The sequence below is a fragment of the Acipenser ruthenus genome, chromosome 7 (assembly GCF_902713425.1).
Source record: "Acipenser ruthenus chromosome 7, fAciRut3.2 maternal haplotype, whole genome shotgun sequence".
NCBI classification, from domain to species: Eukaryota; Metazoa; Chordata; class Actinopteri; order Acipenseriformes; family Acipenseridae; genus Acipenser; species Acipenser ruthenus.
Genome location: NC_081195.1, coordinates 41597217 through 41658164, shown reverse-complemented (window position 1 = coordinate 41658164; position 60948 = coordinate 41597217). Strand labels below are relative to the sequence as shown.

Here is a 60948-nt window from a genome sequence, read left to right as displayed (position 1 = left end):
TTTTAAAATCTAATTTACTAGAAAGTGGTGCACAGGGTAAACACAAAATCAATCTCTAATAGAGCTACTTTACTGCCTGACTAAATGCTCCACATTTTTTAAATAGCTGTTGCTGTATGGTGTAATGATTACATTTCCCATTTGTTAAAATGTGAGACATACCTGGTCTGCAAACATGAGATGTAATTACAATAGCACATTGGAGTAAGGGGTATATATTTTAATGAAAACCAAGCTCTAATACATTCTGGAAATACAATCTGAAAACAAGGTTATAGGTTGGTAAAACAACAACAAACAAAAATGTAAAATATAAATACTGAAAACAAATTGATTTATTAAACTACATTGTATCACGGTTCCCTAATAAGTGTACATTATCTAATTACCTTTGTATTAGATTTTCAACTCTATTTATTAGACATTAATTTCTTAAGCATTAAATAAAGAGGAGAGGTGATACCTTTTATTGGACTAACTAAACAATAAATCACAAGCTTTCAAGACTACAGAGACCTCCCTCCAAAAATGTAATGCTAGTCCTATATACACAGTAGCTCCATGTATCAACAATGACGCTTTTACTGTCATGAGTATTTCAACACTTTGTTTCCCCTGCTTATTTGATCCTTCTAGGAGCATGTGTGAATTTATCAAAACAGGGACCCCCCGAAAAGTAAATTGCTTGGTTTACAAAAAAGAGGTTGAGTGGTGTAAAACTGTGAAATTGTATAAGAACAGCTAAAATATTCAATATTACATACATTTTTTAAAAATGAAATCTAAATATACATTAAATATCCTTCACAAACAACCAAGTGTTTCCATACTGTGCGGGCAGTTTTTCAGTCACAGCCAACCTCTTGTGGTCGGTTCCAGGCTGAGACGTCATTGGAGCACTCCAGGGGGCCCTGCGGCACAGCAGTTCATTATCTTCAACAGGAGTCCCCTGCTGCTGTACAGATTGCCATGGCAAAACTCAAGCCACACAATCCCAGGTAGTCCCTTTTGAGCATGTACAGAAGGGGGTCAAGGCAGACACTAAATTGCAAAAACTAAATTGTAAAAAGGTGTGCTTTTTTTATTGAGTCAGACCTTTTATCTTAGGGATTTTATTGTGGTAGCCAGAGTTTGTCAGAAATGGCAATGAGTGTCAGCAGCAGGGTACTAACCTCAGCAGCCACCCTTAGCTATATCCCCTCCTGAGCGTTTTGTTACTGACAATGTGGTGAAAACCTAAAACAAGAAACAGAGACAAAATATGTATATATAATTAGAAGTGTGTTCATGAGAAACTTAAGTTCTTACCTTAAATGATTCACATTTTCTTACAGTTGATCAAAATGGTAAAAATGTCACTCTGTCTTACAAAAACAAAGCTCTTAATTATTTAGATGTATTATTTCACCTTCCTGCCTCCCATTCCTGGGCTCTAAACAATCAGCCACATTGTGTTCTAATCACTCTGGCTAATCATAGCAATTAAAAGGCCTTTCTACCCATCAATGGTAGTGTCCTAGCTTTGTCTCAAAACAATTCTTCAAAGGGATTTTTTCTACATAACATAAAATATGCCTGCTACTTAAATGTGGTGCTCAGTTTGCAGGGTGGAGAAGTACATTCAGACATAATTACCCAAGATTACCACCTCCAATTACTGCACCCCCCACCCCCCAAACTAAACAGAGCCCTGTGGATAGAGAGAATAAATTAGCATTGAAATGTGCAGGGCTATAATGCAACCAGTGTTCATGATATGCAAATCCTGTGTTAGAAGCTGCAGGTGTGAACACTTGGAATCCTCCCCTCACAGTCCAAAAGCAGTACAGCTTTAAAGCAACACTACTTAATATTTCCCATATACTTGGCTAAAAACAAATTCAATTTATCTTTCAAGTAACTGCACCAACCAAGGGCAGGTTCACCCTGTGAAAATGTACACCAGGCTTTCATATGCAATGGCAAGGTACAGGGGAAGTTAAAAGACCTGCTTTTCTTGTGGAAGAAATGTTTTTCCAAGAAATAACCATAGAAACAGACGTTAATGTTGCTCCTCTTGTGGCTCATTTTCACTTCACTGGTTAACCTGCAATCTATGACTTACCACACAGGAAGTGATTAGGTCAACTGTACAGTGTTGTACATTAAAAGAACTGTGTATTCTAAACCAAAGAATCTTCCACACAAGAAAAGCGGGACTGTTGTAAATAAGGTAAGAAAATGGATCTTAAAACCTCAGCACTCCTTTAAGCCGTTACTGTATCTAAAAAGTAACTTACAGTGCACCACAAATCTCACTTCTACTCCTCAGCTGTAACCACTAACAGCTAACTATGGAATATATGTGGGAATATACATGGCATTTAAAAAAAAAAAAACATCTGCTCGTTCAAGTGACTGACTACAAAGGTTTTTCCATTCAGAAACACAAATTATTAAACCATTTGAAGTTCTTTGTGCTATGATCTTACATTTTCATTTATGAAAATGGGTACGTATTATCAAACAAGCCATTTATCTCTGTGTCTGTCTGGAAGCAGGTGTGCTGTGTAGTGAAGTGCACACACCTCAGCGCAGACAGGGTGAATCCCTATTGTGTTGTCAAGCTGTTCCTTTGTCATTCCGCATTTCATCGCTGCTGCAAAGCCCTGGGTGATTTCTCCAGCGTTTGGTCCCAGGACATGGAAACCTACAACTCGTTCCTGCCGAACACAGAAAACGAACGGATATAATTAGATAATAAACTCACAACAGTACATTGTTAAATCTATACATTCCCTTATAAAACTCCAATCAAGCTAATCAAGTTTTTATATATGTATAAAAAGTGAGCCTAGTCTGATAAGTAATGAAATAGACAAGCAGCATTTTTTTTTTTTTTTTTACACAACCAAAACATTTAAGGATTACATTGTAATGTACTTCATAGGCTTCAGTTTTATGTAAAAAAAAAATTCTGAAAAGACGCAAGTAATGTCATGCTGTGAAACACTGCAGCTGGGGCTGCTACATATATATTATTTATAAAATATGATATTTAATGACATTTTAATGTCATTCTGGAAGTAGACATGGGGGGGGGGGGGGGGGGGCAGTATTAACAACTGTCATACAAACAAATGCAATGGATGACACCAAAAAGTTTGACCCATTTTTTAGTGAAAGGAAAACTAACTAACAAAATATTGAACGCATAACAGTACATTCATTTAAGAGCTACATTCAGTTGTTTCTGGTCAGTTCTCTTCAGCATTTGGACTGTAATTCTTAGTGAATCTCTAGTCCACTATTTTTCCGCCATCCAGCAACACTATCCTAAATTCCACAAATTGATTCTTTTTAGCTTTCAAATACAGCACTGATAATCCATATAAGTTAGGCTTCATTTCATTTCAACTTACACTGTCTTGCTTGTAGCAGATAATCTTTGCATAGCATGTGTTATTATCCCTGGCTGGCACGGTCCACTCCAGTGGCCAGAAGTTACTGTGATACACCTGCAAGCAAAAGACACAGCTGTATAAAAAAACAGAAAACCAAAGCGCAGAGACTTAGACAAACTGTGTCTAAACAATGACACAGTAAAGGGGATATTGCACAGTACCTGCTAGCACTTGACAAGATGACAACTTTAACATCTAAAAGTGGTGTCATTACAGCACCTTTCACGAGAACTAGAGGATTTTAATATGCTTACCTCAATGTTGTCCTCCCCATACTTCTGAATGGAGTCCTCTTCTGACAAGCCACAAGCCCCATACTCTAATGGAGTGAATACAGTGGTTGGAACGTTGGTGTAGTCACACTATAAAAGAATAGGTCACTGCATGAATCTATTCATGAATTACACATTAGACAACACAATTGCAGCTCTGAATTTGCCCAACTGGCTGAGCTCTACTGGGTAACGGTGGTGGCCTTTATTGCCATTAATGCAGACTGGTCCGTGACATCACATACTCAATGTGGTCCTGGATCTGACTGACACAATACCCCTGCCCAAGACAAAAGAGTGTTTCAGACCCTAAACATGCTAGCTCTTTCACAAAATGTGTTACTACACAAAATGTTACAAAGCAAATTACCTGTACTTCATACATTTGTTATTGTTATACTTCCCCCAGAAGTTGTGGCTTTCCTCTCCAGGACTGGCTTACATTTTCCCAGTCAGACTCAGATGATTTGTCTGCAGTTAACACCGTGCAATAAACCACATGTCTAGTTGATCCATCTCACAAGTGGAGACAAGGAGAATGCTAAAGCACCTTCGGGTAAGAAAAGCTATGTGCGTGTGAGTGTGTGTTTGTGTGTTTGTGCCTCTAATGATGTGATAAGACACAGTATGTAGTATTGGGCAACTGTAATGAATCATTGGCTTCCACAGTAGAATAGTCAGTGTGATCCCGTTACCTTGGTGCTGTGCTCTGCATACAGCCTCCTGGCCAGAAGTCGCCCTGCTTGGATTGCCACAGGAGTCAGCTCAAGCTTTCCCTCCAGTACATCACCGATTGCGTAGATATGGGGCACGTTCGTCTGCTCTTCCTCGTTTACTGGGATCTTACCAGTCCTGCAAAATAACATCATAACTTTAACAAGAGCTATGGGTAGAAACAGTTGGGACAATGCCAAGGGGTTTTGGAAGCAAGCTCATGGAGTGGAGCCACTAGCCATTAGGAGTTTAGATCAGGTAGAAAGCAAGACAAATTTGCCAGATATTAATGGACTTAAAGGAAATATTCGCCAGCATCTACAGATCACCCTAGAAGTTTTTATTTTTATTCAATTGTCTTTAAGACGGGAGTTTTTTATTTATTTATTTTTTTTAAGAACAATAGTATTTGGTATACACATGTATTTATAATATTGTGATCTATAGTTTTATTTTAAAAGGAAATTCATTGCTGTAGATTCATATTTTTTAATAACCCAATTACATTCAAATTAATTTCTGTTTGTGTATTTACAGCATGAGTTAACACAAAACTGGAGGCAGGGAGGCCTGCTTCAGAAGTACAAGTTTGTTTTATGTTAGATTTTTTTTGGAATACAAATTCATACAACTATTTTTGATACGTCTGACAAACATCTGACTCCAAATATGCTGCATATCCAGCTATGTTTGCACAGCATCGATGTCTGTGCTTTACTTTTTACTCTGCACTTCGCCTGTTTAAAAACAATCTGAGCTGTTTGCAAGAAAATGTGACAGGCTGAATTAGGACTCTTGCTTATCATGCAAACCCACTGCCAACTAAGCTACTTTGCCTGCTGTTCAACTCCAAATTACACTTGTCACTTTCAGCTGGGCTTGCATATTTGTAAATCTTTTTTATGCTAATTTTTCTGGACCAGCTTTTCTTAAGCTCTTTTTTTGACAATTCTGCATTTTAGATGAATGTGCTGAAATGCTTATATGAAATTGACTCCATATACAGGGCTTGCACTGAAAAATAAAAACCCAGGTGAAATGTAGCACACTGTGGAAAGGCTGGCTGGTGGTGATGTCAGACCCGGAACAGAAACACACACAGTGTTGAGTGAATTGTGAATTGCGCATTGCGCTGTTGCGTCGGTTTATTATTGAACAGAAAATAAAAGGCTGAACAAAACAGAACACACTTAACAAAACAAACAGCACATTGGCCAAATTAAAACAGACAAACAAAACACTAATACAAACAGGTATCGTGCTAGTTTAAACTAGCACACGTAGCAATTGTTTACTTTTAGCTTTTTAAAGTTTACTCCTTACTTTCTCTCTCCTGTTCTCCACTCTCGAACACACAACCCCGATTGAGTGAAAAGTGCACCTATATACAGTTGTGCCGTGATTCAATTACTAATTAATTATTCACTTGCATCCCAGCACGTGAACTAATCTGTGCACTCCCCGTGCTCACATATTAATACACATTTTATTTTTGCAATCCTCGTGCATAAATACAACTATATCATTTAAATCACTCGTGCGACACAGCCCCATTATATCCTGTGCACCAATACCTATACACCAACAATAACGCAACACAACACAAAATACACACAGGGGCGGGTCACCCCGCCTCACACACTTCTGTGTAAATGTGCTGATTCATTTGTTAAATTGTAGCACTCAGGCACAACACACGTCACTGCAGTTTCAATTTAAACACCTTGCAGACTCACGGCCCATGTTTCAGATTTTTTGTCCAACTCCTGGTTGTTTCTAATAGTACAACTGTATCCTAATCCTGACTTACTTTACATTGATCTTCACTCCCACAGTGTCCAGACCAATAGTACGGGTGCAGGCATCCCTACCAACTGCAAGTAACACCTGCAGGAACCAAACAAAAGATGAATACACAAGTAACTCCACACCTACAGTTTCCTCAGCTGAGGAGAACACATGTAAGGGAGCAGACGGGGACACAAGAGACAAGCAAACACAACACACTTCTGTAACTGCACATACACAAAACAACAACACAATACACAACAAACAATTCCAAAAATAAATTGTACAAGTCCTGCAAGGGCTGATGGGAATCTAGTCCCCTGATTCTACTTAAACCATTTACGTATGAACAACTAAAGGAAATTTGAATGTTCAACTAACTTCAGATTTTTTGGACTCATCAGTTTATGACAGAAAAGGGAGAGAGCTTTCATGATAATATTATACCTAAAAACACGTTAAAACTATATATCAAGCCATGCCTCCGCGCTTCAGCAGGTACATTTCAAACAGGTGCTCGATCACAGCAGGACAATGAATTAAAATAGGCTGCTTACCATCGATGACATCACTAAATGGACTCTCCAGGAAAAGCATACAAGGTGAGAGCACACATGGTAGTTTCGCAGTGTAACTTGAATTAATCCATGTATGAGAGACAATTATTCTAGTCCATACAGAAGTGCTAATGTTTCAACGGTACTAGCATCTTCCTCAGAGCAATCTGGAGAAACTAGCATACATGGGCCCCATATAAACTTTGATTTTTATCAGGCGCGACTGGTGTATAAGGGGCATTGGGGCACTGCCTCCCAGTTTGAATTCAATAATAACTTGTTATTTTGTCTCTAGCCGCTCGTAACATCATTACAGAGGTGGTAACAGTAATTATATTGCCTACTGCAAGGGTCTCCAACCTCGGTCCTGGAGAGCTACTGGGTCTTCTGGTTTTCATTTCAACCGAGCTCTCAGTTACTTAATTGCACCAATTATTAGCTTAGTCAAGATTAACAGGTGTTCCAGATCTTTAACCACTGATGATGTAAAGACACCTAGAAAACCTGCAGGACAGGGGCTCTCCAGGACCAGGGTTTTCTACTACCACCATAAATGAGCATGAGCATGTGCAGTAAAGACCTTGGGCGGTTTCCCTGCTGCCCCTGTAGCACATGCGCAGCAGTGATTCCTGAGCTCTGTGTTGAATGGCAATAATTTATTGTGAGCCAGCTCACAGGTCAACCCACAGAAGGCTCTCGTGGCAGGCTGAAGACAAGCTTGTCTACACAGCAGGGAACAGCTGGAATGATCCGTGGCTTGCTTGGAATCAGCCTGCCATGAGTTTGAGAAGTTAATCGTGGGATAGGCTACAGGTGCTGCTAGTATAAGGGACAGAGTTAGCTTATTAATTAGTAATTGCCTCATTTGGCCAGCACCTGTGGCCTATCTGGGCCGCAACTGACTCCTCACAGAAACCCTTTAAAAAAGGTTTATTGTCTGACCACTTGGACCATTTGAACCGAGTGGAGAGGTGCAATACAAACCTGAAAATATCCTGTTGTAACTGAAGTACTGGAAGTACGGTGGGTAAGCAGGAGCCTGTGGACATTGCTAATATCTGTTTGTGTTTTGTTTATTTTACTTTTGTAAAGAGACCTGCTTCCAGTTTATTTTGTTTGTTTGTTATTTGTTTTGCTCCTTTGTTGCGGAAGAGCCGCTTTTAAAAAATACTTTCTTTTGAACTTTGTTGTTCGTGTGTGACCAACCCCTCACTAATTATATATATATATATATATATATATATATATATATATATATATATATATATATAATTACACATCCCCCTGGGACCTGGAGAAATGTTCGTTATATCAGGGTGTATCAGAATAATGACAAAATGGCAAATTTGAATTGAACATCAATATATAGTACTTTTATGAAGATTCCTTCACACTGATCAACATTTAAACAGTATTGTGACAAGGTAGGTGCTCATGTCACATGTGTGGGTAACCGCATAACAAGACAGAGGAGTTGGAGTTGAAATGCCGGCACAGGTGCACAGGATTTATTAAACACAAAACACAACAGGTATATAACACACTTGACACTGGAGAAAGTTCAGTGTCAGTCAGTACTGAGATTGTTGTATCCGGGTCAATCCTGTAATTTGCATTGAAAAAAACGGTTCTTGCTGTTGGGATCGTTAAAAACAGGTGTTCGTTATGAGAAAACTTCACAATAACGAACCTAACACACACACACACACACATACATACATATACATATATATATATATATATATATATATACACACACATATATATACACATATATATATATATATATATATATAATTATGACATATGAACAATAACTTGCCATTCTGTACTCACTGTATTATACTCTCCTTCAAAAGTCTCTTTTCCATCTGTAGATTTGGCTGTCACTTTCAGTTTGCCTGGGCTGCCTTCTTCAAGCCGTTCAATCTGCAGGTAGGAACTTCACATTAAGAGAACACCTACGCACCCAAAACAGCTTGGAAGAATATGCAGAGCAGACTACCAGTGCAAACATGGATAAATAAAAACAGAACTCTTTGAAAGAAATATTACATTAATTAATACATTCACTGATTGTATACACAAGGTGCGTTTCTGTGTCTGTACGTAGTCTGTGACAATTTAAGGTTTACCATGGCATGGTCATCAGAAAGAATGCATGTTCTGTACTTGGTATAGAGTACACTTAATGTGGGGGCCGTGGATGTCTTTAATCATAGTGTGGAGTTCATACTTACCCATTAGAAAATGTACAAACTGATTGTAATATTTAAGTCTTATATTCTAACCCGGCTCTCTTACCTTGGTGGGTACAAACTGCCGGATGAACGTGACCCCGTGCTGCTCCATATGCTCTCCGATCTTGTTGGCCATGTGCTGGTCAAACCCCCTGAGCAGGATGGAGCGCACCATCACCGAGATGTCCAGGCCGAGCCCTGCCAGGAAGCCAGCACACTCCAGTGCCACATAAGAGGCACCAACCACCAGCGTCCTACCGGGACTCTGAGGCAGGGAGAACAAGTCATCGCTGGCCGCAGAACAAGGGGGTTATTTGAAAGGAAAAATAACAAATAATCATTGCCAGTGTGTAGTGGTTCTTACCATTGTGATACAACAAAATATGAAACCAATGACATACCATTGCAGCTGCCCTTGTGCTAAACTCGCGCTTGGAAATTGTTCTGCCAGTCCAGAAACTTTTGTGAACACTATTCATTCGAAATAATGTACATTTATTTAATACAAACATCCAAAGAAGAAAAGCAGTCTGCTCACCTGGTAATGCAATATTCCTTGTCTCCAGGGATGCCTAAATATCTCGGCCTCTCTCCCGTTGCTATGATAAAGGTTGCAGCTGTATAAAAAGTCTCCTTTCCTTTACTGTTTGTCGCCTGAGAACAAAACCAGGAAACTATTGAATGAAACCAGTCATTTTTAAAGAGGTACCTGAAACCTCTGCCAAATATATATTTTTGTCTACCTAAGGGTAAAGGTCTTCTGTTTTAACTTTTGTGACATAGTTTCTTTAAAAATTATTAAACAACCATAAATTTATATAACAAAAGTCCCAGCTCATCACATCACCCTCACCAAACCAGTGACCTAGACTGTGGGAGTCATCCATTTACTGCCAAGCTGTGCCTCCTTGCCAAATATAGTACAACAAAGCAACAATGAAAACTAGTCTGTTTCTTCTCACTTTTGGAATTGTAATTTCTGTATTTTCTTTTCACTTACAAGTTGGACAAGAAAGCTTAGAGAACGTTATTCTTTGTCAACATTCCTCAGTGCATAAGTATGTGTGCAATGTTCTCTGTGATCTTTCCAGAAAAGATCTGCTACAAAGGATATAGCGTCATACATTAGTTTTGTTTCATAAATATTCAAATAAAGCATGAAGTATTAGTTCCACTTACCAGTATCTAACAATTCATGTCATGTAGAACAATTTAGTCAGTCAGCTGCTTTGATTTATGTTCCATTTGCAAAGGCCAAAAAAGATAATTTAATTGATTTGGTAATAAGCCTAATATTGACGCTTGACTCTCTAGGCAGTACGTTGACAAAATAATCTGAATTTACAATGTTCTAGGGCTCAATCTGGCTTGAAATGCTTTTGAAAAATGTAAGGAGACACAAGCTACATTCACAGAGATGAGTTGCCTAACATGCATGTTATCAACTGCACATTTTTAATGTTGTATCACATTCTTCCTGTGTATGAATGGTCAATAGTCTGTGGGTATACTCAATTGATCTAAATGGTGATAGATGCTATTTTTTTTTTACTAAAGCACCCTCTTCTGAGACAAGCTGTATGGAAAAATGCATTTGTGAAATAATGTGAACATTTTGAAAAATATCTTGGGGTTATAGTGGAGTCATAATTAAAAGTATCTTGCCAATGTAGTGAAGCAATTAAAAATGCAAATAGAATGTTAGTCTATATTGCAAAAAGCGTAGAGAGGTTATGCTAAGGTTATAAAATGCCCTAGTTAGATCCCAACTAGAATACTGTGTTCAGTTTTGGTCACCCAACTACAAAATATGCATCATTGCACTCAAGAAGGTACAGAGAAGGGCAACTAGGCTGATCTCAGGACTTAATGACATGAGCTATGAGGACAGGTTAACATAATTAAATCTCTTCAGCCAAGAAAAAAGAAGGGAAAGAGGCGAGTTGATTATTTAAATCATAAACGGTATAGATAAAATTAACCCAAGACACTACTTCAAATTTAGCACAGAGATTAGAGGACATAAGTGGAAGCTGAGTAAAAGTAAGCTTAGAACAGAAGGTTGGAAGCACTTTTTTACACAGTTGTAAATGAATGGAATAGTTTATGTGCTTTTAAATTAGTTCCCCCTAGTTCCCCCTTGTAGGGGAAAATTGTGTGGTAACAAGGAATGACCCCTGATGGGCCGAACGGCCTTTTCTCGTTCTTAAACCTCTCATGTTCTTATATGAGCTAAGCCCTCACTTCACTGTTACCTTGATCTGGTGAGGCCCAACAAACTCCCCATAGGCGTTCATGTAGGTAACCTTGCTGTCTCTCAGAGCCTTGCTGTAGCCAAAGCGCAGTGAGCCAATGTGATCCTGAACCGCCTGCCTCATGTTCCTCCAGTTGTGAGACACTAATCAACAGAAGGGGGTTACCAATTACATTTGTGTCCTTGTATATTAAATGGTGGGAATTAGAATACCAAATAAATCAATTAAAATAGATTAATCACACAGATTAGCTTAATTAATGGTAATTTGTAAAACTAATAGTTTACCTAACCTTTCTTACCTTTTTCTTGAAGCTCCCAGCCATACCTCTGCGAGTCGTGAATGGCTTGTCCCAAAATGGCCGCCTGGTGCATCAGTTTCTTAGGAATACAGCCCACATTGACACAAGTCCCACCGAGTCCTGAAGTGTGCAATAAGTTAACATTACAGGAAAGCATCAGATCCAATCATTTTAGCAGATCTTCTTGTCATACTGATGCTGTGCCATCACACAAAAAAAAAACAATATATAAAGTATTCAGCGTATTATATTATTTTGCAAAATGGGACCTGGGATATTACAAAAAGCTCATATCACAATAAAACTAGAGTTCCTTCTATACAACATGCTTAGGTGTTCCAAAGCTACATTAATTTCCATGAATCTATGGCCAGCTTGTGTAAGAAAAACACATCACACACATTTCTGTTTTAATGGCCAAAAAGAAAAAACACCCATATTTTCAAAACATTACTACATTTTCTGACTTGATATTGTACAATATTTCTTGCTTTTTAGATTAGTAAATAAAAAGTATTAAACAAAGATTTTGAATGTATTTATTTTCCAGATGTGCTGGTCTCTGGTTAAGTGGCACAACCCTTATTACAATGTCAGTGCATGTGCATGAGGGACTTGATTCATGTCTGAATTTTTACATGCTTTATTAAGCAGTGCAATTATCAATGCACTTTAGCGGTTCATTAGTATAAAATTAAAATATTTCTAGCGGCTTTTTCTGCATTTCATTACATTGCTGCTTTTAACAAGGCTTTCCTCACACTCTTTGAATCTATTTTTGTCTCATTTTCCCTTTCATTGACATTTCGCATCTCCACCTACTCAAAACTAGGCAGGTTTCAGAGGTGTTTCAATTCTGGGATGTACTGCCAGAGTGTTCCAGTTATCATTTAACACTGAAACCCTTGCAACATTCTGGAAACTTTTCAAGCTAGTGTTTTTTTTTACTAAATCACTCAAAACAAGACTAAGATATTGAAAAATACATAAGATATTACTGCTTGAACTATTCAATTGCTTACAAAAGGTACACAAAACAAGTTGCATCATGAACACATGGGACACAGATGTGATCTAAAGCCACTAGTGTCACCACTATGGGGCATAATGCATAAGATTACAAGGTTAAGTTTTACCCCATGTTGTTCCCTTGGGAGTTGGGGTTACATAGTCCAGGACCACAACTTTCTTCCCATACGTGGCAGCTTCCTGCATGGAAAACAATCACCATAAGAAATCCATAACTTTGCACTCAAGATGCAATACTGCAAAAGCAGAAAAACTGCTGTGACTCTATAGAGGACCTGTTTATAAACAGATTTAGACTTTAATATCACAAGCAAAAAATAATAATAATTGTATATATGCACTAAAAATGCTGGGCCAAGTTAGTCCCAACTGTGTCTAGTTTAACTATTTGTATCATATTGACATAACTGTTTTGTAGGTATCACATCTATATCATATTTTTACTTTGCTTTTTAAATTTTGTACATGTTATGTTGCTATTTCCGTGTCTCTGTTCTGAAGTGCCCAGTACTGCGGATCTCTATGTCCAATAAAGCTTGAAAAGCTTGCGATTCTATTCCATGGCAATGGCTTTTCATCTTCCCCATGCTCTTCCACATGGTTCCTAGTTATACTTGGTTCCTAGTTATATCTCTCTAATGTGCAGCTTTCTTCTCTAAATTCCTGGTTAGAAGAAAAGCGGAGTTGAGGAAAGAAGAGGGAGAAAAAAGGTGCACCTTTGCAGCAGCCAGTCCTCCAGACCCCCCTCCGATAACCAGCAGGTCATAGTCGTACAAGTCTGGGCTGAGGTTAACCTCCTGCATGTCCAGCAATGCCTGCAACCTTCCCTCTCTGTGCGCCTGTGGTATTTACACAAAAGCAATATCACTCCAAGTCAATGGTACCCTTCCATCTAAAACAACAGATTATATATGTGTGTGTGTGTGTGTGTGTGTGTGTGTTTTACATTATTATGTTTATTAATATGTCATTAAATGAAGCTTCCATTTGGAAATCCTTGGAATTTCTATTAAATCAATATGACAACCTGATTTTGTGTAAGCTTGGTTACATTTTGAGGTCCCAAAAGTATTGGCTTTGGAGCCTTGTATAGTTTAATCAGTGTCATCCTGGCTGACAATGGTGGTCCAACTACCTACTGACACTGTTATGGCAGGTGTCGCTAAGAGCATGACTTGAGCTGCTATAAAATAATGCTGTGAATAGACATTCTATGTAGACACATTAAAAAGTAATGTATTATTCCCCATGGGTGTTGAATTTCTTATTGGATACGCACTGCTGACACAGCAGATGTACAGAGAGGTGTTGGGTTTGATGTGTACTACAGCAGTGAGGTGTATCCAATCCAAGGGCACACTGGATGAAAGAGGGAGCATGGCCCTGAATCAAAAAACATATTTTGTAATTCGACAGCTATTAAATAGCTTTGCAATGCTTAGAACAAGCTTAAAATTGCTTTGAATAAGACTTTTATTTGATACTCTCTTAGCAATCTGTTGTAATCAAACAGAGGATCTTGGCTTCCACAATCAACTAAACTGTCTCCAATATGTTTACCTTATGAAGAGGAGGTCTACTTATGGTTCTGCTAAGGTTTCTTTCCTGCTATTGTATCCCAGAAGCATTTTATTTTTAAGGGACAGATTTTCTATCATTCACTCCACAATCAATTCATTGATTTGTTGTAGTTATTTTAGTTCAAGCTTCTGAGAAAAAAAAAGCTGCACACTGAGAACATAGTAAAGACCAATATTGGCATTATGAGATGTATTAATGCACTCCAGGAGTGGTTTCCATACATATGGGCTTTGCTTTAGCTTCAAGGTTTATTCAAGGTTGTAGTAAGGGACAGGAACAGCTGGGCTCTAAAATCAACAGTCATTTTATAATTAGGCAGCAGCAATTAAAGGGCTTAGTCATGCTTACCTATCACAATTAGCATGTATGCCGCCCTAAAACAAAGCACTCATATCACCACAATACAGCTGTGGCTATTATTTCTCTCCCCGTTTCTGACATAGAGCTACAACACACACCACTCACTTGTTCACAGTGGTTAAGTCACTCACTTGTGGTGTGAATGGATGTCGGTTCGTGCCCAGCTTCCTCCCTGTTACACCTACAGTAAAGCTCCCGGCCAGGTGGGATTTGTAGTTCTGAAACTAGTTTACTTCCAGATGTATGACTTATATTTACTATTTGGATCGTGATTGTTTGTAATCTGAACCATTTTGGGAAGGTAAAGTACATGAAGACTGGGCATAACTCCCCCATGCTCCAGTGATAAATACAAAAAGAATGGGGTAAAGCATAGAGTAAACACAATATAATTGGCATGTCACTTGATTTAAGTAGTTTAGGGATATGCTGGATGGGATGAAAGATATGCAACATCAATCAATGAAACTTAGCAGGCAACAGCATCATTTCCCAAAGTTATTTGTATACTTCACAAATATGGTAGTGGCACCTCTGGCTAAATTACAGTATCTCGGGACTCAAATCCAAAGCGTATCATACCCAGTTTTAATGAGTAATACTGAAACATGTTTTAATAACTATAAGCTGGTGTATGGATACGTATGGAAGTTCATCTTCCTATTTAATATAAAGGATAACTGATGATATTCCCTAAAAAACTACAGTTAAAAAAAATAATTAATTAAAAAATTATTCAAGTTTAAATTTGAAATTAAAAGCAGATTTTATATCCCAGAGAGTTATGGACATAAGTCCCCATTTATAAATGACAATATTCCAATCAACAATCAATGATGTTTAAGTGCAGTAAATAATAATAATAATAATAATAATAATAATAATACAAAAAGGAAACCAACATATTAAAATATTCCCAGTAGTTATGAATATGAAAACAGAAGTTTTTACCTGTGAGGTCTTCTCCCAGTCTCCTATATGCTGCCTGTTTACAAACACACTGGGTAGCTCCCTCTGTTCAGTCAGCTCCCACAGTGCCTGCTGTATCTCTTGCCTATCCTCTATAGCAACAAAGAGGAACCCAGTTACGAACTCTGGCTGTTGTTTATAACACAGCCAGGGAGATGACACGGTGGGAGGGTCTGTTTTGCTTGTGTGGCCTCCAGGTGTGACACTTCGCCATTTTATTCTGCTTCTGATAAAGGGCATCTCTCACATCGTCTCCTTTTTGGGGAAGAGCTGAACCACAGGTCATCAAGGAAAATCATCAGCCAGTATCAGCTAGTGTGACTGGTGAATTTTTAATAAAAAGAATTACAGGAAAGACTCTTTGGAATGTACTTCACTGTGTTTACTAAACTGCTTTGCAGTTCAAGCACTTATAGGCTGTGAGCTTTGAATGATAATTATGTTGTTTTATAACTGTGCATTAGCTGAGAAACTAAACAAACAGCACTGTATCTAGAATCTGAACAAAAACTAAAATGTTGCATAGAAAATATACCAAAACGATACCGTCAAGCAGTGCATTAGAAAATGAGTCAGCTAGAGCACAAGCTTATTCTTTACCTCTTTGATCGAGCTCCAGCACACAGTATGAGACTTTCATGGATCTGAATAGCTCCTTTACCTGTGCAAAAGAAAGTGAGGTTAATGAACAGTGGGAATCACCCTCCACATCATCCCACTGGATATATAAACAGAAACCCCATTATATTAATGGAGTTCACGCAAAAGTATAGGGACATGTGGCAAAGTGGTTTGCAGTGCCCAGGTGCAGTGGTGATGCAGTGAAAAACCATTCTTTAATTAACTACTGAGTTCAAGTTTTGTAAACAGGGCCTGTGTTCAAATTCTCACAGACAAACACTAGAACCTCTGTCCATTTGCACTACCACTATTTCTATCTTCAGGGCAGAATGCAATCTGCTGTTAAATGTTGACAGTAACATTCACAAAACACTGTGTGGAAAAGAAAGCTTTTCTCATATTACTTAATACTTCGAAATGCCCTTTTAAGCATTCATTGTTTTCATCACCCCATATACTTTTTTTTTACAGTTTTGTATGAGTCTAGCACATACGTGACTGCATGTCTCTTCTCAGATAAGCATGCTCGTTATCTCACTTTCTCCATCAGAGTGACTGGATTGGAGCATTTTCTCTCATTCCAGACTTCTACCACCTGTCCAAATTCAAACCATGCTCCTCATCGCTCTCCAGTTGTCCGGATGCAGGACTGATTTTGAATTGCTTTCAGCGGTACTGCAGTGGCAAATGGAAAAAAGACAATAAACTAGGTTTTGTGGATTCATCACATTCCACCGTACCTGTGCTGAAAGCTGGCATGATGTGACGCTAAAGATCATGACCTTGTTTTGGCCAAGGAAGCCTTGGACAATCTCCCTCCCATCTCTCTGATCCGAGTGATCTTGAGTGAAGCAGGACAGTCCTTGGCTTTCTGTAGACAGGTGGCTCTTAATTTTGTGTTCTCCAGCTTTTATTACACCTTTAATTCACAGAAAACAATAAAAGGAAACATATTCAGAATTTAAAGAACACATCTAGCTCAAATGAGATTTCTTAATGGTCCATAGAATAAATATCATGAAACACAGGCCATCATTTGTAACATATAGTGACACATGTGACAACCCTGATGGAGTGCTTTGTATCATGAATAATATATACAATTGTAGGCATTTTTTGTTAGAAGGCCAAAATAATTTGATTTATACTAATAATGTTAATGTACACAACAAATGACATGTATTCCCATTTCAGGAATTAGCTGCTTAGAGCTTTTGATTAGGTATCTTGATGCATACCCTCTACTGCATTAGTCTAAATCCACCCACCCTGACAACACATTGGCCAAAGTAGGACATCCTCTGGGGATCGGAAGCAGTCGTATCCTGTTCACCTCTTTGTTCACGAGATATAGCCAACAACTAGTATTCTATATCGTGTATATAAAGTATTTGTCATAACGACTCATCAGCCTGCAATGATCATTTCACCTGTGGCATCAGTGATATAGGACTGGTTGTGATAAGGAACTGTTTGATTAATACCTATAGACTGTATTTAATATTATGTTGGCAAACATCATGTAATTAAAGACAGCAAGGCAGGAAATCTGGGGTTTAAATCCCAGGCCAGCTTACTTGTGTTGGGTAAACTCAGGCAAGATAGTCACTTGCCTTCTTCATTCAGTCCAACTCCATTCTAAGTAGATATATGAGTAGATAGTGTAAGTAGATCTTATGTTCCACAAGGGAAATACTCCCATGAGGATACAGGCACAAATAGCTGTGTCATGGTGACCAGGTTTTGTATTGTACAAAACCAAAAACCAAAACAAACCTTATATTTTATTTTATTTATATATTTTATTTTGAGGATGTTTTGCATTGTTTTCATTCTATCAACCTTCATTCGTGTACACTGTAGTAGTTCAACCTATTCTAATATATAAAAGTTTGTATAATACGGAACATCGACGTGCGTGCCTCTTATTAAACTTAAGATAAAAAACAAAACAAAACAAAAAACAAACTTACCTGGACGGACCTACTGGCTCAAACCATTGCACTGGTGGAGATTGGGTGGGGGGGGGGGGGCTGGAAGGTGCGCAATGAATAACATGGAATGACGGGAATTAGCAATTCCACTGTTTAGAAGCCAATTTACAATTTAGTTTTTTAAATAAATGGAACCCCAAACCAAGAAGAGCTAGTTTTCAGCCGGTTCCTGTAAAAACAAGGAATACCCAAATACCCCTTTGTTCCGACAAAGTGCAAAAAAAAAATCGGGAAAATGTTTTACAACACTGAAATACCGACACCTTTGAGTATAGAGGCCACAGACACAATCTTTCAAAACGATTTACGAATAAACACCAAACACCTGTGACAGCATCAATCCCCTGGACTCCAGTAATTGTCAGCACTTGTTTCTTGGGTTGGTAGCTTTACTAATGATCACCAGCTGTTTCTTCAGGGTTCAGAGCCATACAGATATTCCAGAAAACTATAGACCGAGTCATGTTCACGTGAAGCTATGGGGATCTCTACAATCTAGAAGTATTGCGCATTCTCGTTGTGCTTCATATTTCTCTTACCTGTACTGGAGTTCTGTAGACTTTTGATTCGAGTTGTGTCCATAAAAACCGTTTTACCTTTGCAAACTGAATTGCCCATCCCTCAGCGCAGCAAACTTCATACTGACTGACAGTCGCCTTCAGGAATCGTCGCCTTTTACACTAAGCCGTCGCAAAATATTAAACTGTGCGCTCAAATTATCAAAAGGTCGGCATCTTCCCTGCTGATTCTTGCACATCTGTAGGTTGTCTCGTACTTGGGGTGTTGCACTTGTTGGTCACCCGTGTCCTTTTTGTACTTAATCGAAAACATTCACTTCTCTGTACTTTGCAGACCTCTTGCGACCTCTGCTGTTGAAAATAAAGCTTATATTTTCCCTGAATGCCAAACTATACATTTTGTTAATTATTATTATATATATATATTTTTTTTATAAAAATGCTTTAAATACATGTTTTACACCAAGTTACTTTTAACCGAATGCACATGGGTTTAAACAATTGTATTATGTTTTCATAATTTAGACAGTTTCAAAATACTTGTATTTGAATTATGTATTACTTTTGATAAGAACTGTGTGTTATCGTAAACGTATTTAAATCAATGCATTTACTAAAATGAGAAGAAAAAAAAAAACAAGTTATTGTAAATGTGTTTTGGTTTAATATTGAACATTTTATATAAAACTTTTTGCTGTGTGGGGGGTGTACGCAAAAAACACTATCATATAGTAGACGTATCCCCTCAACTCAACAGCAAACGACCAGCATGTCAGTAAACATGGACACAATGAAGCGTTCTTATCTATATCGGTAGGTTAGTGATCAGCAGATGTGTCAGCCGCACGAAGTGCATCGCGTGTGGTTTTCATTAACTACTGTGCAGAATAGTTTTTTGTTTTTTTTCTGTGTAAATATCGGGACTTTCTTCCTATGCATCAGGACGCGGGACATTTGCTAGGAAATCGGGACTGTTGGTATGTATGTAAAAAGCCATAATGGACTATAAAGTCAAAATCTGCAGAGTTGGAAAAAAAATTCCAGTTTCTCGAGACGTTACACACAGATGTTGGAATGAGTGTAATTAGTTGTGACTGAAAACTTGCATAGGAAAGGCAAAAAAACATGCTTTGTTGAACGCGTGTCGGTACATCTTGTTCACAACAATCTTACTTTTTTTTCCTGATACAACGCCAATTACCTGTACCGACCTGCTGTCGACGGACTTGACTACTCTGAACTAAATTTAAAAGGTGCAGTGGTTACCTACTGACCTCTGATCCCGGAAAAAGAAAGTAATAAGAAAAGAAAAATACACGCATGCGCAATTCTCCCCTGCAAAGGACTTCTTATATTACCACGTGGACAATGACAAATGTTAAGTTAAGAGACGCAACATATCATGGAGCGTGCAACAAAGTGAGACCAAGAATATAGAGATAATTTATGTTTAAAAGTTTATTGGTTAACAATAATATAAGCATACAATGCGAGTACATCCATCGCATGTAACATAGGCGGGTGATTTAAACTTTACGCGGAGGAGGCACTTCTGGATACTGTATCAGCGGTGGGTGGAAACCAAGATCACAGATCTTCACTGGAAAACCGCCATAGACAACGAGACGTAATTCGGTGCGCGGTGGGAGTGTGGCAAGATTCGTGGAACAGCCTCCTTGACAAATGGTGAGTGAATGGCGATACAGTCGTGGAGCTCTGCGCTAAGGCCGTGTGGTAGAAAAACATTTTCACTTCGCGCAGTTCTGTGGGCGCCCAGCGGTGGGAGGGCGTGGATATTGATGGAACAGTCCCCCTGGCGGAGGGAGGAGGTAGTACTCTAGGATGCTAAGCTCCGCGCTGGGACTGGTTCCTTCGCAGCCATTTTCTGTCCAACCAAACGGCCGTTTTGAGAAGGTAACCAACCAGGGCTGCATTGGAGGTTTGTGCCTGGCTCCGGCCAATGATTGCTAACCGATTTCTCTTTAGCTCGAATCGAAATGTCCGTCTCTGACTTTTTTTTATTTGTTGTCTCTCACAATGACATTTGTAGCAGGAAGTAATAGAATAAACGAGAATGAGAACGTTTTTGTTTTAAATCTACTGTTTAGGTTTTAGCTATTAACAGGCCTGTGTTGGTAGGTCTCAGAATCTCTTTGTGTTGTAATCGTGTTATACAAAACATGCTATGAGGAGAGACAAAGAGACACAGATACCAGACAAAAAATCACCAAAATGTTTAAAAAGAAGCATATTTGGAAGATTATGTGAGTTATGAATGCTTTGTTTGTTGTTTCGTCTCCATATGTGTTGCGTTGTGAGAAAATTCCTGGAGTTGATCTGTACTCTCCCTACCGTACAGACATGACGCTGTTCCTCACTAGTTGTACTTGGTTTGTTTCTGATCAAATTATATTGAAATAACATTGCGTCGTTTGTAGAGTTATTGCACTCTTATTAATTTTTTTTATTTCTTCAAAGCGTGTTTTTTTATATATACTTCCCGCTTTTCAGTAAAAACCGACCGACGAGATTTTTTTTTAAAAAAATCTAAAATGATTCAAAATAACTCGTGACACATGTTTTAATTTAACTAAATAACATTTTGGTTTCTCGGGGAAAACGCTAGTTTTGTATGTTATTGCTTCAATTTAACAAAGCAAAAATACTCGATCCTTTGTTTGCCCCAGGTTTTTTAGGCCTTCATTTTAGATAATGTAATGCTAAAGTGTAGTGGTAATGAGGGGGAGGGGGGTAATTTATTTTGAACTGCAAATGTTATTTCTTAAATACTGTTAATCGAGGTATAGCAGTTTGCTTTAGAAAAAGCACAAGTCAGGTTTATTGTCATCCAGACATGCGAGCACACAAATGGGTTCGGGTTGAATATGCCTCAAAACCGTTGCAAGCAAAAAAGAGGAGAGATACTAAATGGACCTTTTCAGTACTGTATTAAAGAAACAAACACATACCGGTACGGTTAAGGACGATTACAAAGATGACCATAGGCAAAGTATATCAATCCGAATACACTGCATCATGAGGGTTGAAAAGAAGTGGGCGAAGACACATTTACAAATTGACGTAAAATTACTGTCTGCTCACCATTTTGCATAAACTAATTTAAGATTGTTGCACAACAGTATACAGCTGTTATTTATATACATCTGTAAATGTTTCTTCCAGCCACTGAAAATATGGGATCTGGCTTCACAGCAGTTTTTAGTTGTTCTTTTTTAGTGTGTTTATAATTATCTTCCATTTTACCCACTTAGATGGACGGTGATAATTCAACAACAGATGCCTCCCAGTTAGGGATTGCTGGTGATTATATTGGTGGAAGTCACTATGTGCTGCAATCTCAAGAAGGTAAAAATGATTGTCCTTATCTGGTGTTAGTATGCTTCTGTATTAGTTGTGGGGTAGATGGAATTTGTTGCAAGTTGTGTTATCCTTTGCAGCAGGTGTACAAATTAATTGATGCTGATGTACTTATGAGCTCATATGCTTTGTGATAGAGATGTATGTTCAGAATTACTAAAAGACACTTAAATTCAATGACAAGCATTTTTGACTAGAAATCTTTTTAAATGTCTTCAAGTCCTTTTAAGTTTCTTTTTATTATTTCTAAATTCAGAAGTATTTATTGCTGGTTTCACAGACCCAGATTAGAACTAACCTTTGTCTATAAAATTAGCTGTTAGTGTTAAATAGTTTTATATATTTATATTTAATTGTCCAGTGTGGAACATGAGTGCTGTGGGAAGACAGACAAGTTTGCAGAGATGGTATGAAAGATATTAGAGGGATTGTCCTGGTTGCTTTTTTAAGATGATGGAGATGATGGAATGAATGACAATGAAGATGGCATTGGCAGCAAAGATGGCTTCCGCGAGCAAGATATCTATCTTCCGATTGCCAACGTTGCAAGGATAATGAAGAACGCCATACCCCCTACTGGGAAGGTAACCTAACCGTGTAGAATAACCTTGCTACTTTTATCAGTCACAAGTCTGCATATCTTCCAAATCATAGTAGATATTTAAAGACATTTTGTCAACCTAGTAAATGTATTTCAACAAGAGAAAATTTGGGATCTTGTTTGTAAGTGCACCTTTTGGACGGTACATAAATCCACAAACATAAGTTGAAATTTAGTAATAATATTGTCTAAATGTTAAAATGACTAGCTAATGCACAGTTTTTTATTTTGGATATTTAGATTGCTAAAGATGCCAAAGAGTGTGTGCAGGAGTGTGTGAGCGAGTTCATCAGCTTCATTACATCAGAGGCCAGCGAGCGATGCCACCAGGAAAAACGCAAAACCATCAATGGGGAGGATATCCTGTTTGCTATGTCCACCCTTGGCTTTGACAGCTATGTGGAACCCCTCAAACTCTACCTGCAGAAGTTCAGAGAGGTACTGTATATTAGTGTTGTAAATTGAACCTTGACGTTGACATCGATTATTGTGCAAATTCTAATGACGATTATCGAGTTAAAATGCTTAAACAAACAAACAAAACAAAACAAAAAAACACTGACCTCACAGTAACAGTTTAAAGGAACAGTAAGTCCTCTTTTTATAGAGCAAGGTATAAAAAAACTTATTCAAACAAATCCTGATGTTTTAAGACACGTTTGATAAATACATTGGCATTTAAATATAGCACTCTCCAATTTTCCTGCCGTCACTAGCCTTTGCCTTATTTTGTGTAAAATCTGACAAATTCAGTGTAAACATAACGGTAAATTAAGAAGAAAAACAAAAATCAACCCCACTGTCCAACTGAGAGAGAGGTTTGAAAACTACATTAACATTATGGCCTATTCACATTGAAATAATTCAATCTATCTTTCTTTTAATTTGCTGTTACAATTTATGAATTACGTGGCCCAGCTTCTGCTAGTGAAAGCAGCAGTCCCTTCCAGTGTGCCGCGGCTGCAGAGATGCATTTCACTTTTTGCTGTCATATTTTAATACAAACTTTACATGACTATGCATAGCTACTTAGATTTGCATTATCTTCAGTGAATACAACTATATCGTCATTTTTCCAAACAGTACATTAGAGGTAGCCTACCCTTTCCTGCAACAGAACTTTCGACAGCAACAACTCCGGCTGATTAATTTTATTTTGCGTCTCCATACTTATATGAATATGTATAATATCTCTTTCATACATGTATGTGGATTTATTATTAATTGACTTACTGCCCACATTGCAACCAAGATATGTAGACTAGCTCTTTCATACATGTATCGGTCTAATCAATCTACATACCACATCGCAACCAAAAAAGTGTCACATACTGGCGTGCTCAGAGAAGTGTTTCGCCCACAAGGATTTGTGTATACTTATACAGTACATTACTAAGGCCCTACCTATTTCACGGCCGTGAAAAACGTGACACGGACCTTGAAATTCATTCTTCACCTATTTTGTGTACGTTTACCCTGCACTTAAATCCAATTAAGTTACTTTTATCGGTCCAGGTTCCTGATGTGATTATGAGCTTGTTTCAATTTCGAAAAGAAAACTGAACAGGATTTATTGATTGACACTTAATAGCAGCCAATAACCACTCTGGGCTCTCCTCACTGATTGGTAGATTTGGGCATCCAGGGTGGGTTTAGTATCCAAGGAGAGCTCAACTGATATTGTTAAGCGAGTGAACATTTTGCGAGTGTCCAATGTGAATAAAATAAAAACTACAATAATTACTGCAGCGGATCGTGTACAATAATTTTGCATTCTACTGGTGGCAAACTATTTTGTACAACCTGCAGTGTTTCATTGGATCACATACGTCAAGCTACGATCCAGCGGCATTTAACTCAGACAGCAATAATTTTTTTTTTTAAAAATGCATTGCTTCAAAACGAAAAGGTAAAAAAAAAAAATTGAAGCAGTGACACGTGACACGTGACAATGTAGTAATGTTAAATATTAGTTTCGCTCAAGACAGACGGCTACAGTTGGAACTGATTTAAAACAAAATACATTAACAAAGCAGATTGCTCTTGATCTCTGCATCATCCTGTATTTGTTCACAGACGCATATTCTCAGTAACTTTTAGAAGCAACAACACATATTACATTCTTGACAGTAAGTTAATATATACAAGACATGTTTTTAATTTCATGGAATATTCATTTTCATTAAAATAGCGATTTGTTATCGTGGGGTCCCAGTCGATAAATCATTTGATTATCGTTACAAGCCTACTGTATATTTGTGTCCTTTTGTTAACATTAGTTAAAGACCCACCCCAGCAGTCAAAATACCCCTGCAAGAGTTTCAGAACATACATGTTTTCCTTTGCTTTTATTTTTTTTGTCAGTATGTGCTGCAGATTCCAACACATTAAACTTTGATGTATGGGACCTTAGTTGCCTTGGGTTTAAAGACCAAAAATCAGACACCAAGTTAACCTATATTTTGGGATATTTATAAATATTTTAAATAGGCTAAATAAATAATTGGTAATGACCATTTAAGATTGAATTGGTCCTCTGTTCTATTTATTATTCAGGCAATGAAAGGAGAGAAAGGGATTGTAACGTCAGTTACAGTTGCAGATGGCCTTGGGGACGAATTGACTGATGAGTCTTTCAGTAAGTATAAGCCAAAGCATACTCGTACTACTTTTCACATTAAAAAAACAGACAGTATTCCTTAAGACTAATTTCAAGGAACAAAAAAAAACATATTATCAGGAATTCCTGTTATCATTGCCAAAGAGTCTACTGCTTAAATTGATAATACATTGTACATTGACATACCACATACAGCATCCACTGAACTGATACTTGCATGAATATTGAACATAAAATACTGTTTTGGACTGTAACTAAACAGCAAGCAACACTTCAGGGGCCTGTTTCATAAAAGTTGTGCATTGAGAAATCAGTAGCTATGGTAATAAATTTTATAGCACAGTGATCGATTACGTAATTACATATAATGGCAGGTGTAAAGGCCAAGGAAAGCCAATTTTTTGAAAGAAGAAATTGCTACAATTATTTAAATGGTTGGTCAACACAAATCCGTTCTGATCTGTTGTCGGTATGTTTAGACACGAGAAAAAAAAGTGGCAGACAATTACGGATGCAGTAAACACTGAGGGTGGGCAGGAACAGTAGCTGGAATAAGAAATAAATAAATAGATTTAGCTAGCAGAATGAAATTATAAGAAGGGAGATGAAAAGTACCTCACTAAGGAGTAAAAAAAAAAAAAAATGTTGTAAATATAATTTGTGAAGTATTGAGAGAAAATGAAAGGCAGATAGCGGCGCTCTTCCTGCTACTTTTGATCCAATGTAAGTAAACACATCTTTTGTTATCCATCTAAGTAAGCAATAAATAAAATAGATCAATAGTTATAAGATACAGAACTTGTTAATAAAATGCATTATTGTTTTATTTACCCACTGTCTCCCAAAAGCCATCCATCACCATTATGTACACTGGCAAAGCGATCGATATCACAATTTGCCCAATTGAAGCTTGCCATGTGTACTCCTAGGGTATATAATGACAGCATCTAACATAGACATTTTGGCACCCGAGATGGCTTGAATATTAATTCTTCTTCTTCTTCTTCATCTTATTTATTTCTTAGCAGACACCCTTATCCAGGGTGACTTACAATTGTTACAAGATATCACATTATTTTTACTGGAATGAAAACATTCCTGTATATGTACAGGTGCTCATTCACAGCAGTGGACAACATTGGTATTTGAGATTAATCTATGGCTAATTTCTTGATCCAATAAATCACACAGATTAGTTATCTCCCTTCTTGGCAGTCTGTACTATGATGTTAATTCTGAGTCTGTATACGCATCAAAATGATTTGACCGGTCCCTACTCTTTTGCTTGTGATTTCCTTGCCATGTTGAGTATGAGCTGATACTTACGGTTGCTGTCTGGCACTTGCCAGTTTCGGGTGAAAATCTAATTATCTCCGAGGTACCTGCGATTCCGTGCAAATCACTTTTATGAAACGGGCCCCAGAATGTTTGCCAAAAAACAAAGGCATAAGAAAAATGTAATTTAAATTACACTAATAATATAAGCTTACTTTGTTGGGTCCTTTTGAAATGAAGGGCCAGAATAAACTTTGTCGACCATGCAAAGCAGCACACTCCCAATATCATTCGGTATATTATTAAAAAGTCAATATGATAAAAAAAAGTTACATTTGAGGATTTAGGATCTGTGTCAATTTAATTTATTTTGTTAACAAATCATTAACAGTTAAGGACATAGCAGGAGGTCTATCTCCTTATACACACATTTATTGTCCTACTTTTAAGTAGGGTAATAGTATTATTTTAGTTCTTGTTTTAAAACAGTTACTTTTTGTCTTTGTACTTCAGCTAACCAATTGCCTGCTGGATTGATAACTGCAGATGGCCAACAGCAAAATGTAATGGTATATACAACCTCATATCAACAGGTAAATATCTTAAAATACTCCAGTTACAGAAATCTGGTCAGACATTCTAAAGATCACACTGAACTGTAATGATGTAGAAACAAGTAATGCAGTTGACCTGAAGCTTCCTACTGTATGTAATCTAAAAGAGTTAAAGCAAGAACTCAAAGGAAGCCTTTTTCTGCCATTTTTTGGTCCATGAAAGTAAACCCAGTCTTCATATATAATGGTACTTATAAACTTAGTGATTAAAAAAAAAAAAAAAAATGCAATTTACACTTCTATGTTAATCTGATAACTTTTTTTAGATCGCTTTTGAAATTACTTCTGTCCTCCTTGAGGACAGTCCTGCATATGAATGAAACTGCTGTAATGTAGGCAGTTTTGAGATGAAGTAATTTTGCTTTACTCTAGATATCCGGCGTGCAGCAGATCCAGTTTTCATGACCTAACCCCCTTTCCCTTCGGACCAAGAATCCTTTCCAGGCTGAGAGAACAGCAGCATTAACAAAGCTGGAGTGCAACATCAGTGGAAGACAGACAAGCCAGCTGCTGTAACCTTTTCAGTGCAAAATAATAACTTAAAACATATTACGAGTAGTTGTAAACGTGGGATCAGGACTGAATCTGGTCAGATCTGGTTATCGATACGTTTTTAGGAACTGACTTAAAGGTATTAGATTTTTTTTTTGTATACTAGTTGTTTGGAGTTTTGTCTAAGTTTAAAATTGGAAAAAGCAAAGCATGCAAAAAGGGGTGCTGTTGACTTCTTTTCTTCTTGATGTAAAAAAGAGGATTTATCCCTGTCTGCACAGTAGGGGGCAGATTCTTTTCATACTGAATCATGTTACGCTTTTTGTAATATTGAGTAAAAATCTCATGATTTCATGTTAGTCCTTTTAATAAAATGCAAAGGTGAAATTGCTTTTTGAAAGTTGTCTTGCTTTATTTTTTAATGTTTCATTTTATACACCTTTGCTTCAAGTGACAGACTTTAATTTTTTATTTTGCTGTTCTAATGGATTTGAGAAATAGGTCACAGTAGTGATGAGCACCAATATCGATATTTTGATATAGCGATAATTTCCATATCGTGGGATTTAAAATAATAATTTGTGTACGCTCGCAGAGACATACGTTTTATTGCTAATACTGTTAAAATACAAATGCAGTATAATCATATTTATTTTATATTAAGATACAATAAACCCTCTACATACCAATCCTTGTCAGTCTCGTAAACCAAGAAATGCCACACACTCTAAAGTATTATTTAACCATTTTATTCCATTGATTGGCGTTTTGGTACCAAATGCTGTTTGCATGCTGCATTAAGTTTGTCAAGATTGGGCATTTGTAAAGTGTTGTCAGTGTCATGCTGAATTTTGCATTATTTTGAGATATGCGCATGAGTCGGCGTTTCATTGAATTTTTGTCTTGTGTGATTACTTCTATTAATTTATTCATCGCCATGGTTTAAATGTGAACTTTCAGTATTCTAAATAGGGCTACTGTTTTTTGGGTTTTATTAATTGTATTTTTCGGTGCTTATTTTTAGCTATTTTCGAGTTATGTAAATCGTTTTTTTTCAGGGTATGAAATTTAGTGTTTTTGGTTACTTTCCAAAATGCTTGAGTGGGTTTTTTTGTGTGTCAAAATATGTATAGTAGTAACTCGACAGTACTTGTACACTTAAGTTGTACCTTGTTTCTTTTGCTGTCTTCCACAACGAAATCCCTATGGTCACAGGCACATTCTTCTGGGGGTTTTGTGTAGGCATGTTTGTACATTTTGCCACTATTCTGTTATAAATCCTCCGTATCTTATCTGTAATACATCTTTAAATCCCACTAACAAGCCTCCATCCTGATTGTAATCTCGTTTTAAATAGAAATGTAGTCTCCAATAGAAATGTAGGAATGTGCTGTCACTCAGTAGTTGGGGCGGGTTTAAAGTATTCAGAACTAATCAATGATAGATATAAGTCAGGAAGGCGGGACATTGCCCAGCAGCACTGGGAAATGTATTAATTATTTTTGTAGTAGGTTTTATTTTTTTTAATGTGAAAAGGGTAAAGTCAATGTGAATAGATTAACCATTTCCAGTTTTTACAGTGTTTTCCTAAGTTTATTGGCTATCCACCGATTTTATTTTTTTTGTATCGGGGGTGTTTTATCGGTTGACACTGAAAATCAGAAGCCCTAATTATAAATTAGATGTACTTTTTAGACATCAAAACACAATCTCAGAATAATGCAAAATTGACACTGTACTTGGTAATTTGATAAAACACGAGTCAGTATTTATATACAGAGCAGTTAAAGATGACATTATTTACAGAATGTCTTGCAAATTAAGAACCCTGAAGTCAGCACAGTGAAGTATGGAAATATTTCGGTTTGAGGTGGTTGATGGAATTGTAAAGTATATCAAGACCTTATTTTTCTCCATTGATATTATGAAGCAAAGTACCATTAAGTTTAAGTAAGTTATTGCTTTTCATATGTAAATATCTGTTAATTTCTTGTGTGTGTATATATATATATATATATATATACACACATACATACATACTCAGCATCAAAATAAACTTTTTTATATTTGAGCATCAAAAGAAACTTATCACTTATATTTGGATATGTTCATTAGATGTGATCGAAAAATGACAAACTGTTTTAGAGCAGGTGCGGTGACTTTTGTATTGTGCTGATTAACAACTGACATCACGAAGATGCTGCAAAATGATCTGTCCATCTTGGGCAGGTGTTGTGACTCTTGGTCTCCCAGTTCGTGGCCTGTCATTGACAGAGTGTATCTGGTTATACCGTCTCGCCAGGTTTGAAATTGCTGGCTGTGAGCACCCAAGATGACAAGCCACAGTACGCTGCCCTAGTCCAGTCTCCAACATGCCAATTGCAAAAGGCGCTGCTCTCTTGCCAGATGTGGCATTTTTTTTTCCCGTGATTTTCTTTATTGCTTTTATTCAAGCTTGCAATTCAACAGCTGAAATCACTCCACATCCAGTGTCCAATCAACTGTCTCACTAATTAGGTGATTAAGTGCATATGCTTCAGTCATAGTCACTCAACTGTGTCATGGTCAAGGATGAATGATCGAGTGATTAAAAAGAAACCAAAAACATTCTGTCAATGTCCATCATTTATATACATTATTTTTTTTCAAAAATAACTGTGTTATATAACAGTGATGTTTCTTTTGATGCTAGGTATACTGTATATATAAATTATATTGTAATTGTGTGATTATTTTTCTATTTTTACGTGTCACACAGTTGTACCCCAGCATATAAGAATCGTTTATGTGAATTACATTATGTGTAAATATGTCCAAATACAGTACTTTTAAGTGTTTGGGACTGTTTCCACTGAGCCTACACTTCCAGGAAGCAAGACGGGAATATGGTGCAATTCTCCCTCACTGTATCATGGATCAGTAAGAAGATTTCATGGCTGGCAAAAAAGAGACACGAGGATACAGAAAATGTTATAAATAAATTTTTTTTTTTTTTTTTTTTTTTTTTTAAAAACAATAGTAACCAGGTATAAGCTATACAATTCATGTTACAGTTCTGTTACAGGTTTTCCATTTGTACCACAAGCAGAGTGAAAAGACATTTGAATATGTATTTCAGACTGAAAGAGGTACAAATAGTTAAAATTCTATATTCTGATTCATGATTGTGACGATGCTTCGGAGGCCTAATGCCAAATGGCAGAGGTACTATCAACTTTAAATAAGGCCTGGTGCCAAGGTCGAGACTAAATAAAAAGGAAAAGCAAGAACATATATTTCATCAATTTAAATAATCTAGATGTTTCATGCAAAATTATATCAAGAGTTCCTAATTTTGGCTGTTCCATTTGAAAAATTGAGAACTAAACAGTATTTAAGTTTACCAATGCACCAGTTTGAGGTGCCTTTCAATTGGCAGAGAACTTTGAATTGAAATTCTCTTATATAAATCAACTGCAATGCTTCTATTTCCTACGATTGCACCAGCTTGAACTTGAAATTGTCACAATACAAAAACATTTCTAGTAAAATTGCATTTTTACCACTTGATTTTCAGTCGCCAAACAAGTTACTTTGAACTTTACTAGCACCATACTTGGCTTAAAAAACTTAGAAAAAGCACCTTTCGTGATTAAACCACAGTATGAATTATGCTATAAACATATACAATTATACTGTTGTTCATAATACAAGTGCACGCAATTCACAAAGCAGATGCATTATTTAGAGTCTGTTCACTGAAAGAATGGCTTCCAATAGTCATGCTAAATGAGTTACTTTTGTTTGGCATGTTGAACAATGCTCCATGTAAGTGTGAAACCATGTACCTGGGTCGTACCCGGGTCGCAGAGACCCACCTCAGGATGTGGGTCGACACGCTTTGACTCGGGTTGAGCAAGACAAAATGCATAGTAAGCCGAAGAAATAAACATCCACGCCTGCATGAAGGTTTCACTTCTGCAAGGAACATTTCTGTTTATTCTGTTTAGCCATATTTATAAGCCAGATTGTAGCAGGGATGAAGAAACATTTGCTCCAATTAACATTTGGGCCGACGGTTCAATCCAGAGAAGCTCGGATGGAAGTGTCTGTCACGAGCTGCTTCCGGGGCAGATACATGCATTGTGTGCTTGCGCCTGTCACCCAAAAGCTGTCTGTTATCAAACGCAGTGTGAAATCGCATAGTCGACCCGCATGACACCGGGTCCTGACCCAGGTACAACATGCCAGTGTTCACAAAGCACTTCATATACAGTATATAGTGGATTTTGAAATTGTGTGTGTGTGTGTGTGTGTGTGTCTATATATATATATATAGACACACGCACGCACACACACAATAGTATTACAGTATAACAAAAAGGCAGGATTTTGGTTTTTCTTTTTTGTAGTCCCAGAAATTAGTGACTGCATCAAGTAAAGACGAAAACGCTTTGAACTTGGCAAGAAATAATTTTAACCCAGTAACCCATCTTTGACCAATAAAACAAACAAATCACCAGCATATTATAACACTGTATTTAGATTGTATTTAGAGCACTGTTATTAACTAAAATTGGCAGGAATGTTAAGGACGAGATTTACAAAGGATCTTTTTTTTTTTTTTTTTTTTTTGATGACATAAAATGTAATTTTTAGGTCCTATTTTGAAGGCAGTGAAGCAAAATGAGGACTACAATAATGGTAAAAAGTATAAAACTGACAAGAAACTACTCAGAAAAATAATCAAACTCCGTTTCTACAAGGTTTTTTTTTTTTTATTACGCTCTGATAAATGTAACTTTCACATCGAAACCAGTTTGAGAAGTCCACAGTACACTGATTAATAGTGTGATGATTGATATCACAAATCAAGACGGAACAGACGACTTTTTATAAGGAAAAACCCAATTTATTTATTTTTCGAGAATATGCTTTACTTCTACTTTTAGTGTCTTAAAAATAGTTTTTACATTAAAAACCCTGTTAGATGTATGACCGTATTGTAGTCATTTTCATCAGTAGAACAAAAAACATCACAATGAAGAAAACAAATATTCCCTTTTCAAAATGTAGGTTTTGCTTGCTTAACTGATAAAGCGTTTATTTAGCTCGGAGTGACGTTGCAGCACTTTCCAATGAAGTACGTAAATTACCCATAACTTCAAAATGCTCAATCATAGTTCTAAGCTAAAACGTGTAAGAAAGTAAGTGAAGTAGACAAACATTTCAGCTAGTGCCTTTATCACTGTACTCTAACTTCAAAATGTACAATCACAATTGTAAAGTAATTTATGAAGGCACAAGCAGAGATGTTTCTCTAACTGACTTAGTTTTTTATATGGTTCATCTATTTATTGGCAGAGTTTGTATCCTCACACTAAAATCATACTTTGGGCAATGCTAGGCATGAAGTAATGTAATAAACATGTATTAAGAAATACTATTTTAGTATGAAATTATACGTAAGCATGGGACACTGGCAGGTACAAGTAACCTTTTTAGGCTGCATTTGTTTACTTGTACTGTTATATTGTTGCTCAATATTTACTGCTTCTTGTACAAAATAACTCAAAACAAAGAACAAATAATATTGAAAAATAAATTAATGTGTCGAGGAACAGACTGGACGAGGCGTACGAAAGGAAGAAACTGTGGTATGCTCAACTAGCTGCTGAAGCGGAACAGCGAGGATGAAGAGTCCAGGTTTATCCAGTGGAGGTGGGTTGTCAAGGATTTGTGGCACACTCCACAACCCGGTTTCTCAGAGACATCGGATTCAGTGGTCAAGAGTTGCGACGCATAGTGAAGAACTTATCTGTAGCAGCAGAGAGGAGCAGCGACTGGCTCTGGTTGAGATGAAAAAATTCTGTTTGGGGATCTCAAGCACAGTGCAAATAAAATAAACCGTTGATGTAAAAGAAGGTAAGCAAGCTGGGCTTAGCTGAGTGGGGGACAGAGGGGGGTGATGCTGGGACGCCAGAATCACTGTTGAGCCCTCTTTAAGGTGTCATGGGCTAGTCGACGAAACACCAAGGATGGAAGGTGCCCACGTGAAGACCCCAGAGAAGTACCCTACTCAGCTCAGAACAGAAGGTTGTTAGGCCGATGTGCTAGGGAGGCCGCACTGTGGTTGATCCCTGGAGCCAGCATTGCAGCCATTGTGTGTGCTGAGGCAAAATATGCTGATCAAATGAGTTTACAGTAAAATAAGCTATGTTTAAGTTAGTGCTTATCTTGGCGAGAGTCCAGTAACAGCATGAAGTTTTAACACCTAATCTCATGTAATGGAAATCACCAACTCCCTATGCCTGTAGCTGTACTAACCTGGGTTATAAAAGATAAACATTCAGGGGACGTGAACAGATAAAGACATTATCCATGAAGCCTGACAACAGCCCAAGATGCATTGCAACATGTGCTGCAGTAGATTTGACTGTTAGCAGACCTAAACTTGATTATGTATCTGTGTGGCAAACTAAAACGGAGGATATGTAGACAATTACTGTGCACTGCCCTGGCACTTATGATGAGCTACTTCAGACACTCCAGAAAGAATATCCCTCCTTTAAAAGTACTGATAAACAGTTTGCCTAGCCACATGTATTGCTCAAACCTGAAGGTTATATTAAAACATGACAAGGCAAAGGTCAGCATGCAGCTACTGACACCGACAATAAGGCACAAAACCCTGATCCCCAAGCAGATGAGAACTTTAAACATATGTGGAAGCAACTGTAAATCAAGGACAATACATTAAGTCTAGAAACAAAAATACATTGTATCCATCTTCCTCATTATTAGATCTGGTACCATTTTGTTTAGAAATTAACCCCTGGTTGTAACCTATATTGTGCATGGCATCGAAGTGAGTGCTATACTGTACACACAAACCACATTTTACAAGATAGACTGCACAGTACAAACTGATAAATAGAATGGATTTTTTTTCTTCTAGTCCTCACTACAGAAAACCAGGTTCTTAGGATAAGAAAAAACACCCCCTCCCTCGCTCGCTACATTGACATTGAAGGACAAATACACACAGCAATGTGCAGAATTATGATTTACATTCACAAAAACATACAATAATCCTCCAGCAACCTGGATCCTCTGTATATACTGGGGTTACCCACCACGACTAAGATATACCAGCTTCTAAAACCACAAAATGACTCATTTAGCACATTTCTACAAAAATATGACACATTTTTTCCTAAAGGATCCAGCTATAAATACATGTTAGCATTATTGTTTACAGTTGATAAAAATATATATTGTATATATTACATACAAAACAAAACTGTTTTTACTGTATCTGAAATAATTTACAGCATACAAGCGGTTTGTTGTTTCATGTCTCGGTTTTGGTCTTCAAGGTTCCATTGCTACAATGCAAAAGTACAGTTATTATTTTATTTTTATTAATGCATCACATCTACATCTTCATTATATTTAATTTCTACTTAACTGCTTAATATCCAGCAGTACTTTCTATCACTCCATATTGGTGTTTCTGCTTAGGGCAGTCTTCACCACGCTTAGTAATCATTCCAGTAGGGAAAAGGTCTTTTTTTTTTTTTTTTTAAACAATTCTTAAAGCGGGAACTGAGGTTTGAAAAGTGATAAAACAGAATAATCATTTGCAATATAATTTAACCTCCATCACTTCCAAAGTGCTACACCAACTACTGTGTGTGTTAGAATTTATTTTTCTTTTAATTCCATTCGATTGAGGTTACTTGCTGTTTATACTGTATGGGCACCTCCAGCTTTTGGTCTACAAACTGATTATAATATCCATATAATCTTCATAACTGGCCCTCTTCCTGTCTGGCAGTTCTAGTGGCTGCTTGTCTGTGCTCTGTGGAGCTGCTACTGGAGGTGGTCTGGGTTTAAATGCATCTAAAAAATAAAAATGCATCATAATGTCATAATCCCTGTTTACGTCTTGTTGAAATTGTACTATTGTCTAAAGCAGCAGCCTGGTACCTTGTAGCCACCGGATCTGTGTGGCCGGCCCGTAGCCCTGCTCGTTCTTGGCTGCGATGCGGAACACCACGGCGGGTCTCGATGTGCAATCAATGAGCGCGTTGCTCAGCTGGGAGGAGGTCACAGTGCAGTGGATCTTACTCCCCCTGTAGATCCTGATGAAGGCCAGCTGGCTGGAGCTCACTGCTGTGCTTGAACGGCTTTTCCGCACTGCCAGGTACATGGAATACTCCAGGATTTTACCAGAGGGCGAAGCTGGAGGCTCCCAAGTGATATGAATGCAATCTGCTGCCTGGTGAGGAAAAAATTGGAAATTAATATATATTTGAGAGAGATAATTGCAGATAAGACGAGAGGTGTACCAGTTAGAAAAACAAAATAGAGGCCAGATTTACTGACCTTGCGCACCATGTATAGTCTGAAACACTTTATTCCAAATGAATTAGGAAACGGCATCTTTTTCAAAACTAGGAATAACCATAACTAGGAATTTAAAGAGTAAGTAGCGAGTGTTCCGAAAAATATAGCGTTAGGCTGCATCCACACTGGACAGAGCGATGCGAGCGAGCAAGCGATGTGAGCGAAGTCGCCGAATGTCAATCCACACCAGACACGACTTGGAAACGATCCAAAAGACTGGAAATAAATACATGATCCTGCCCATGCATTCCTATTGGACATACTAGAGATGGGCTGTCCCATTACAAAACAGGGCTTGTTTTGATAAAATGTTACCAACCCTGATCTCCGGCAACTCCATTGTAAAATAAAGGTTGGACTTGTAAAATCTATAGATCAGTGTTATTGAACATCCCTATATATCCAACAGTTTTGTTGTTATCATCATTATTAGTAGTAACTCTACAGTTGTAGTCATAGTATTTTTCGTTTTCATGGTACCAGTAGTAGTAGTAGTCATCTGATTTGAAGCTCAGTATATCTCTAGCTGTCAGCAGACAGCTGGACAATAGTAGTATAGTTGAACTGATATTTTCAACAAAATTATTTTATTTTATTGTTATACATTTATATATACAATTTACTGCAATCTCAATTGTGTTTCTTTACAAATTCCTTCTTTGATCTTTTTTGTTTATTAACCAAGTATTTTAAAGTGCAACATTATTATTATTATTATTATTATTATTATTATTATTATTACGTTGCTGTTAAGCACTACATAATCACCATCTTCATTATTATTATTATTATTCATGTTATTATGCGCAGGTCACCACTTACCTTGTATTATTATTTACTTTTACTTTTATGCAGTGTGGAGTAGTGGTTAGGGCTCTACACTCTTGACCGGAGGGTCGTGGGTTCAATCCAGGTGGGGGACACTGCTGCTGTACCCTTGAGCAAGGTACTTTATCTAGATTGCTCCAGTAAAAACCCAACTGTATAAATGGGTAATTGTATGTAAAAAATAATGTGATATCTTGTAACAATTGTAAGTCGCCCTGGATAAGGGCATCTGCTAAGAAATAAATAATAATAATTTAGTTTTTCCTTTTAAAACAGTCCGGTGAACTGGACAGCGTTTGACTTGTATCAAGGGGGTTAACCTTGCTTCTGATTGGTCAGTTTCACTCCAGTCGCGCAACACGACATTCTCAGAGCAATGTCGCTTGCATCTGGTGTGGATTCTCCCATATGACTGCAGTGACTTCTAAATTATTCGCTCGCATCCAGTGTGGATACGGCTTTACACGTCCCCACATGTTGCTACAGCTGTTTAAATAACACACCTGTAATTTTTCTTTTCATTGTTAACATCCCGACAACTTTTTTCACTTATAACTAGCTTTGTGTTTCAAAGCTATTTTCAAAATGGCTGCTCTAGTACACTGACAGTGTAAGGATTATTGCCCACATTGTCAAACAGGTAACACGGCAAGAACGATCCAAGATGTGGTACGGAACAGAAAAGCCAGAGCACTTATGTTTTTTTTTTTGTTTGTTTTGTTTTGCTTTTGTTTTTAAATCGTAAATCACTTTATGCAGTTAAGTGATTTACAGGACTCATCTCAAACCCAGGTGTACTGGTACGGCCATTTTGAAAAGCGCTTTGACACAGACTTTAAAGGGTATAAGTGTAAAATGTCGTCAGGATGTTAACAATGAAAAGAAATGACAGGTACATTATTTAACAACACGTGGGGATGCATAACGCTATATTTTTCAAAACCCCGCTACTTACTCTTTAAGGTCTCCCATGTGCTTTATTTAATCTGTTTGAACTTTTAAGACTAAAAATGCTACAAACATTGTAATGAAGCTGACTAAATCTGTCATTTAAAATAGTAAAGACAGAGGCAGACAGAAAGGAAAGTGAAAAGGGTCTGTACACAACCAGTGAGAGTAAACCTTTGTTATCTTGACAGACGACGGTGCTCCAGGAAAGCCAGGCTGGCAGGTCTTGTATTCACTGACTTGACTAAACTGGCCCTGTCCGCAGCTGTTTATCCCAGCCACCCTGAAGCGGTATGCAGCACCGGGGGTCAAAGCCTGCTGCTTCAGGTCCTCATAATCAGGGGAATTAGTAGGCTCCAGCTAGAAATGCAGGAAAGTAGGGCCAAGTGAAAATGCAATCCTTTTCTAGATCCCATTTCCTCCCTTAGTTTATAAGGTTTATGTGCTCATTTTCTATACTACACCAACGTTATTGACAGTGATCACAATGGGACCTACAGTACCTGGGACCTACTAGAAGGCTGTGTAGTCCAGTGGTTAAAGAAAAGGGCTTGGTCCCCGGTTCAAATCCCACCTCAGCCACTGACTCATTGTGTGACCCTGAGCAAGTCACTTAACCTCCTTGTGCTCCGTCTTTCGGGTGAGACGTAATTGTAAGTGACTCTGCATCTGATGCATAGTTCACACACCCTAGTCTCTGTAAGTCACCTTGGATAAAGGCGTCTGCTAAATAAACAAATAATAATAATAATAATAATAATAATAATAATACCAAAGCTGAACACTAAAAAGAGCAATATGATTTTCACACACTCATTTGTAAACAGCATTTTAATACGTGAATTGTTAGGCCTAAATTTCAACATATGCAGATGAATTACTCTTACCCGTTAGTGCTTGTGACTGAAAAGGGCTTATGCTTCTTAGGAAGATATGCAGGGCTAAAACGATATACTTACATTCCCTTTACTGTCCACCTGTGATAGGTAATAGTGCGTCACTTCAGAGTAAAGTGTTTTAAAGATCCCCACATCATACCACTGGTTATCTGCCAGTTCTGTGTTTCCCTGTTGGTTTAAAAAAAAGGTTTAATTTAGAAACATGCCAACATTAGGATTTGAACTTCACACTGGCTAGTATTATGATAATTCTACAGAATGTGCATCTTTCAAACTCCACCTAAATTGCATTTTTAATGCATGTTCTAAATTCTGCTATCCATGTATGCAATTTGTTTCAATGTTTCTGGTGGTCAGCTTTGACCCCTGAGATTGAGATAGGGGTGGTAGATTTAAAACTATTCTGACTCAATGTTGTATGCAGTACTCCCTCGGACGGCACTCAAGTTGATGTTTAAGGAATCGCATGTATTTATTTGAACCCCAAGTGAGAGAGCAGCTGCAATGACAGAGGTCTGTGTGCTTACCATTTGAATGTTGCTTTTAGTGGAAGTTACTGAGGTAGTTGTCAAAGTGGCTGGTGTAGTATTGTCTTGGTCTGGAGGAAGAAAGATGACAATCAGTGTGTTTACATGGCCAGTAATATCTGGAATACTGAATAATCCGAATCTATATTCCGCCATGCAAACAGCTTATTCGGAATATGAAGAGGAATATTCCACCTCTGCATATTCGGAATATTGGAGATGGCATATTCCACTAGTATGCGGAATACTAGTGGAATATAAAGCCATGTAAACAGCATATTCCAACCATGAAGCGTAACCCACAACAGACACACGCAGTAACAGATACTCACAGCAGTAAACATGACGGATTTTAAAGTCATAAAACAGCTTGATGGCAAGAAACAGAGATGTGCAGAAGTGTTTAAAAGAGTGGTGGGGAAAAAACATGAAGTGAGGTTTAGAGAACTGTGGATCAAGTTCATCATCGATGGAAAGTTTTAAAAACACAGTATTATAAAAGAAAAAAAAAAAACAACAGGAGTGAGGCGAATCCATGTTTTTCCTTATTTCAGCCAGATGAATGATATACTGGGTAATCATCCTTTGTCCTTACCAACCCAACATGGAGTGGATATCAAATTTGAAGAAGAACGTTACCCAGACCAGTTAACTGACGAGACTGAAGGTAAATAATTATATTAGTATATTATAATATAGTAGCCATCACATTTATATGAGCTATGTATGTGACGACACACAGTATTTATTTATTATTGTTATAAATCTACTATTACTCTACTGTATATCTGTTTATCTGTCTCCTCATTATCAATTAAGACATAAGCGTGCATGTCTGCGTGAACACACTGCACTGAATTAAAAGCCACAAACACAATCTCAAAATATCAGATTCCATATCTAAAAAAACAAACAAAAAACAGAAATATACATCCACACCACCAGCTCTTTACCATAAACAACAAACCAAAAACTAATACCGTCAACACTGTTTTGGCTTGCAGTTGGAAGTAAGATACACATGCGTTAATGGCATAAAGTTTACCATATAAACGCGGAATATGAAAGGAATACAAGAATTCTGCATGCATGTATACATAATTTATTTATATATCAAATGCTATACCTGGAGGATGTTGAACTGGAACATTCATGATTTAAAGCATATATTAACAAACACTTTCTCATTAGCAACATTTTGGTTACTATCGTAACCATTTAAGAGACACAATATAAAAAAAGGGATATGAAAACCACTTACCTTGAGACTTCGGAGGTAGCGATGCAGCATCATTACTAAGTTCAGTTTCCATGGGCTCTGATTTAACAGTGGACTCTGTCATTTGATTGGGTGGGGCAAGGTTCGTCATGGGGTCCTCCTCTGTAAGAACAAGGGCTGCAGATACAGCAAAACAGAAATTATACGTCATTGGCCAGAAGACTTGCAAGATGTAAATCCTGATAACCTGCATGAGACCTAGTGTTACGCCAATAACCTGAATCTTTATTGACTTTGTAATAAAATATTAAATTAGCTTTAAAAATAGTTAAATGTAAAATGGGCATGAAAAAAAAAATAATAATAAATAATATATATATATATATATATATATGGTTTGAGTTTGATAGTCTGAGTCAACTAGTCAGAGCAGTCTAACCCAGACAGCAACAGGTCTACAGTCTTACACATCTTTAAGAAGTGGCAAACAGCTCAGAAGACAAGTATGCAGGATGCAGGAAGACCTCGGTTGCAGAGGATTGCGACATCCAAAAAGCATCAAGTAAGTACGTTTACCCTTAACACTAAATACAGGCCATGTTACACCCTGTATATATATATATATATATATATATATATATATATATATACACCAAGTGCCACAGTACCATTCCTGTAATCACAAACTGGGTTACAGCTAAGCAGGTATAATTCTGGTATCTCACCTGTAGCACTAGGTGGCCCTGTTGCAGGACAGTGGTTACTTTCAGCTACACAGGCTGCATTTTGGTCCACACTATTATCAGTAGCCGACTCATTGCATCCTGGCTTTCTCAGTGAAATGTCCTCCCTTTCGATATATGATAACACATGGGAGGTTATCTAAATAAAAAAGCAATGCTGTAAATGTATTTATTTTGTGTTAGTTTCTTGACAAAAGGTGAAATGTGTACCTTTTGATTGCTGATATAAAGCCCTTCCTGAAACACTGAACTATAAGGCACATTCTTACAAAGCCAACATAAGGTGCTATATACTGCAGTTCTATATTCTAATACTGTCCCTCGTATAATACTGCTGACACACAGAACCCTTCTACGGAGGCTCACTGTATGTTTTTAGATGCAAGCTTGGGAAGAATCAACACTGAATCTGCCTCCAAGTCAGCCACCCTCAGTCACCGCTCCTGAAAAAAGGTGTCTACACAGTAATTGAATTTGCAGGAATTAACCACCTTGATGTGTACACATACTAGATAGAATAATCACACCTGTGAAAGTTATTACAGCATTTCTGAATGTCCATAATCACGTCAAAGTTCCAAATTGTAATAAGACTGTTACACAGATAAAGGTACTTGCCTACTTCACTTGGTTTTATCTTGGAATCTATGATTGAGTGTTTTGGAGGTTACGGATGTATTACAGATGCAGTGTCCCAGGTTATATGCTGCCGTGTTGATGCTTTCTCACCTGGTGGGTGTGTGCAGCCACTTCTCCTGACTGCAGCTGAGAGAGGGCAGTGCTGCCTGTGCTGTGAGCTGCTTGTGCTCCTGTGGTACCTGAATAGTAAAACAGTCATGGAAACACTTCACAGACAGTGACTTCCGAATGCATACATTACAAAGTACTTAGCATATATTGTATGAATGAGATCAGACTGATAATACACTTTATCTTAAATAAATAACTCTTTCTGAGATTTTGATTTCGCCTATTGAGATTCACCACAGAAGGGATTCTCTTATTGTGGCGGAGGGTCTGAGTTAACCCTTGAATTAAGTGTAAAGAGACATAGGGTTTATTCAAATGATTTATTCAGAGTATGTTTATTCACGATGACTTGATCTTGCAGTGAATGGTCTATAACAGGACAACCATACATCTTGCGGTGAGGTACATGTAGACCCAAGATGGCGACAATGCTTGGGAGAATGACATTATGCATCAAGAGTCAAGATGACATCCTCATGAACAAACTCCACTCAGCCCAGGTCAGCTCAGTTGTGAATGTGAAACTGTTTTTATAGCAGCAAGGGAGGGAGACACAATCAGAGAAATGAGGAGTGCCAGAAAGAGAAAGTAAGAGAGACAAAGAGGTGGTAGGAAAGAGGAAGAGAAAGGCCTACCTGATAGTTCCAGCAAGGTGGCTGCTGCTCCTTGTTGCAGCTCTTTTAATGGCACCATGGTAGTTGGATTGGCTGATGACAGCTGGTTAGAGGAAAGGGTCGTAGAGGAAGCTGGTGCTGTGGGCTCAGGCTGCAGCTGGAGTAGATAGGACTCTGCTTCCGGGAGTGGGTGCCAGGCCACGTGAAGGGACTTGAGGGTAGCTTTTACTAAAAACACTGGCGATGGAGTTGATGGCTTCTCTGAAAACATGACAAAAAAAAAGTAATTACATTTATCCTGAACAGCAGTGTCAGCAGGGGTGGCAATAAATGTAATTGTTCTGTTCAAATCATCGAGGGAGGACTAAATGCAGGAGCGATTCAAGTTTAAAGGACCTTTTCAAAATCATTAGAAAAGCACAAACAAATATATCACACTTAACATCTGTGTTGTTTTTACTGGTTAAATCAGTTATTAAAAACAGTCAACTGTCGCCACTGCTTACCAGTCTCCATGTACCAGAGGTCCTTACAGCACACCTGATAGTTCCAGGCTTTCCTGTAGCCATCCCTCCCACTCCAGATATAGAGGCGGGAGCCAATGACAGCGGCACAGTGTCCAGCGCGGGGCCGTGGGCTGCTCGCCTTCCCATCCTCCTGCCTCTCCCACACCAGGCCATTCCACGTCATGGTGTCTGGCCATGACAAAATCACACAGATTGTGTCACTTACAATCAACATACTGTAAGCTTGCTAACATAACCTTTACATTTTTTGTGGGGTCGTAAGGCTTTTAAAAACAAATAAATAAATAAAATAGAAATCAATTAACCACATTGATTTATTTTTATAATTATCTGTTGACGAACAACATGTAGACAATTTTTTTTTATATTTTGCTTACATTAGCACTATTGAAACAAATAACCTTTAATGCATTACCCTAACTTTGAATTTATTATATTCCTTACTTCTTAGATTCATAATTATAAATTAATTAATTAAATAAATAAATCTGTAAACAGAACTGACCTAGGTTCAGGTAGGACATTGAATTGGTGCAGGACCACTCATTATCAAAGGCACTTGATTTGTCTTCATTCATCAATATTGGAATCCAGCCACCAAATATGTACATCCTGCAGACACAAATCAAGCAAAAATTGCTGAAACATCTCACCAGAATGACGAAATTCTACTTTGGGGAAGATTTCAAAACTGAATCCAAGCAAGGTGCTACCACTAGCACTCACACTGGCAGACGCACTGTACCAGAATGTTTACAAATGTTTCTTTAATGAAAAAGCCTTTTAGGTAATCACCAATTACTATAATTGATATAAAATTTGTAAAAAACCTAAGTAATCTTTAAATACCTGGTAACTGAAAAGAGTTTAAGATAGCACTTGCTTTTAGCTGAAACAAAGCGTTTAACTACATTCAATCATATATTTTTTAAAATCAATGCACATATTTGTATTACTTACTTATTTCCAATGACATTAGCAGAGTGGAGACTCCTGGGTAGAGGAGATGGGCCTTTGGTTTCCGGCAGTGTCCACGTCATGGTTTCTTTAAGAGACAAATACAAGAAAAATCCTGTCAGACTACAGTTATCTTCTTAAATACTGTATAGATAGCTTCTTCTTGAGCAGCAATGTTAGACATACAAGTATATAAGCCCCCATATAGTTCTCATTATGTATTGCACATTTATCAAATTTAACTAAACAAGGGAAACTGAAAGTTTGTCAAATTAGACTATGATTATTCATGCATTTAACATTGTTCAACCACAACAGACCAACTAAGTTTAAAAGTTATTTGTGAGCATTATCTCAAAATCTAATCCTAAAACCGTCTCCATACGCAGCTTACATAGTTCTAGTCCAATCCACTGTTTGAAGTTACCTAGGTCAAGCTGCCAGAGGTCTCCCAGCCTGTACCCCCGCATGCCCCCAAAGATGTAGAGCTTGGGGGAGTAAGAGCCCTTGCTGCTATAGATGATGGCTGTGTGAGACTCCCGCGCGGAGGGAGCCGTCCCCTTTATCTCAGGAATATTCCAGCCTTTTACACCTGAAACTGCCTGCAGCTCCAGCTCGTAAAAGTCATTCAGGTACCTGCATAAGACCAAATGATCATCAGTATTGATGGCCAATGTGATCATTCAGTGTTGATGGCCAATGTGATCACCCACTCCATGGTTGTTATACACAACCCTATGAATGAACAACAAAGCCTAATAGCGACACCTTTTGGAGCCTTTAGAAGCTACAAGATGTTCTTACGACTATTTTCTCCTGGTTCAGCAGCACATGATTTTCTGAATGGACAAAGTACCAGAAACTGTCTTGTGTTGTCCTCACACATGTTGGTCTAACTACAGCAAACTACAATAATACCAACTGAAGCCACCAGTGCACCTGACTTGACAGGCAGTGATGTAATAGGACTTACCAAGTTATTTTGGTCACAATTTACTAAACCTTTGCCTTAGTGAAAAAAACAGCAAGTGAAAAGGTGCTCCTACCTAGGGACATTGCTATTGGGATCGTCGCTGTCGTTCGCCAGGCCCCCAAACAGGTAGCATTTGTTGCCGAAGAGTGTGAAGCTGTGACCGAGTCGAGGACAGGGGGGCACTCCGTTCCTCGGGGGTTTGGGTTTCAGCTTCTTCCAAAGCCATCGGCTCGCCTGCAAACAAAGTCACCTGGTTCACTTCTTTCATTCAAATTCCTTTATACTTATCTCTAACTTTTTTTCTTACAGGTCGCAGAAAAAAAAATCTACAAAGCAATGTCAGAAGGTAGACAACTGTAGAATTGCACTCTCGTCCATACTGGTTGGTACAGCCACTTGTAATCCTCCACTTAACACAAGACATTGCAGGGAACATTATAACACTCATCTATGCCTAGTTCTATTAAATATATTCTGGTAATCTGGTATAAAAGTTACTGTAGCTGCGTTTTGTACTTGCCTGTAGCTCATAAAGACTGTTGCTGTATTTCCCAAATTCCACCATCCCCCCGAATACCAGGATCCTGGTCCCTTCGCAGGCAAAGCCATGTGCTGCACACCCAGGTGGGATGTCTCCTCGCACTGCAGGCAGGAACCACTGCTTCGAAACTAAAAACAAGAGCGAGAGAAGAGGACAAGCGGAGTCACTGGAGCATATCTAAATCATGTGACAGGAGTTCAGGGGGAAATATATTTTAATTAGGGTAAAACCCTTTCATTACATCTCACAGGGACTGCTATTTATTATAAAAAAGATTTGTATATCTGGTACAGATTTAAACGAGAGGGGATGCTTGCATACACAGAATGTTTAGTCAATTTAGGGACAGACTAATTTAGATATTATAGGGCAGCAGTGTGGAGTAGTGGTTAGGCCTCTGGACTCTTGACCGGAGGGTTGTGGGTTCAATCCATGGTGGGGGACACTGCTGCTGTACCCTTGAGCAAGGTACTTGACCTAGATTACTCCAGTAAAAACCCAACTGTACAAATGGGTAATTGTATGTAAAAATAATTTGTAAAAAAATAATGTAATTGTATGTAAAAATAATATATTATCTTGTAACAATTGTAAGTCGCCCTGGATAAGGGCGTCTGCTAAGAAATAAATAATAATAATAAAAAGAAACTGGGGAGCTGGTAATCTTCAAATGTAATGTTTTTATTATTATTATTATTATGAAAAATCATCCTAAAATCACCTGGGATCTGGAAAAACACCCCATTGCTAAAATGTTTCTCTGTTAAAGCCACTCAGAAAAAAAGTAGACACACTTATTTAAATAAACTATGCCAGGGAAAATCTTATTTTAACACACTGTGTCTACTTATATCTATACTCTTTCTACATTGGATTTGACTAGTTTGTGAAGGCACTTCACATTCTACAATGTAGATCCACCTGCAGCACAAAGGAATATCCACTAGAAAGTGTCTTGAGGGTATCAGATGATTTTTAATGGTTAGGGTTAGGTTTTAGGGCTGGGGTTTCTTAAGGTTAGGGTTGGGGTTGGGTTAGGGTCAGGGTCAGGGTCAGGGTGGGTTGATTTTGTAGCGTTGCCGAGCTCTGGAAGTGAAAGGTGGGAGTGCTTGGTAAATGCCCTCGAATCATCGGATGCCCTCAGGACACTTTCTAGCGGATATTCCTTTAAGCTGCAAACCACCTTGCTGAACCCTAGGGAACTGTGGCAGAAAGAAAAGCTAAAATGTGATAAACTCACCAAGTGATGCACAGCCACTGGGCACAAATGACAAAGTATAAATGCAGCCCGATTTGTCCCCCCCCCCCCCCCCTCAAAAACAAACAAGTACAATAACAAAGTGACATAAAGATGTTTGCAGATTGCCGTTTCATTACTCGCTGTCCAGGTGGCAAAAGCTAAAACAAAGGGAAAGAAACTCCATCATTGTACACAGGACATGATGCAAATATTTTTGCGGGCTGCCTAAAACTAAAGCCGATTTGATCAGCTCTTTTCATGCATGCTGCAACTTCTGAAAACGCAATCGGCAAATCTGAAATCGATTGTTGTCTCCTTGTACTCTGAAATACTTGTGAAAGAAAAATCAACCGGCAACCAAGTAAATGAAAAAGCAATCAGCAACCAATTAAATGAAACGGCAATCAACTTTACGTCCCTCAATACAAACACGTCTGAAGCAGAAAACTAAAGCAATCTGTAAATAACCATTTGCAATTGAATCCCAACAACGGCTGCAAACTGCATTTTAAACTAATGTTGCAAGAATTGCAGGACTCGCAGGACTCTTAAGTTGGCACACTCTTGTTAAAACACGCCAGAGTCGAGGTGAACCGAGATGGACGTTGTTATAAACATAGCTCGCTATATTGTTTTTGACCAACGACAAAATAAATGGTTAAAAAATAATTTACGGATCTGCTTTAAAAAAACGAGAATATATTACGAACCAATATACGGTACATCAGTATTTGTTTTTCTGCGGTACTGCTAAACTAGGTGTTTGTGTTTTCATTGTGTATGTATTGGAATTGTAATCTGTATGGCTTTTTTTTTAATTCACCGAACAATGTAATTTATTGAGTTCTGTCGGAAACATAGTTTAGCGTTTAAAAAACTAAAAGTTATATAAACCAATTAATCGAGTAATTAAATCAAAGTATGTAGCACATCCGTTATTATAAGTTTTTAGATTCTGTTATTTATTCTAATAGTGCATATTTTGTGCATTATTGTGGCTTTTTTGCCTTTACCTATTTTAATGAACATCAAAATAAATAAAAGTGGCTGCACCTTAGGCGACTTTTGTATTGGCTGGAGGCGTCTCATGTTGCTATAGATTTGAAATGCTCCACGACTTCCCCCACCCCCTTACCGGTATTGTAAACATGCAGCTCCTCGGCGATCCCCTCGTTCCCTCCCCCGAAGACTATGAGTAGCTCCCGTATAGCGGCTGCACGGTGCCCGTGTCGCGACCGTGGAACCGGGCCGCTGAAGGAGTTAACCTTTCTCCAGATGGGACTTTCAGCAGCCATAGTCCCGTTGTTAATCAACTCAAGAGGCCCTGGTCCGTCTCTATCCCACATTGCAACGGGGCAGGACATCTATGGTTAACATAAATAATGATTTCCTACTTTATGATTGTGAAATACTTATGCCCATGTAGAATTACTGTATGAATAATCGACTTATTTGGTTTATTAGCTTTTTGGTTTGACATATGTTTCCCAGACATCCCTTAGGGTTTTACACGAAAAAAACAGATGTTGATGAATGCGTTACACAGGAATCAGTCTAGGTTAGAAGAGTAGTGAATGAAATTATTTATTGGTTGAAGATAATTTACACTGGTTATGCTGGTTCATGAAATTATTGTTGTTCATTGATTGATGCCAAGACTAGTCTAAATTAATCCAATTGCCCTAAATCTATGGTTACAAAAACGTGCTGCAGTATTATTGTAGTTTCATGCAATATTTTCAAGTCTTGTCAGGATTGTGTCAGATGGTATTTCAATATTATTAAATATCTATACCTGCACTGGTGTCATATCTGTAAACAAGGTCATCTATGTTCATATGCAAAACTTTTCTTGGACAATAATTATGTATCTTCTCTGTCTTAGACATTTTAAGATTTTAAAAAAAAAACTGTGGTGTTTCAGCGCCACCTTCTGGGCACATTTTAACCTGGAATCGTAAACGCTGTTCACATTTGGTGCAAATCAGAACTTGTTGGCTTTCCTGTTTGTTTACACCTACAGGTTGTCGTACTCAGGCAAATAATAAATTACTAGTGTCACACTACATTTTATTTTTAAAGGTTTGCAAAGGTGTGATAAAGCTAGGGGTAGAGTCATTAATGGGAGGTACTGGGGTGCGAGAAGTAGCGAGGGGAAATATACCTACCATTAATATATATATATATATATATATATATATATATATTTTTACTGTCCCCTTATTTATGTTTTCAATCTTTTCTGAGATACTGCAATAACTCCAACATATACATAGATATCTTCTGCAGTGTATGCATACAGGATACTTCCTCTTTAATTATACAGATATGCTGATAAATATATTTAAGAGTTACTGTTTCTATAGATTTATAAAACTGCCTAGAAATATATTTTGTTTTCTGTAGATTTCTTCATGCGACGGGGAACAAATGCAGTTCTGACTGCAGCTGGATAGGCTACAGATCGACTGTGAAAACCAGGGGCTGCCTTAGGATGACTGAAGACATCTGGAAATAGTTTATCCAACATGTGGCAGGCTCGTGACGCCCTTGTTGGAAGTCTAACATTATAACAATTCATTGCTAGTACAGGTTGGGGCACCAGAAAAACCGAGACGCCTGGTTACGTGGTTGAGTGTTTGTGCCATCTTGGTTGTTTCATGAAGTTTTCACCTTCATATGGGAGCTTGCAAAGAGCATTGGCATAAACTTATTCTCTTTTGGTATGTGACTTGCTTTTCTAATTTGTTTTGCATGAACTATTGTCTGGACTCACAGGAATTTAGGAATGTTTTCTAGCAGCTATGCAGAACTGAAGAACAGTAGAGTGTGTGCTTTGAGTGCCGTACAACGTATCGGTCTTCATCAAAAAACCGTTACTTAAAATTATTTAGATTACATTACGACCACCAGATACAGAACTTAGCGGACGTATCTGTTTTGAAAAGTTTTAAGATGGAGGGAGCAATATTGCCAGTGTTCCCAGGTGGCGTAAAAAAACAACAAAACACATGTTAGTATTTTTCTAATTAATTCGTGTGTAGTTTATTACTATTAATGATTGTTTTTGTTTTAAGATACTTCTTAATATATATATATATATATATATATATATATATATATATATATATATATATATATATATATATATATATATATCAATTTAAACAATTAAATGCAACACACATTTGGCTGTATATCGCACGAAAGCTCTATCTATACATAGATACATAGTTATTGCCTGAACTATTAAAAAAAAATTTTTGTACTCCATTTACTGTGTGTGGGCTTGTGTTCATTTTATCTTTAATGAGGTGTTAGTTTTATCCTCTTTATTTTATTGTAAAAAATGACTATATTTTAAATGTTTACAAGATCTTGAACATCTGTCACCTGTACTGTTTAATGTACATAGTTAAAAGTGTTATTTACTTTAAAAAAAAAATAAATACACCACACATAGACAAGATCACATCAATGCAAACAGCTTTGTCTGTCTATCTTCAGCTACAACCAAAAGTTTAGCATCACCTAGACGTTTAGGATTGAGACATAATTAAAAAAATAAAAAAAAATCAACATATTTTTAGAAACACAGTTTGGACTCTAAAGTCCTCAATAACTATAGGCCAATCTCCAACCTACCATTCTTAGATAAGGTTCTAGAGAGAGTTGTTGCAATTCAATTATAGATTTCAAACTCTTAATGGTATATTCAAGAAGTTTCAGTCTGGTTTTCATGCTGCACATAACACTGAGACAGCCCTTGTCAGCGATGTGAATAATCTGTTGATAAGCTCTGACTCAGGCTTTACATCAGTTTTAATTCATCTAGATCTAAGTGCTGCCTTTGATACTGTAGACCAGTGGTCGGCAATTAAATTTGACGGTGGGCCAAATGACCCGCGGGCAGCCGCAGAGCGGGCCACTTGCAATTATGTGAGCTTGAACCTTGCAGTCTCTCATCAAAACTTAAACTAGAAATGAAGAGTTTGGGGGTTATCTTTGATCCTGATCTATCATTTGAGACTCATATTAGGGAAGTTACTAAAATATCTTTTTACCATTTGAGAAATATGGCCAAACTTAGACCAATTATTTCTGTCTCTCGGCATATCTGATGCCGAGAGACTAATGCATGCCTTTGTTTCATCTAGAATTGATTACTGTAATGCACTTTTTTGTGGTGTCCCAAAAAGTATGGTATCCTGATTGCAGCTTGTTCAGAATACCGCTGCTAGAATTCTGACTAAAACCAGGACAAGTGATCATATTACCCCTGTTTTGGCCTCTTTACATGGACTCCATGTGCAGTATAGAATTGATTTTAAGATTTTGCTTTTCACTTACAAGGCCCTGAATGGATTAGCACCTAGTTATTAGCAGGAGTTACCGACCAGGGGCTGCTGGTTATTCCTAGGGGCAACAAAACGAGCACGGGAGGTAGGACTCTACCTTCGTTTGTCAGGGAAGCTGGGACCGTTACAGTTTTCAAGTCAAGACTAAAAACGCACTTTTATAAAATGGCTTTCTTATCTTAGTGGGTTTTAATGTAACTTTAAAATTGCTGCTTTTGTATCATGTGTATAGTGTTGTTTAAATGTGTTATTTAAATGGTCTGATTATGGCAGTTGTGTGTGTGACATGCTATACAAATGTATTGTGATTTGTTATTTAATTTCATTATAATTTAGATCTATTATTTAAAGTCACTTAATCAAAGACACTACAAAATTATATCGCAAAAGCCTGCTGGAAGCCATAATAGCAGTACAATATTTCATGTTAGATTTAGAAGTCAGTATATGGAAAATAACAAAGTGGTATGTAATTCAATATGTTAACATAAGATTAGTCAGCAGGTTTCATTCGACTTTATAAAGCAAAAAGAGTTCATTCTACAGGGTGATGCAAAACATTTGGCCATTGCTGTACTGTTTGTATCTCGTTTTCTAGTCCTATATCTCTTCCTGGGTTTAAAAAACAAAATCAAACGCATGAATGGGATTCTCTCCTAGTAAAAACTACCATAATTTCAAAAGTAGTGCTTTGTTTAGGTAGGTCACACGTGTGTAATGTCTGCTGATATAATGTTGCCACTATTCTGTCTGAAGCATATCACATGCAAGTAATATGGATGTTAAAGGGTACATAAGGACCTTTTTATTTGATTGTGTTACATGTTCCCATGTGTTGCTACAACTGTTTACGTAAGGTGTGTGTATTGTTTTAATTTTTTTTTTTTTTTTACATTTTGGCCACTTTTTTAAACTTTTAAATTGCATTCCCTGCCTTAAGATGGCTTCACATATATCTGCATGGACTGCTCAGAACTACATTTCCCATCATCCTCCTGCTCACATATGTAACTGAGATGGATTTACCTGTGAGCAGGTAATGTGGGGAATGTAGTTTTGAGAGGTCCATGCGGGTACATGTGAAGCCATCTTGAGGCAGGGAATGCAATTTAAAAGTTTTAAAAAAATGGTCAAAATGTAAAAAAATAAATAAAAATAAAATGAAAATAAAACAATACACGCACCTTACTTAAACAGTTGTAGCAACACATGGGAACATGTAACACAATAAAATAAAAAGGTCCTTATGTACCCTTTAAGTAGAGGGGTGATTATATCACATACAAACACAATTGACTTATGAATAGTATGTTTTACTTAATGTACATATTCAGTGCTAACTGGAAGCAGCCAGGGACAGATTCCACACAACTGAATCATGGGAATTTAGGAAAGTGCTTCATTCTAAATGTAAAGCTTCTGTCCACTCAAATAATAGGAAGAAAAAAACCCCAACAAGCCTGCAAAATAAATATACTGTACACATAGAAGTTCAGTACAAAGTCAAGAGTTGCAGGGCGTGCTTGAGGATGTGTATTCTATTTTCTAAACAGGTAGGTCTATAGCATTCAGTAAGTGTCACAAACATTTTATCATTCATATAAATACAGTACCCCATTATATTGGAAGGCTGTCAAAAGAAACGAGATATGTTGCACAAACAGGGCTTAGCTCCTTACTTATTCTGAGCTAGCAGGCTGAGTTTTATATAACTGCTACCATATGATCACGTGGAGTCTCTTGTATTGAAATACAGAGCAAATGATGTGATTCTGACCAGAGATGTGTTTTTAGTCCAAATAAATGACAGCAGTGCTTTTTATTATTATTTTTTTCTTCAGTGGTATGAGGGGTATGTTGGTTTTGGCGTGATAGCTTACATGTAACTAAAGGCTTGTGGTCTTTGTAAAGTTGTCTAGAGAATATGAGTTGCCAAAAAGCAGGCGCATAAATTCAATCAGAAATTATTGTGAAGTAAAATCACATCCATGTGTGCGCAGAGGACAGAAACCTTCCAAGATTGTAGGTGATGTGGCAGATTTTAAGCAGGGTTCTGCATGTGACAGTCAAACACTTAAACACACATATATCACAATCTTGAACATAGTAGTCAATGTGTTAACATCTATATTTATCTAATCTGAGGATTTTGTAATTGTAAGATCAGTACTTATGGATAGATGTTGCCATTGTTTTGGGTAGACCCTGTACAACATATACACTCTGCCCATTTACCAATACTGGCACTTGCTTATCTTACCCATTTTGTGGTGTGACACACACAGCAAAATTAAAATGTCTTTTAAACTGAAATACAGAACTGTTTTATCCATAATTTCAAAAACTCAATTTGCAGTTTAATATCAGTTTTTTTTCTTCTTTTTTAGGTGTTTTTAAGAGAAAGAAGAAATGGCTTTGTTGAGAAAAAGTGAGTAACATCCAGAAGAACACAGGCCTGTTCTGTTCTTATATTACAGAGGCTGCTGGATTCTTTAGTTTTTCTGTTAAATTGGATTGTTATCTGAGATCAAATTGTATGTAATAACGTTTTTGGCACAGAGTGCTGTGATACTGCCATACTAAAAATAGATTATTATTAATGCCAGTGGAATGAGGCATAGTTGATATCATTTTGCTTTCTTCTGAGTAAGTCTAAGTTCCAGCTAAAGGTTAAATATCACCCACGCTCATTCATACTGGCTTGGATGTCATCTGTATACCATGAACAGGGGGGAGAGGGGGAAGAGGGGTGAACCAGCATTTTTCTGAGGGCATAGTATTGTTCTGACGGTAGCTTTAGTCTATTGCCTCCTAGACTTCCCTGTTAGGTTGTGTGGTACATAACACTGTTTTTACCCATTAATACAACTTTTTTTATACATATATATATATATATATATATATATATATATATATATATATATATATATATATATATATATATTATACTGTTATATACATGTATATTTTCCCTTAAATAAAATGGTAAATATTTACTTTAAATAAACAATAGATTTTAGATTAGTATTCTGGATTTAGCAGGGTGTCTAATTCTCATATTTACATTACTCCAAATGCAAAACTAGTTTAGGATGTTAGTAGCCTACGGCATTCCAAGTATTTCAAAGTATTTAGGCGATGTCACGGTCACGCATTGGCCGCAGAAATTGGATATTTTAACCCCAAAATGGCAGGTGAATATAGTCAATAAAGTCCCACACAAATTCATTACAGGGTTGATGATTTTTTTTTATTTTATTTTTTTAAATCAGATTTATTTGATTTAAATCGATTTTTTTTAAAAAATATTTATTTATTTTTAAAAACAGAGGCTGAAAAACGCATCCTCCGAAAAGTGTTCATGCCAATCCGTCATTTTTCGCACTGCGGATCCACAGCAAAGCCATCAGACCTATAGTGCCGGAGGACAACACAGATCTGAATGGCTCCACTGCAGATCCGCAGGTGGCCTATCAGCCACAGGGGTTGCTGGTGCGCGGTGAACCGTGGATTCCCCTGCCGACCTAATCCCTCCCTACCCAGGTGGCGCTCAGCCAATTGTGTGCCCACCCCTAGGAACCCCTGGTCACGGTCGGCAGTGACATAGGACTCTACACGGAGCGCCTTTATTGGATGCGCTACTTGGGAGCCCTGGAATTTTTTTGTAGCACCTTAGTTGTAGCTCTACAGTTCCTCCAAACCAAAAAGGATGGTGGTTTGTGAATAGTTACATACCAAACTAAATTACTCGAAATTAATCTTAAATGAATACATAAATAAAGCAAATTATTTATCATTGTGGCATCCTCTAAATGTGAACTACAATATGTGAACTACAAGAATTTAGCAATGGAGTACGCCACAGAAAAATATCCCTCACTCATCCCAGTCATTTTTTTCTTTTACTTTTCTTTGATTTCCTCTTTCTGGTCAGCACAACTTATTCAGACTTACAATGATTTCTATAATAATAATTTCTCTACAATATTCTCATAGACTAATGCAGAGTACATTACAACATTTTTTCTGAACAGTGTGTTTTAACAGTCTGTTTAGTATTTCTGCTGGTTTTATATTATTTAAAATACAGTGCAGTTATTACAACATTTTAACACACATGCAGTTTCACAAATGTTCAATTTGTATCCCAAAGATCGTCCTGCTTCCAGTAGCGGTGACAGTCTTGGGTCAGTTCCTGCTCTCAGTGAGTCTGTGAAAGCCACCACAGGTGTGGGTGACAGTCTTTAAAAGCCTGATACCTGCAAAAATCTTGTTTGCCAGGCTTCCATCTTTACATTCTCATTCCCATCATCAGTGGGAAAATTTCAAAGAAATTAAGCTGGTTCTATCAAAGAACCATACATCTCATACACCTTTCACTCAAAAAAGGGAAGACAGGTTTTGGGTCACTCATGACAGTGGTGTACCCCACCGGGTGAAAATCTCGTTATCATGCAAATAAAATAAAAAAAAAGATTGTGCAAGTGCAGTGGGAACCGCTAGTTGGAATCTGTAACTCCCACTGGATGGGGACCCTTCGGTAGAACGGTTAGGTCCTACCGGAGATGGCGTCTTCATCTCACGAGAAGCTCGATTACTGTGGGATCCTTTGCCTGCACAGCCGCCACCTCATCGAGAGAAGTAGGTAAGTAAGTAAGATTGGTCCTGAAGTTTTCTCACACACACACTTCTTTAACTGCCACAAGGGTGACAGGAGCACGGGACAGGACATCTGGGACTACATTAATGCTGCCTTTTCTGTACAAAACAGTGAAGGTGCTGAAGTCTCAGGGTCCATCGTGTCAGCCAAAATGTCTTTGGAGCATTAAAAGCCCATGTTAGTGCGGCATGATCCGTCACCACATGAAACTGTACTCCCTCCAGGTAGTGACGCCACTTCTCAACTGCCCACATTACTGCCAGACATTCTTTTTCCAAAGTTGAATAATTATTTTCTGCCCTGTTAAGCACCCTGGAAGTGTACACAATCACATGCTCTTCATCTTCCTCTCTCTGGGCAACCACAGCACCAAGACCCGCTCTGCTCACATCCGTGTAGACCCAGAAGGTCTTAGAAAGACCTGGGTGTGACAAGACCAGAGGGGCTTGAAGAGCTTTCTTAAGAAGCTCCAGGCTGGTCTGGCGTGCTGTTGGCCATTCCCACTACACAGCCTTCATTTTTAGACGCTTGAGAGGTGCTGCGATGTCCACCAAACGTGGTATAAATTTATGGTACTAACCTGCCAGCCCAATGAAATGCTGTACCTCCTTAAGTTTGGTAGGCACTGGACAGTCTTGGATGGCTTTTAACTCCAGGTCAACAGCCACGCCTTCCTTCCTTAGCCACAATATGTCCTAAAAACTTCAATGTGCTTTTGAAGAAATTACACTTAACCAGGTTTAAAGTAAGACATGCCTGGTGTAGTTTCTGAAACTCCAGCTCGAGGTCCTTCAAATGTTGGGTCTCACTAGGAGAATAGATGATGGTATCGTATATGTATACAAAACAACAGCGTCCTATTAAATCTCCCCAGCACATGCTCTGTGCTCGGGATACTTGCCAGTATCCCGAGCGCAGATCTAGTAAGCTGAATACAGGTGCTCCATACAGTGACTCTAGGATATCAAGGACTTGAGGCATGGGGTAGGCATCAAACTGGGTTTTGAGGTTCATCTGCTGATAGTCCACACAGAACCGGTAGGATCCATCACACTTCTGAATTAAGACCACCGGGGCGGATCAATCTGACGAAGATAGTTCAATCACCCCATCCTCCATCATCTGATGTAGGTCTTCTTGTGTCAATGCTTTCTTCTGGGGGGATACTCGGTAGGCCCTACACCTCACTGGCATTTCATCAGTAGTATAGATGGTATGAGTGCAAACAGTAGTCATGCCTAGTTGTGAGGTGCACACCGTAGGCCATTTTTTCATAAGTTGCTGTACGTCTTGTTGGATCAGATTGTGTGAGTTAATAACGATATTCTCCTCTGTAACCGGGGTAAGACCTGCGGGTGCCATAGACATCTTAGAGACAGCCAAGTAGAGATGTATCTGGGGCACATCAAGCATATTTAGTATCTTCTATGGTGATCCCCACTCCATCTTGGGCAAGAATGGATAATATTCACATCACTTTTGTCCTTTCACCCCATACTGTTTGTTTCGCAGGTCAATCATGGTGTTGGTTTTATATAAAACAAAATCCAAACCAAGAATCAGTAAAAATGCCAGGTGTTGATCTGACATGACATAAGTGTCGACCATCCAGATTTCGCCATGAAAATCAAAAGTAAAGCAAGTTCTTCCCAGGGCGCAGTGAGTCTGGCCATCCACCAACACGAATGCTTGATCATCACATGGCTGCAGCGTGTCACTAGGCTTCTGGATTTCCTGCCATAGTTGGTTCTTCATTAAAGTAAAAGTACAACCAGTGTCCAGTAATGCAGGAATGTGTGCGTTTCTCGCTCCAATCTTCACTACTAACAGAGTCAGTCCTGAGAAAGTGGGGGTATCCGAGATGGCTCTTCGGATTTTATGTACCACGCTGGTTTTCTTGAGGCTCCCTTGATTCCTTTCTTTCCTGCGTAGTCTGTGGAGGCTTTACTGTTCACCTTAGCCCAATATTGCTTCTCGCTCCAGTCCCTTTCGATCATGGTCTACTCGAACCAGATCTGTGCCTCGGAGGTCACTGGCCAGTTTTTAGTTGCTGTTATTAAGTATCCGTTGAACAATCTCTGTTTCAGTTATGTCCGGTTTCCACTTTAGACACAGTGCGCGATAGTCATATCTCGAATACTTTTTTCAGGTGCCTGTAAGAAAATCTTCTGGGAGAAAAGCTCTCAAAAATGCATTTTTAAAATAACTTAATGTTGGTATTCCCTGCTTCTCAGACAACCACCAGCTCTTAGCAGACTCTTTTAAAACTGAGGACAAAGTTGCCATAATTTCATTATCTCTTAGAGGTTGGAACGCTAAAAACTCTTCACACATGTTGATATATCCCATGGCATCGGAGCTCTCACTCTCACCTCCAAACTCAGGAACATTTATTTTGAATGGCAGTTTAAGGCCATGGGCTCCCCTAGAAACGAGCTCTGGAGCTTCCAACGTTGAATCAGCTGGGTGGGACCTGACTGTATGATGATGAGATGCGGAGACTTTGGGAGTGCTAGCTCTTCTCTGTAGTTTCTTAAATTCTCTGTCCAAATGCTCATTCCAACGATTAAAACAATCCACCACTGACCGCTCCAGCTGAGCAACAGCAGATTCCGCCGGTCTCCCCACCCTCTGGAACTGGGTGTCAGCGTATTCTCTTAAAGATTCCTCCCTGTTAATAACACTGCCTTGTGCCAGGTTAAAATGTTCCTCTAATGTCTTGGCCTGTTCAGTTGTCTGACCCAGCATATTACTTAATTCTTCTGAGGTTTGCCTCTCATCAGAAGGGAACGGTTCTACTATATCACCCTCAGCCCCATCAGGGTCTGGCTCGCTCACGTATAACTTACTCAACAGGGCACCTACTTCAGCAACCGGATCTCTAGGTCTTCTCCTGGTAATATAAACACTGAGTGGTTCATTTAACAATGTATTGGCATGACCCGTCTCTGAATGGTGTTGACAAATCAAAAGACATAATTGCAAAATACTCCCCAATGCAAGATATAAACAATGCTGGTTTACAACTAAACAAACTCTTAACCAATCCTCTACCTTGAAACCCATACAGGCCACCAATTCTGTAACAAACCATATTTAATTAGCTACAGCAATAAAGAAATTAAAGGGAACTAGTAGAATTTATCAAGAAAATCAATGTTAAATAACAGCACTGAAAAATATAACAAAGTGAACTTCTGCACACATGAGCAGCAGTGTGGAGTAGTGGTTAGGGCTCTGGACTCTTGACCGGAGGGTTGTTGGTTCAATCCCAGGTGGGGGACACTGCTGCTATACCCTTGAGCAAGATAGTTTACCTAGATTGCTCCAGTAAAAACCCAACTGTATAAATGGGTAACTGTATGTAAAAAATAATGTGATATCTTGTAACAATTATAAGTCGTCCTGGATAAGGGCATCTGCTAAGAAATAAATAATAATAATAACTAAAGAAATAGTTTATTAATATAACTTGCAACAAAATGAAATAAAACAAAAAATAATATGGTTATTTTATGGTGTGATCAAACAGTAAATCAGAAATTTAAGAATGAACTGGTGATGCCAATAGTAGCACCACATTATGGGGCTGTTGCCACAGCTTTGTACACTGTGAGGTGGCACCCAATGTGATCCAGAGCCATGCTTAAGTTTGTGTTTAAGTACAGATTGTGTCAGAATCACATATGCTGCCATTAATGACAAACTTAACACAACTGTGTTCCCCTCATTGACACATTTCACACAAACCTGGCTATTCTTAATAAAAAACGTTTTACGGCATATTGCAACAACTGCGATTCATTTAGAACAACTCAAAGCACATGTAGGTCAAAAAGATGCAACACGGTGAGATGCAATCATTCTACTGATTTGAAAATGTGCAGGTAAACTGAGAGGTGGGTCAAAAAAAGCAGGCAACACCCTGAAACGCCCACAAAGTTCCGACAAAATCAAAAAGCAAGGCTAGTTTTTCAGTGCAACTCTGATATTGAAAATCGGACGCAGCTGCAAGACTCTGTCCTTGCACCCAAAAAAACAAACTGTGTAAGCTGCGCTGTCGCATCTCTTTTGAAAATGGGCCGAAAGCTTGGGACCATCTTTAGTACGGGGTTAAGTATGGGAAATGGCAGTGAGTGAAGCAAGGACAGGAAAGATAGAGAAGTGGTGTATTCTTGTGCTGCATATTTCAATGATCATTTTAAAGCTCTTTATTTTATTTTAATTCTTCCTTCTATATTTGTGTATAATTGTAATAATACACTTTATAAATCCAATATACTAACCCCCTGCAGTGTTAACAAGAAACACGTTACTTTAACTTTGCTGTATTCTGTGTGGTCCATATTTTTGAAATTTTTTTTTTTTTTCAACTTTTAATCGGGAACATTCTCCAGAAGGTTTTTCCTTCTCACATCACAGTGTATCCAGTTCACGCACTGTGTTTTTTTTTTTTTCTCCTGGCGAACGCTCCCAAGTAAATGTTGAGAAATGTATTGCCAGTTAGTTGATTTATGATCCGTGGTGAGTAAAAATGTCAAGAGTCTGCAGTATGTTAAAAAAAAATAAAACGCCAGACAACATGGGACACCGCAAAGGAAACCTAATGCGTTTCTTGTAACTTTGATAGGTGTTCTGTACCACTTTGTCCTCAGCCCATCTAAACCTAGTTGTTTTATGTTCTTCTAGTTAACCACATTCTGATGCTGCTCCTCGTCTTGATGGTGTGTATCATTCTCTACAGCAAAGTTCACAAAAAAGAACCCAGAAAGAATGAAACACGTATGTACTTAGAGCTTTTGTATTATTTTGAAGTAAGAGTTCACTTACACAGTAAAGTAAAGTAAAGATGATGAATTGTCCCAGTGCTTAATGCTAATATTGCAAAACTTCATATTTCACATTTAATAGATGATACAGTTCCCTTTCAGAATGACAGAACAATACAATGCAGCACAGGTCCTAACAGTTCATGACAACAAGACAATGACAGCAACATTCAATGGTGCTTTAAAAGATTAAAAGACATTTAGAAAGATGTTTACATGGCCCTATTTTGAAATAGGAAAAGGCAATTCAAAGAGAATACTTACCGGTAAATAATTCTAATGGTATAAAACTATCAAAAAAACAACCTATTCCTTGCTCTAG

At 37.9% G+C, this 60948-nt stretch overlaps 4 protein-coding genes across 9 annotated transcripts in view; 2 read left to right on the top strand and 2 right to left on the bottom strand.

The window, feature by feature from the left end:
• Nucleotides 1-205: 205 nt before the first annotated feature.
• LOC117415154 (thioredoxin reductase 1, cytoplasmic-like) lies at nucleotides 206-19172 on the bottom strand. Of its 2 annotated transcripts, none has more exons than XM_034025143.3 (17): nucleotides 18664-19172; nucleotides 16871-17049; nucleotides 16110-16170; nucleotides 15492-15601; nucleotides 13316-13438; nucleotides 12707-12779; nucleotides 11571-11690; nucleotides 11270-11412; nucleotides 9553-9668; nucleotides 9079-9304; nucleotides 8611-8703; nucleotides 6240-6316; nucleotides 4411-4567; nucleotides 3698-3805; nucleotides 3402-3497; nucleotides 2568-2702; nucleotides 206-1236 (listed from the first exon to the last, which is right to left on the bottom strand). In XM_034025143.3, exons 1-17 carry the CDS (start codon nucleotides 18740-18742, stop codon nucleotides 1174-1176), a joined length of 1959 nt encoding a protein of 652 aa, XP_033881034.3. In that variant the 5' UTR covers nucleotides 18743-19172; the 3' UTR covers nucleotides 206-1173. The 2 variants fall into 2 exon arrangements, with proteins under 2 accessions (XP_033881034.3, XP_033881035.3); XM_034025144.3 differs by lacking the exon at nucleotides 18664-19172 and adding an exon at nucleotides 18104-18638.
• An 806-nt stretch (nucleotides 19173-19978) lies between these two features.
• On the top strand, nucleotides 19979-28013 carry LOC117415053 (nuclear transcription factor Y subunit beta). 4 transcript variants are annotated; one of them, XM_034024984.3, is made up of 7 exons: nucleotides 19979-20328; nucleotides 21915-22008; nucleotides 22471-22604; nucleotides 22862-23059; nucleotides 25178-25259; nucleotides 27030-27109; nucleotides 27503-28013. In XM_034024984.3, the coding sequence occupies exons 1-7, from the start codon at nucleotides 20326-20328 to the stop codon at nucleotides 27533-27535; spliced, it is 624 nt and encodes a 207-aa protein (XP_033880875.1). In that variant the 5' UTR covers nucleotides 19979-20325; the 3' UTR covers nucleotides 27536-28013. The 4 variants fall into 4 exon arrangements, with proteins under 4 accessions (XP_033880875.1, XP_033880876.1, XP_033880874.1 ...); XM_034024985.3 differs by lacking the exon at nucleotides 19979-20328 and adding an exon at nucleotides 20430-20581; XM_034024983.3 differs by lacking the exon at nucleotides 19979-20328 and adding an exon at nucleotides 20444-20556.
• Nucleotides 28014-32352: 4339 nt separating this feature from the next.
• On the bottom strand, nucleotides 32353-48130 carry LOC117415198 (host cell factor 2). 2 transcript variants are annotated; one of them, XM_034025227.3, is made up of 16 exons: nucleotides 47915-48130; nucleotides 45519-45667; nucleotides 45072-45232; nucleotides 44453-44661; nucleotides 44029-44113; nucleotides 43574-43680; nucleotides 43048-43236; nucleotides 42563-42802; nucleotides 41907-41995; nucleotides 41160-41316; nucleotides 40477-40611; nucleotides 39216-39286; nucleotides 38749-38856; nucleotides 37964-38149; nucleotides 35594-35885; nucleotides 32353-34989 (listed from the first exon to the last, which is right to left on the bottom strand). In XM_034025227.3, exons 1-16 carry the CDS (start codon nucleotides 48123-48125, stop codon nucleotides 34976-34978), a joined length of 2403 nt encoding a protein of 800 aa, XP_033881118.3. In that variant the 5' UTR covers nucleotides 48126-48130; the 3' UTR covers nucleotides 32353-34975. The 2 variants fall into 2 exon arrangements, with proteins under 2 accessions (XP_033881118.3, XP_058882945.1); XM_059026962.1 differs by lacking the exon at nucleotides 32353-34989 and adding an exon at nucleotides 35001-35506.
• A 1198-nt stretch (nucleotides 48131-49328) lies between these two features.
• The window catches only part of glt8d2 (glycosyltransferase 8 domain containing 2), a 16578-nt gene continuing 4958 nt past the window's right edge, over nucleotides 49329-60948 (top strand). Inside the window, exons 1-3 of the mRNA XM_034026678.3 lie at nucleotides 49329-49502; nucleotides 53525-53565; nucleotides 60487-60579. Coding sequence (XP_033882569.1) covers nucleotides 53547-53565; nucleotides 60487-60579 — 112 coding nt within the window. The 5' untranslated portion in view covers nucleotides 49329-49502; nucleotides 53525-53546. The remainder of the gene's footprint in view (nucleotides 49503-53524; nucleotides 53566-60486; nucleotides 60580-60948) is intronic.

What these genes read in the sequence shown, in the direction of transcription:
- LOC117415154 (XM_034025143.3), bottom strand. Translation starts at nt 18,742, where the DNA reads ATGGGCAATTCAGTTTGCAAAGGTAAAACGGTTTTTATGGACACAACT. An exon ending in TCTACAGAACTCCAGTACAG is followed by an intron (nt 17,050 to 18,663) that starts GTAAGAGAAATA and finishes TGTGAATTAAAG; the next exon opens with GTGTAATAAAAGCTGGAGAA. An exon ending in TCCCAAGGGAACAACATGGG is followed by an intron (nt 11,691 to 12,706) that starts GTAAAACTTAAC and finishes TGCACACTTCAG; the next exon opens with GACTCGGTGGGACTTGTGTC.
- LOC117415053 (XM_034024983.3), top strand. Translation starts at nt 20,485, where the DNA reads ATGCTAAGCTCCGCGCTGGGACTGGTTCCTTCGCAGCCATTTTCTGTC. An exon ending in CAAACGGCCGTTTTGAGAAG is followed by an intron (nt 20,557 to 21,914) that starts GTAACCAACCAG and finishes TTACCCACTTAG; the next exon opens with ATGGACGGTGATAATTCAAC. An exon ending in ATTGACTGATGAGTCTTTCA is followed by an intron (nt 25,260 to 27,029) that starts GTAAGTATAAGC and finishes TTTGTACTTCAG; the next exon opens with CTAACCAATTGCCTGCTGGA.
- LOC117415198 (XM_059026962.1), bottom strand. Translation starts at nt 48,125, where the DNA reads ATGTGGGATAGAGACGGACCAGGGCCTCTTGAGTTGATTAACAACGGG. An exon ending in GCTAATGTCATTGGAAATAA is followed by an intron (nt 43,681 to 44,028) that starts GTAAGTAATACA and finishes TTGTGTCTGCAG; the next exon opens with GATGTACATATTTGGTGGCT. An exon ending in AGGGCCACCTAGTGCTACAG is followed by an intron (nt 40,612 to 41,159) that starts GTGAGATACCAG and finishes CTGTATCTGCAG; the next exon opens with CCCTTGTTCTTACAGAGGAG.